Consider the following 71,725-nt stretch of genomic DNA (forward strand, 5'->3'; position numbering starts at 1 on the left):
GACGTTGATGACGACGACGACAACGTCACGGGACGTCAAGATGATGGCATCCTTGTCAATGCAACGTCATAAGGACGCTTGGTGTCAGTTCGTTTACGTCGTTGTCGACATGGACGCAACTCGACGTCACGAAAACATCCCGACAGCTTCACGACGTAGACCTTATCGTCGACGACGTTACAAGACGTCAAGACTTCGTCATGATCGCGCGTCGACGTTGATGCTGGCGAAGGGGACGACGTTACACGCCGTCAAGGCTTCGCCATGACGTTGACGTTCACGAGAACGTCAGGACGACGTTAACGTGACGTCATAGCGATGTTTGACGTTGCGTGGGGCGTCGACGCCAACGTCGGCATCGACGACCACGTCCACGTCGTCCTCGATGTGGCGCGCGTCGTCATGATCGCGTTACAACGGCGACTTGATGTCGCGTAACGGCGTCGTCCTCAACGCGACGACCGCGTCACAATGGCGACTTGATGTCGCGTAACGGCGTCGTCCTCAACGCGACGACCGCGTCACAATGGCGACTTGATGTCGCGTAACGGCGTCGTCCTCAACGCGACGACCGCGTCACAATGGCGACTTGATGTCGCGTAACGGCGTCGTCCTCAACGCGACGACCGCGTCACAATGGCGACTTGATGTCGCGTAACGGCGTCGTCCTCAACGCGACGTCACGACCGCGTCACAACGGCGACTTGATGCCGCTAAACGGCGTCGTCCTCGACGCGACGCGATGTCACGACGGCCTTACGACAGCATCTTGGCGCCACGTAACGTCGTGGACGATGACGTCGTGGCGTCGTGTCGGGGTGCTTTGACGTTACCGCTGACGTTGAAATCATAAAAACACAATATAGCCCCTAAAGGGGTATTCACACGAGGGAGAAATCCCGGGGATTTCTCCCCGGCACGCGCATCCCACGACGAAAACGTCAGGCTTTGCGATGTGCAAAAGCCTCGCCTTTTCATCTCGTGATGCGCGCGTGCCGGGGAGAAATCCCCGGGATTTCTCCCTCGTGTGAGTACCCCTTTAGGGGCTATATTGCCCATATGATCTTGACCTGTGTCGTTGCTCGATCGCAGCGAAGGGGGCGCTGCGATCGAAGTGGCTTGGTTCCACCTGATCGCTTTCCACATTTTGAGGTGCAACTGATATTCACTGGACGCCATATTTGAGGGCGATGTTTAGAGCGCAGGCTCCGAACGAGCTCACTAGCCTGCCAAGACCGGCAACCTTGATGGTGCTAAATGCACGCTGCAAAAGGACTGCGGAAGCTCGCCGTCAGCACGCGCTCAGCAGCAGCGCACACGGATATGGCCGCCAGTGAATACTCCCTATAGCTCGCCCCACTCGTACCTTCTATACTTTGTTTCACCTTGTGTTGTACCGCAGAAAAGGCTACAAGCGCGAGCTCCCTGCTCTAAGGCACATTTCGGCGGCACAAGCTCTCGTGCACTAAGGGCAGCGGTCAACGCTATGAGCTCGCGCTTCTAGCCTTCCCTGCGGTACGACATAAGGTGAAACGGAGTACACTCTACCCTTGGAGAGCGACGCGAGGGGCGATGTCGCAAAGGTGCTGTGTGAAAGGTTATCCGAGATGTTATCCAGCACCGAAAACCTCAGAGGACGCTTAAACTTCGCCTTTAAGATTGGAACGCGATAGCGCTATCGGGCCCCGTTTGCATCGCTTTCTCATTTGCTTCTCATGCTCTTCCTGCCAGTGAGCACTGAGCAGGAAGTGTGGCGGACACGAAAGTGTGCCCTAGTCAGTAGAGTAGCGTGTCTGGCTCGCAACCGAAAGCTCGTGGGTTTGAATCCCGCTTAAAAATCTTAAAATGCTTCTTTAAGGCGAATTAATTACTTTATAAAGTGAAATCAACTGACACATGCGACGACCTTTATTTCGCATGAAACGTCATGTTTTACTAACTTTCATTCTACACGTGACGTCACGCGCCTCACGTGAACGTTGTTGGTTGTCTGAAATTCCCGCGGGAGGTCATGTGGCTGTGATGTCATGACCCTATTGACCAATCACAATTTTCCACTCAGCGCCACGCCGACGCCGGCTTTTCTGCGACACGAGCACCTTACCGCTATTGCGTAAAAAACTGTGCACAAACACTAACAAAGAAAAATTACTACAATTAATCATCAGTAAAAAAAGGTTGTCCTGACTTCGCTTAGCGATAACTTAGTCCCATGGGTACCTTTATATATATATATATATATATATATATATATATATATATATATATATATATATATATATATATGCAAATTCAGTAATTAAGGACTGACGCATTTCAGCATTTATGTGCCACAGTTTGTTTTCGGTGTGACCAGCTCCCAACCTTCAGCTACGCGGGTAGGATTATTGTCAATATATGTTCTGAGATTTACCCAACATTAAAAAGTTTGTATTTCTAAGTTGCTCTACTTTTAGGGTAGTAGTGAGCCTACAATCATATAATGAATGGGCATTTACGACATGAAACTTTAGATAAGGTAGTTGAGTGAAAATCAAACGGGACATTACCTAAAACCCTCAGTGTTTTCCTTTGTAACACCTGTAACTTTTCGAATGTCGTAAAAGTCGTTGTGCCCCAAACTAAGTTACAATCATTTAAATGGGAGTAGAAGAGAGAATTATAAAATAATAATTTACGTTAGTTGGTAAAATATAGCGACGACGTTTTAATATTCCCACGATTTGGATAGCTTTGGACCAAGGAACTTTATGTAATCATTCCAAAACATAGTCCAAGAGAAGGTAACACCAAGGAGTTTAAAAGAATCTATTTCAATGTTAGTTCAATTCAAACTTAGGTCTTTTGTAATGTTAACACTTATTTTAGGTCAAAAAAGCACGGCTTTCGTTTCAATCACATGTGTTTGTAACGCGTAATGACTCCAAACTAATGATCTAGAGAGCATCAGGTTTTAAGAATTTTAGGGCGATCCCTGGAAATCATTTTTAGTCGTTTTGTATGATAAAAAATATCGATATTGGGGTCGACAGTGGCCCATTAAAGCATACTCGATATACTTCTAATATGAAATTAGGCAGGTAGAAAAATTGAATATTCATTCACTCAATCAATTTTTATCTTTTTACAGATCTGCACATACATTATAAATTCCCATAAAAGCCTACGGGGCTTGTACGTAAGGTAGCGACATAACTTTGTCAGATGTAGACAATTTTAAAATACAGTGATATATCCAATCACTAACTTTTCTCCAGCAGAAATGAAAAACGACGATCCATACAGAGGTCATTTCTAATTCTTTCCATTCAGTCAATTTGCATAAGTTTAATATTATTCTTACACCGTAATTTCGAATAAAGTAATGTGAATGGTTAAAAATCGAGGAAATTAAACCAATTGTTTCGGCACGTATATATGAACCACGCGTCGCAGAGAGCTGAAACTCCTTGAGAATGTGACGCTAGTGGCAGTGATAAAATGCGAAAGTGTAAGCATATGACACTACCTGGATCAAAAGATACAGAAGAAAAAGAATTGTCTATGAGCCCATGTGCACCCAAGCCTAATATTCATCAAATTGAAATTTGAGATTGTGGGCGCGTGTAGCAATTATGGCAGTGAAAACAACTTAAAGAAAACAATATTGTGTTTCTAACTGTTAAGTTTTTTTCACTGGAATAAATGCAGCAGGCATCCACAATCTCAAAAATCGGTATGATGAAACTAAACGTAAGTAAACGGCGATTTTTTTATTTATTTTTTTTTACAGCGGAGCTGTCAATGGTTTGTTTTTCCAGGATTGTGTCCGGTACCAAACAAATGTCGACACAACACTGGTTGCCGCCGTCGCTCGTAGATCGCGGCAACCTTTCCAGCCTCGGCAACCAGACAACTGGTTGCTGCCGTCGCTCATAGAAGTCGGCAACATTTCTTCGGAGGAAGAAGAGCGGGAACGGAACGAGCGGTGATGTGCGCAGCAGCGCGAGCGGTTTCGCAACCGCCGCGAGGCCGCTATCGCCTAAAGTTCCACTACGTCGAGCGTTTAAAGGGGCACTGACACCCCAAAGGTCGTATTTATTTTTATTGTCTAAAACGATGCAAGTTGCAGCCATAAACACGCAAAACAAACCGCATCGCGAAAAAAAATTTTCCCGCGCGCACGCGCGCCTTTTTATTTTTGGCGTTTGATTTTCCCGCCCCTCGCCTCCTCGCTTCTTTTGATCGGTGACGTCAAAAATCAGGAAATTTAGAAGCTTTGTAGGCGGCATCTTTATAACATTTAATGACGGCAATCCTAAAACATGTTTTTTAACGCAATTGCGAACGCACTACGGCCCTTCTTTTTGAAATACCAAAAATCGGGAGTTCGTTGTGGTGCCGTCTCCTGGATTTGTATCCTCCAACGGAAAACAGGCGACACCGCTCAAAACCGGTCCGCCGCAACGCCGGCGCTAGCCGGCGCTCGCTCCTTTCCTCCTCGCTTTGGGTCGCCATGGCAGCAGCAGGGAGTGGTGACAGGAAAGGGGACTCTCAGGTCTCCGCAATTTTTGACGTCAAGGCACCGGCGCCGATCGCGCGGGAACTTCGAATTCGGCATTTGGAAATTGTTTTTTTACTTCACGAATACTGAATTCCCAAATTTCAAATTTTGAGGGTAATGTCCCGGCATCGTTTTCGACCGTTTCGGATAATAAAAAAAAATATGATTTTGATGTGTCAGTGCCCCTTTAAGGTTCCCTTGTGAAGGAAGAGCAGATCGGTCGCCTGGGAAGCCACTGCCGAGAAAAGAAGCTACAGCTCCGCTGCTCTTCCTTCTTCACCAGAGTCGAAAGGCTGAACTTTTTTTTTCTTTTGTATTTTTTTATTTAGCAAACTTTCGCATTTTATCACCTCCACTATCGTTACTCTTTTCACGAAGTCTCAGATCTCTGCGACGCGTGGTTTATTTAGGCGGACCGAAACACCGAGTTTCATCTCCTCGGTGTCACCCAGTATAAATATACGCACTGAAACATATCTTTACATAAGAGAATTCCCCACTTTTTCTAAGTCACATTATACAATTCAAAAAAAAAAAAAAAGAAGAGAAAACCCGGTAGAACAGTTGTTTATTCTATCACGACTTTTCATAGCCAAAACAATGTTTACGAGTGCTGCGGAGTTGCCTCTCTGTAGTTGAAATGATCCCGGAATCATTCTGCACTTCCGCTACTCCGGAATGGAAAGGGAATAAATTTCGACGTTGTTCTTCCGGAATGGAGCCAGAATGAAATCGGCTCGGTTCTTATGCGAGCTGCGTCGATCTTCACCTAAGCCTGCTGGCGCAACGCGCACGGTCAAAGAGACTTTTGAAACAAAACAAAAAAAAAACATCATTGTATTTAGGTGCGTTGCGGCTTGATTCGAGAATTTTAGAATAGGGTGCCGCAACATTTTGGGTCGCCCGAGCCGTTTGGGGCGTCTCACTGCGCATGTGCAAAGCGTTCGCGCACACGCAGTGAGACGTCTTAAGCTATATATCTGACTGGCTCTTGCTTCATCAGGGATAAAAGCGGTGAAGCGACCAATGTTTTAAAGTTCGAGACAGGCAAAAACTGTGGCCGCTTCAGGGGCTCGGAGGCAAAACGCCGGCCTTGCCGATTTCCGGGTGGACAGTTCAAATCCTGGCCGAGATGCCCGCATGTCGAAAAATTTCCAGGTGGTAGGAGCTAATAAGTCCTGGTCTAGGGCGTGCCAGATGCCCTTCGTTGGTTGTTTGGCACGTAAAACCCCCCATTTTACCTTCTTTTTTGACGAGATGTTTTTGACATTCGGTTGTAAGCAATGACTAGCGCGTGAACCCACCTTCACTAGTTCTACATCCCTGTGGCTACATTTCTCAGAATATGCTGATTGACAAAATGGTTCTTGTCAGGATCAGTTAGCTAATCGTAAAATTAGCCCATTGTGTTTAAAAAAAGCAATTTAGATAAAAAGTCAAAACCTTGAATACAAACAAGAAACGATTCTTCGAAGAAGCTTTGCGAACATTCTATTAATACGATAGAAAATCACCATGTCCTCAAAGAAACAATGCACTATAAACAATTTAAAAAAAATTACTGGAACGAAACGGTGTCTCGTATATTGTTATTAAAACCGTGACGTTTTGTTTCCTTTAATTCGTCTGATAGCTAGACTAATTGAAATTTGTCAGCCGTAACAGGTTCTTATCGACAAGTCGACAATCCTTCATTGAAAATCTCTGAAACGAAATGAGCCCCGTAGTTATACGCTATGAAATATCTCTGCCCATCAACTTTCCCGCGTAGAGAACGCATTGAGTAAATCAGTGAAATTCTCGGGGCACGATCGACGAATGACAATAACCCAAAAACGACTGAATAAATAAAAATAAATTATATGTTTTTTTTACATCTCGTTAATCACTTGACGGCTTTGCAGATCGTAGTAGTTTGCACACATAATGCTCTGTGGGAACGTGCGTGTGCAGGCATTTAATGCCCCAGTTCCACGGGCACCCTTAACCGCATTAAGGTGTGACTAATCAGACTTAACACCGGTTACGCGTGCCCACGGAACTAGGGCATTAGAGTGAATAGTTGTAATACTGTAAACCCTGTTGTATATACATTGTCCCTCCTTAACGCGTAATCGTCCAGTTGATGATGAGAGACGCTGTCAAGGAAGGTGGCGCCATCTGTCGCTCAGGAGGAAGTCTCGGCGGTCTTGCCCCGCTCCTCCTTCTCGTAGCTTCGGGCAAAGTTGATGAAGATCTGCTCGAGCGTCGTGTCCGACACCAGCACGTACTCGAACACGAACTGCGACTGCAACTCAAGCATCTTGGAGAAGAGGACACTCCAGGGAAGCTTCTCTTCCAGGCGGAACACAAAGATGCCCTGCGAAGAATGGGGATGGTCATTTTTTTTTCTTCAATACACTAGGTGGATGGATGAATGGTGGATGTTAACAGATGTGGCCTTTATAGCGGGTGGTACCTCGCGCCACCTAGCATGCAAACCAGAAACGCACTATTAGTTCCCCTGTCCTTCATTTCCCTTCCGTTCCGCATTTTCGTAACTATCTCTGCATTATTGTCGGAATAACAATATTCCTTGGCAAAACCTTGTCGGCGATAGCCCATCACCGGACCCACTGGGAAACAGGGTTGAGTCTTGGGGCCGGAGCCACGCCGGAGGGAGTCCCAATTTTTCTCTGTCCCGCCTGTCTCCCAGGTGTGCTACCCTGTTGCAGGTAAAAGTAAGACAAGCTCCTCGCGCGAAGCCCACCAGTCCTTCCACTCAGCAGAGTGAACGCCAAAGAGGAGATGAAACGAGGCAAGGGGGGACTCGCCTCCTCTCCGGTGTTCCATCTGCTAAGTGGAAAGCGTCTAGCTCTTCGCGGGAGGAACTTGTCCTATGGCTCTTCTAACCTGCAACAGGGTATGGTTGCAGTTCATTCAACCAATCCGGAAGTATGCGGCGCCCCCCATAGCATTTTCGACATGTTACGGCAAACCCGTGAATAGAAAGAGCGGCTCATGTTCGTTTAGCATTTTGCGATACTAGAACGCAAAGAAAAAATGAGGATAAGAAAACAAACAGGGCACTTATCGGCCATGTGATAAGTTCGCTCTGTTTTCTTTATGTTCTGAACTCGCAGTGGCAAGAGAGATGAACAGCTAGGCGGCGAGAGCTACCGCCCGTTATAAAGGGAGCGGCCGTTAGCATGCATCCATCCATCCATGGGGCACGAAGCGTCTGATTGAATCCCAGTCCTCGCCGAACGCTGACTCAGCTCTCGTGTCCAATACATGCTCAGAGGACACGCGTCAAAGCAATCAAGGGCTAAGATAATTGGCGCCGCAGCTACTAGATGGCACGCATTTTTGAAAATGGTCTATCGCGCTACTTTCGGGATCTACGTAGCGTACGAGTCAGCAGAGCGTACTTTGAAACATGCTAAACCCTGGTAAGGTGTCAAGGATCCTAAACACAACATTCGAAAACCCGTTCCACGTGCCGTAAAGTTAAGATGTCGCTTTGCTACAGCAATATTACACTTCCAAGAAAGAAGAGCATGCATCGATGGGCGCCTTGCCTGGTGGAAGTCCATGAGCTGGATGCCCGGGAACTGGGCCACGATGGCGTCTTCGACGCTCCTGCGCAGCTGGGCGTCCCTGCTCTGCAGCTTCAGCTTGATGGTGGAGCCCGTGCCGTACTTGTCCTTGAGGTGCTGGAGGGTGCCGAGGCAGCGGAACTGCCCGGCCAGCACGATGCCGATCCGGTCGCAAGCCGTCTCGCACTCGTCCATCCTGGAAGAGGGGCGTGGTGTAAAATATACACGCGCCGAGAAACCGAATGAGAGGAGAAGACGATATGACATACAAGCGCGCTCTTCGTGCACCGAGCATTTCTCGGAGCGCGAGTGACTTCTTCGCGCTCCGTGACGTGACGCCCACAAACAAGATGGCTGCGCTGACCGAAACCTTCTCGAGACGATGGGCGCGTCCAGACCACTGCCCCTTTTCTGCTCAATAGTGCTTACCCAAGCAGTTTTGTTCGTGCATCTCGCCTGAAAATGAATTCAGCTATCAAACGTGAAGTTAGACTCGTTGCACAACGGGAGAACAATTCGTGGACTGACATATTTGTATAGGATTGTAAATGGTATAATTGATTCACCGGAGCTACTCAGTCACATCTATTTGCACTTTCCTCGTAGGTCTTGTAAACTTTATACTTTTTTTTTACCCTACCGATTTTTACCATGCTGCACCCATGATACGCCTACAACTGACGTATAACCATTTAGAACAGATTTGTGGGAATGTTAGTATTGATATTTTTGATGGAGAGTGTAAATTTTGAAAGTGTGTTGAGACTGTTGTTTTGTCCTAACATTTTTTTTTTATTCTGTTTAAAATTTTACTACTAATTGACTCAATGATAATTGCACCGCTAAGGAGGCGTTAAGCTGTTGGTGGGTCACTCAAAATAACAACAAAACAAAACGGTAGCGTGCCGATAGCATCGCGACCAAAAAGTTGTCGAGATGAGAAGACATTCGGACCGCTGCCCTTTTTAGAATGCCTAGCCCAGCGAACCAAGATACTTCGATTGGAAAGCCAAAACATCAGATAGCGTTGCGGAAAAGGTTTGTTCATGCATCTCGCCCGAAAACGAGTTGGCGTGCTATCTATTAAAGGGTGGCGTGCCGGAATCGGCGTAGCACCTTGATGGAACCACGGAAAATCCGACAAGTTTGACAGTTTCCTGCGTCGACAAGAGGGAATGTTGTCTTCCATTTAAATCTGAACACCATGCATGGTAAATGAATAGATCTTTTTCCATATGGTGATGCCGGGTTCGTCATAACCGCGCAGGCGGAAGTGCGGTCCTGCGGCTCGTCGATAGTTTCGGTGTGTCGCGCTCCTGCACGCTATGCTCCGTTTAGTTGCCGCGTTCGGAGTATGAAACTCGGAGAGTCGGAATAGGAGTAAAGGAGCGCCGACTTAACGCGTCCAGCGTCGATCCGCCGTTCAGACGGTACAACTGAAGTAGAAAAAAATAAAAAAAGTGCATCGTTGCCATGCACCCGTGTGCATGTTCTATCAGACTGGAGCGTCTGCTGGGATTTTGACGGACGCTGGTTTCAACACCGCGCCAGAGATCTCTCCGCTTCAACGCGTTCATAAAACTGTTATTTCATTTAATTTATTATACCTTACGGGCCCCAGTGGGGAATTACACAAGCGGTGTAATGTACAAATGCATTTGACACATATAAGGTAAATACAAAAGAGGCAAACAACTTATCAAACGCTGTTCGCCTTCAATGATTACCTGCAACATGCTAATGAAAAAACACATGTCCAGTGAGCTCAGTTGAAAATAAGGGATGAATAATTATTATAACGAAGTATTACGGTATTTCATTCCAATCACTCCTACACAAAATGAGGGATGAATTTTTAAAAGTGTTAGTTTTGGCAAAAGGCAATTCGAGCTTATTACAAGGCTCATGACGTAGGGAGACTACCTGGTGAGCGAAATTCATGACCAGTCCGAGGTGTGCAAAACATGTTATGATAAAAAGATAGTCTGTCTACAGCGCGCCTGTGTTTAAGAGGAAGTAATAAAATCCAGCTTTTTTTTTGTATTGAAATATTTGAGGTTGAATCGTTGTGAAGAATGAAGCGAGTCGCGCGCTTTTGAATTGATTCTAACATGTCGGAAAGATAAGTCTTTTGAGAATTACAGATGGTAGAAGCATGTTCCAGCTTGGATCTGACGAGGATGCAGTATGAAAACTGTTTGACTTCTGAAATTTGATAAAGATGGCGTTTTAAGAATCCAAAAGCTTTATTTGCGCTTGAAGTTATGTGTCCAAAATGAGTTTTCTATTATAGGTAGGAACTTAAAAATGAACACCAATGTATTTAAAAGAACAAATATTTTCTAGTGGATGGAGCTGCCTTGCCACCATTGAACCATGAAACAAGGGTCAATGACGAAACAGTGTCTAAGCAACACGCGTAGCCAAAATGCCAAGTTCTACATGACCCAGCAAACCCAGAACACGACTTTCAAAACAAGCATGTCTTCTATAGAGAAGCATAGGAAGTCAAGTCCGCGATAGGCTACCATCAGCCGCATGTCGAGGAGCCATCTGGTGGCAACGCTTGCAACCAGTACGCCTTTTAAAAAAACAATGACACATCAATTTTTTTTTATTATTATTTGAAACGATTGAAAACGATGCCGGGACATTACTCTAAAAATTTGAAACTTGGGAAGAAACAATTTCCAAATGCCGAATTCAAAGTTCCCGCGCGATCCGCGCCAGTGCACTGACGTCAAATTTTGCGGTCTCCTGCGAGTTGACTTTCTCTCGGACCTCCGCTCCACGCTACAAAGTAAAGCGCCGTTGCCACCGCGACCCGACGCGCCGGCGGACCGACCGGGAAAAGACCGGTTTCTTCCCCCGACTCACCGATCATCTACGGCTCGAGGGCCGCCAAGTTTTCCGAGGGAGGATACAAATCGAGGAAGCGACATCACACCGGACTCTGATTTTTGGTATTTCAAAAAGAGGGGCCGTAGTGAGTTCGCAATTGCGTTAAAAGACATGTTTTACAATTGCCGTTATTAAATGTTATAGAAATGTCGTCTGCAAAGCTTCTAAATTTTATGATTTTTGACGTCACCGATCAAAAGAAGCGAGGAGGTGAGCAGCGGGAGAGAAAAACGCCAAAAATAAAAAAGCGCGCGCGCGCGGGGGCGATTTTTTTTTTTTTGCGTGTTTATGATTACAAGGTGCATCGTTTTAGACCATAAAAAATACAACCTTTGGGGTGTCAGTGCCCCTTTAAGGCAATAGCATTGCATGGGAACCCTCAACGGACCTTTCTTGCTTGTCCAAGTCTCACGGCATGAATGTCACAGGGTCACGTGACTTTACATGGTCACGTCAGCGGAAAGTAGACATTTAGGACTCGCATCTCAAGTGACATCGCAAGGTCACGTGAAATCACAAAGTAACTAGTAAAGTTTAAAAGACTAGAGATCAGGAAAATAGGTTAATTACTTTTAAACGTGATGGAAAACTTTACCGATGTCGACTAAAATTATACATATAATTTTCACATCACGCCGTTTCATAAACAAACCTAGTATAGAATGTGATGCGAAGTACTGTCGAATTTCAATCAAAGCCAGTGCAGTCATTTTCGTTTTAAGGTGCAGCGCTTACTTCTGCGACGTGAGGACGACGGACATGTCCGAGTAGTCCATGACGACCTTGAGGCCGGACAGCATCCGCCTCCTGGCGACCACGTCCACGCCGGCCGTGGGTTCGTCCAGAAGCACGAGCCTCGGGAGGCCGATGATGGCCACAGCCATGCTCAATTTGCGCTTGTTGCCCCCGCTGTAAATGCAACAGGCAGGGGAGGTCGGCCGGTTAGACCAATGGTCAGTGATCAAACCGTTATCCGCGTGCAGGGTGAAGATGCTCTCTAAGAAATCTGGAGCGCCTGCTCTCGCACAAAGCGCTTGGGAGAGACAATCACTGCAGCGATAGATGTTGGGGGCTCTTCCCCCCACTGGAAATGACGTCCGTTGTTGATGTTGATGTTGTAGTAGTAGTTGCTGTTGTTGATGTTGTAGTTGACGTAGTAGGGTGTAGGGTGTCCGTCGCTGGTGTTACCAAATCCAAAAAAAAGATCGCCCACCGCCCTCGGGGGTCGAACCTGGGTACGCTGCGTGCGAAGCGGAGGCTTTTCCAGAGGGCTCCGCCATCGCGTTAACAACCCGCTTTATACTTGGGGTTTTGTATAATACCTGATGCCAACTGCACGCGCTCTCTGGGAAAATACAAAGAAGTAGCTGATAACAAAATGCCATCGTTGTACTGTCGATGCGAAGAGCTTGCGTAGGGAGACGCGCTATCACCGTGCTCTTGAACAACAACAACAAAAACAGGAAACAAAAACACACGTTCGGACGAAAATGTTAAGATTCTATTTCGTTCCGAAGGCTTTTTTTGTTCATGGACCCAGCGGTGCGTGAACAAGACGTCGATGACCAACGACTTCGCCGTGACGTATCGCAGCTATCACTGACTGTGGGTTAACAGATTAACACAGGACTGCTGATTTTTGGTGTGTTTAAATATATTATTAGTTTCATTTTCTTCCGAGCCCTCTTCCTAGGTTGCAGCGATTGGTTTTTCCGAGTGTTTTGCGAGAGACAAGGCGCTCCAGAGTGTTTGGAGTGATGAGCTGATTCTCCGATTCCTTTTAGGCGTGGTATCCCCTGGACGACATACCCTCGAAAAAGGTTTGCGAGTTTGCTTCCTCGTAAAAGCACAGCCATTACGGTGATCAACAAATGAATCCCTGCAAATGACGAGGCATCGGGAAACATTTAGGCCTAAAAAATGCGACGTGCGCATGGACAATAAGCGCAACGTTTCACTTTCTCACTGTCCTTGAGCACAGTGACATTTTTTTAGACGTATTATTCGCACTCTGAGCTTTGTCATTGATTAGGATCTTTCTGCAGTTCGCTGTGATCGCCACTGTATTCTGCAGAAAATGGGACTCACGGAATTTCTTTAGGGGCATATATGAGCTGATCTTCCACGGCGCATGCTCTCATAATTAGCTCCCACTTATCGTCTGCCAAGAGCAAGAGACGATCGATCGCTTGGAATGCACGTTACGGAAGTAATGAAAGAGCTCGCGCATTATTCTTTCTTTCTTGGCTCGAAAAACTTGTGACAATGTTGTAAATTACTATTTTTCCTACACAGAGAATACGTTTGATCTCGAAAACACCGCAAAGCTGTTGCTCTAGTGAAATGCAGCTTCAGGGCCACCTAAGAGATGGCGCCAGCGTGCCAGTGTGCTCTCTTGTCATAAGAGATCACAAAAACTCGGTCGTAAGCAAATTCAAGCGTGTGAAAAAGACTTTAGAGTCCCAGGTGTCCGCTTTTTCAACGGACAATGGCCTGTGCCTGCTTCATTAGGCAGACAGGGTCACCGCTTTAGAGTGACGACAACGTCAAAGACGTGCGTCAGGATGCAGTCTTTGGGGCAATCCTGTGGTCCCGGGGCAGTGTTCCAACCTGTAAGTTCCACACCGGTTGTCCGCGATGCCGTCGAGCCCCATGAGGTTAAAGATGCTCTCGACCAGCTGATCGATCTTGTGGGTCGATACGCCGCGCAGGGATGCGAACAGTCTCAGGTACTCGCGGGCAGTCAGGGTCTCCAGCAGTCCGCCATACTGAGGGCAGTACCCGACCTTGGACTGCCACTGGAACATGAGGCATTCTCGAGAAAAGTCTTCCCTCTACTAGGATATCTGTACATATCCGTGGACACACGAAACACAGTCAACAATAATAAAGAAGGCTGCAATATAATAGCTTGGCGTCCAAGCCCTCCGATATATTCGCCAGTCTGCTTTCCCACAAAGTACGTCGTGGCCCGATCACTGCACTTATAAAATAAGACTTGCACGTGTCGTCAACGCACCGCACGTACTCAGCCCATTCCTACTTGTTATCGGTGAGAAAAACAAATCCTGTCCGTAATGAGAGCACAAGGTACGAGCTCAGCCTCAAGGCCTCCATCATGGCTGTTGTGACGTTAATGCAAGTCATTCATATGTAGCACTTACAGCCAATGACGAGGCCCAAAAACGGCATCATTCAGAAACGTAACCTGTAGAGAACAATGAGCTATCCATATATCATATTTATTATCACTGCACAGACAACATCTTTGACCGAAACCGTTTTTAGACTACGATATTCGTTGGATATGCAAGTATATTGCTATAGACATATTATCATGTGGTCAAACAGATAGTGAAGGCTATGGCACTTTTTCAAAAATCTGGATTAAACAAAGAATATAAACCGACATGATTGATTTGTAGCAGCTGCACGGACGGAAACGAGGACTGTGCGGGGGTGTCCTGGTACGTCTAACAAACCTATGGAAAATAACATGACTATACTTCGTTCCGCAAGGCGCAGCCGACACTACGAGTCGATGGGGGCAATAGAACAGTGCCAAAAAGCAACCAAACTGCGTTCGTCGTCCTTCGGTGAGAATAGAATGCTACCACAAGATGAACCAATTATGGACAATGAATGCGCCGCGACATTGCGTTTTTGGTTTGTCTGTCTGTTAGTCTTATAGCTTTTGACTACGCTCAGACTGAAGGTGAAACAAAGTTTAAGACAAACCGAGACAACCATCTTGTCTTATTCAGCAATTGGCTCGGCTCGTCTTCGCGTCCTTTGCCTACCTTCCTGGCTTCCCAAGACAGGATGCACCTCCTCATGTACGCCTCTCCGCGGCTCGCAGGAATAAGTGCTGCGAGCATCTGGAAGGCGGTGGTCTTGCCAGCGCCATTTGAGCCAAGGAAACCAAAGCACTCCTGCGGGCCGTCCGCGATAGATTACGCATAATAAAGAGGACTCCAAGACAAAACAGGCCTCCCTCATAAAGGCAACTAATTTATCGTTGCTTTCTCACAGAACCAAGTTCGCACAACGTAATTCATGTACCTGAGGCCTCCTAACTAAAAAAGCTGTAAATTGCACCTCAAAATAAAGCTACAAATTACACTGATCAAGTTTTAAAGCGCAGCTCTTAGGCGCCCGTTTCTAACTTGAGCGGCGTCGCCGTTGGCGTCGCCATCGACGTCGCCGTCGGCGAAACCGCGCGGTGCATTATGGGTAAATTTTCCCCGAGAAACCCGAGGTCCTCCATTAGGACCTCGGGTTCCTTCGGGAGGACCTCGGGTTTCTTCGGGAGAACCTCGGGAAAACCTCGGGTTCCTTCGGTATGACCTCGGGAGGACCTCGGGTTCCTTCGGGAGGACCTCGGGTGGACCTCGGGTTCCTTCGGGAGGACCTCGGGAGGATTTCGGGTTCATTTGGGAAAACCTCGGCTACCTTCGGTAATCTCGGGGAGGGGGGGTCACGTGACCCCCCCTTCCCCCAGGTCACGTGACCCCCCCCCCCCCCCCCCCCGAGGTCACATCACCCCTCCCCCTCAGTACCCTTCCCTCCTCCTCCTCAAGAGCTGCGCTCTAATTCGGCGTTACAGGGAGTTGTAAACGGTTTTCACTTTTTTTATTCCATAGCTTGCTGCAAGCCTGCCAGGCATTTTGACGCATTCTTTTTTTCTTTATCACATTAAAGAGCAGGACACAATTGAGTAGCAGAAACGAATTAAAGGGAGAAAATGCACGACAGAAGCGTAGTCAAATCAAGTGGCGTCATGCATTGTGTACGGTAGGACGCATATATTTACGCCGCTGTAAAAACCAGGTAAGTGTAATTATCCAAAATACTTGAACAACGACCGGCATCCTTCAATTCTAAGTGTAACGAGTGGCCTAATGTTTCAAGAAACCTTCTGGCAAGTTCAAAGTGGCAGCCGACATTCAGCATCAGTCCTGAAGAAGCTGTCTTTTAGCGACACATTCACTTTGAGGCTTCCAGAAGCGGTCCCCGCATTTGCGACTGCTTACGACCATTTGCATTAAAAGTTAAAATTACTTACAATTTTTTACGAAGAGGGTCGAGTTAACTGTATAGTCTAGAGGAGAGAACGCACTGGCGCCATCTATCGGGAATGTGTGGAACACTTGAAAGTTTCGTATATTTCCTATTTTTTCGCCGATCATTCTTTCTTTCTTGGTTTTGAAAAACTTTTTCTCTCAAATACCGCTAAGCATTCGCTCAAGTGAAATGCAGTTTCAGAATTACCACCTAGATGGCACCAACGTGCGTTCTCCCGTCTAAAGAGATCACGAGGACTCAGCCCTAAGCAAACGCCACTGTGTAAACGGGCCCTAACGCGTTACTTGTAGCGCCTTAGTACAAGCCTGCCTGTAGCACGAGATTATTCTCACCTTGGACAGGACAGTGAAGGACAGTCCCTTGACGGCGTGCACGGTTGCGAACTTCTTGTGTAGATCCTCTACCGTCAGAGCCGCCTTGGAGAACATCTTCTTGGACACGATGTTCCGCACTGTATCCTTCTCGGCCATCACGTCTCTATCCAGGCTTTCGTTAGCCTTGTGCTTGTCGGGGTCGTACGCCTCGCTGATGGGGAGGGACCCGGAGTCCAGCCAGCTGAGCAGGAGGAACAGCAGCGTCCCCTCAATGGCCATGACAATCACCTCATAGCCCACGCCCCTCTGGCTGAAGCCCAAAGGATGCACCGCTGACCAATAGTCGCTTTCTTCCTCTGTGGCTGAAAGGCGAAGAAAGATCAGACCGTGCCCCGCAGAAACTTCGAGGCACGTGTTCTTGTCTGTTTCATTCAAATGGCGCATTGACATAGCTAACTTCAACAAAGCGTTCTCTTTAATAACCATTCTCTTTAATAATCGTTAAGGTACGGCCGCATACTTTAAAAATTTGTTTATACAACGAAAGAACGTTGTTCAACCTTGAAGATGCGGCGACAGTGTACGATGTAGATTCAAACTTTAGTTAGTACAGTACGACTGATATCCCGGGGTATTTAACGTGCATCACGTGCATCACACGACCGCAGGCTGGTACGATACTCATCCAGATCGAAACGGGCAAGGGTGGGGTTTGAACTCGAGATCCCTGCAGGTTCAGCAGTGCGAGCTTTTACTCCACATGCTCTGAGCTGCGTTGCGCTTATCCACCACGAACTTAAGACTTGCACTGCGGTACAGGGAAGGATGGCTTTCCCTTGCCCCGTAAACGTTACGCTTGATGCAGCGCAATTCAATTGTAACCTCTATTGGCACACCCCTTTTGCAACAACTTTTTGTTGCGGCTTCTCCCAATCAGTCAAAAGATATTTCGTCAAGAGGGCAGAAGTATCCTGCGCTTACTAGAGCAGCAGTAGAGCATGTGTCCCCACATTTCGTTGCGCAGGTTTTTGCACTTGGCTTTGATGATGCTGTGCCTGTGCCTGAGGCAGACCCTGTTCTCCATCTCCAGCTTCAGGATCTTGATGAGGCAGCTGGGGAAGGCGTACGGCGGGAGCATCATGTAGACGTAGTCCAACGTCACTTGTTCGTCGCGCTCGTAGGCACCCGTGAGACCCGACAGGATGAGCAAGCTTGTACCTGGAAAACGGGACATCGTACAAAGGACCCGCAGTTCGCTGCAGTCATACGAAATATTGACTAAATTATACGGGCACGCGCCAAACGTGCTCCAGGTATGTTTGCTCCTTACATATGTAGGCTTCAAACATGTCTGTGCAGAGGGGTTGTTGTTTTTTGTATGACCAATATGATTGGTCATACAACCAGACAGTGACTGCCGACTCTCTTTTGTGTGATGTATTATAACAGTGTGACCACGGCTTTACGGAACTTAACGGCCCGTTAAGTTCAACCGCGGATTCATTGTTGCACAATAATTACTCAACGAGAACTATCAGAGTACAGTATGAACCTTTTTTGTCGAAGCTGTATAGCAGGAATGTCAAACACGCGACCCGCGACGCTTTGGAAAGCGGCCCGCAAGCATCCCGCTGATGCGAGCTCCCGTTCATATGCCTCGAGTGCCTGATGCGCCGTGAAAAATAGATTTATATCGTCAATTTATTTCCGCTAAAAAAAAAAATAAAAAAAAACACTGCTTATGTAGCGTATTCACTTATTTTGCACTAATCTGCGTATTGTTTTTTTAGTAATGCTTAGTCTAAACATTGGCTTCTCATTATTTTGTTGTCTAAACCAACCGGAATGGCAATACCACCACTGGGATACAAGCGCGAGCTCTTTACCCAAGGAGGCACCCCGGCTGCACAAACTTTTAATCAGAAGAAACTGCCAAAAATAAATCTGTAAGCTCGGGCTTTTAGCTGACATAAAAAGGCTTAAAGATTATTGTCTTGATATTCTTATAATGCTGCTATAAAAATCGCTAGGAAAGTAGAAACTGCCGCAGGAAGAGACATTTTGTATACCTGTTGATCCTAGTGAATATTTGACAATACAATGACGGTGTGCTTGCTCTCGTTATATTAAAACTGTCAGTGCTGTGGTGTGGCTGTGTTTTAAATCTCGTTATAACATCATCTGGGGGCCCAAAGTTGTCGTGCATGCAAATGAAAGCTAAAGACGGCAAAACTGTTAGCTTACGAAAAGCAGACAGCACAAGGTTCCTTGTCTAGATGTCGCTGGGATGGTCAGCTGCTTTGCAACGTGAAACACCAATGATTTTTTTTTTTCGCTTATAGCTCTGGCCCACAATAGCAAAATATTGCCTCCCCCCCCCCCCCCCCCTATCCCTCGCCCGCGTCCTTTTCGGAGGTGGGCTATCTGCTCCCCACACTCGAATGAGTTTGAGACCACTGCGTGTATAGGATAATGAGGCTACGTGTGCCTGGCACGTGACATCACCGCAGCATGCTGGTGGTCATCCCTGCCATCTTCTTGCCGACTAAAGAAAAAGGATTCTGCGGTCCAAAATGTACGCTGCACCACAATGGCGGCTAATTTGGTGTCAATGCAAGCCCCGTATTTCAAGTAATTTTGGGCGAGGCTGTCGTAATAGATCGCGTAAATATATTGACGGCAAGAGCTACGTCCTCCTCGAAATTACGCCCCACTGACTTTCAGTCAACGTGAACGGCAAGCTTGGCGGCGTCACGAGGTTGGAGTCAGATTGGGAGTGTGTCGCATCCCGCTTTACTTTAGGCTTCACCGCAGCCAGTCCTGCGATCTAATGGAGTCCATCAGGTAGTGCCAAAAGTGCGTTTTCTCCACGCTCACTTTTCTGTGGGTCCTTGGGTTCACCAGAGGGCGCTTGGGGCGGGGTGTAACTCATTCATTCTACGGTTGAAACTAGTGCCACCAAATAAGCTACGCTTCAGAGTAAAGACACTTGGCAATATTGTGTCTTAAGATCGTGGTTGCCAGTTATCTGAAGCTTTATCTCAAATCACAGGAAACGCTTTTCCGACCTCCACCTCCTAACACCGAATCTAATGCTGAGGAAGTTGCAATTTTGAATCATGACGATCAGCAGTTGCGTCTGCTCTGCATACGAGCCAAAATGGCGGCGCCCACAACAATGTCGGGGAACGGAGTGCCGAGACTCTAAGCGCGGCTCATTTAGTGACTCTAGTTTAAACGATATGAAAAAGCCAGCTGCGAGCGGGCGAACGCGTGGCTTACAAGGCCTGCCGCGCTGTCAGCCGAAAGCTCAACCATTATCCAGGTTTCGGCAGCTGTTCAGTTTTTTTGGCGTCACTCCCCACTTGATCGGCTGTTGCAGAGTTAATGCTGATTTTGTAGAATATAGAGGCGTTCCGGGCAACAGACGGCAAAATCAAGCCTGGCTGAATCCACCGGGTCAGCAGGTTGAGCGGGTGTCTGATAATAAGTTCGCGAGGCATATAAATGATGATAAGCGGTTTACTTTTTTTTCACCGAGCACTATACAATACTATCGGTGTTGACTCGGCGATCGTTTGCCGACAAAGTAGGGAGTAGCGGCAAAAGTCGAGCAGCCGCTGAAATGCCGCCTATTTGCACAATATGGACCCCCTTTGAAATACTGCCCTCTGTTGGCAGCTCTGGAATCTCTGCACTATGGCGGACTAAAACCGCAACGTCACGGAACACCTTACGCGTGTGGTTGGAGTAGAAGAAAAAAAAAACACCCACCGAAAAAATTGAAAGCCGTTTACAATTCCCTGTAGCGCCGGTTAGAGCGCAGCTCTTGAAGAGGAAGATGGGAGCATACTGAGGGATTGGTGACTCCTTGAGGTCACGTGACTTCAGGGGGTTCGTGTGACGTCAGGGGGTCACGTGACCTCAGGGGGTCACGTTACCTCAGGTGGTCACGTGACCTCAGGGGGTTACGTGACCTTAGGGAGTCACGTGACCTTAGGGAGTCACGTGACCTCAGGGGGTCACGCGACCACGTGAGCTCAGGGGGTCACGTGACCTCGGGGGGGGGGGGTCACGTGACCAGGGGGGTCACGTGATCTCGCGGTTACGCCGACGGCGACGGCGACGCCGCTCAAGCCGGAAACGGGCCCCTAAGAGCTGCGCTCTAAAAGGTGATGAGCGCAGTGACGTTGCACTGTCGACGCCGTTCGATTAAATTGTCGACTCCCAGCGTTGGCCGAGCTCCGACGTTCGATATCTTATGGAATGACTTGAACATTCCACCGTTCCACAATGTCCGTTGTTCCGCCATTGTGCAGTCGTTCCGACCTTCTAATAGTTGGCTCGCGAATTCCGGAAGGGGTCTTATCCTCGCTTATAGAGAGTTTTAGTAGATCGTTCCGATACCTCCGATAACGATACCCGATACTCCGCCACCGCCTCTCTTGAGCATGCTTAGTATCGTTATCGGGGCTATCGGAGGTATCGGAACGATCTACTAAAACTCTCTAATAACTCTATCGTTTGCGACTGTATACCAGGGTATGCATGAGTGAACTCTGGTTTATGAATCCTGCGTTGTCATCTCGAACCCTCACCGAAAAAGCTGAAGGTGATTGTGACGATGGCGAAGGCCCCGTACTGCGTATTTGCTCTCCGGGACAGAAGGTAGGCACACGGAAGAGCCAAGCCCGAAAACACTCCGATGACCACAATCAGGGCGACTGCATGAAGACAACAATAAATTATTACATTGTCACTGGAAAAAAAAATCCGCTGCAACAAACTGTAAGTAATACTCGAAGAAAGGGTAAAAACACAGGTGAGCCGGGTGAAGAACTTGCATAATAATTAGAGACACGGAATGATGGAAAAACGGACAAAAAGAACAAGTCTCAACAACAAGTATGCCTTCTACGATTGAGACTTGTTGTTTTGTCTGTACTTCTATCGTTCCGTGTCTCCGGTTAATATGAAAATACAAGTAATACAGCGTTTGTATTCGCCTCCATGCATGTATCGTTCGTTTATTTTGTTGTCTAATTCGCTCAAAACTCGAGTTTGCATCTATAGTGTGGAATTGTATAAATGATAAAGCATCTTGCTCTATCGAACGTGTACAGAATCGCTTAATTCGCATCGTTTTCGATCCTTCCTTTTTTTTTTTACGTAACTTTTATTATAATTATTGGCTGCTCAAGAGACTTGGTTTATCTACTTTGTTTGACAGACGGCGTTGTCGGTATATCTTGTTTTTACCCAAACTTGTCAATGGGCTTGTCGACTGTCCTGTCTTGTTAAGCGCTGTATGTTTTCACGCCCCACCAGATTCGAGCCGTAATCGCTATTTTTTATATCCACGTTTTTTTTTTTTTACACGTCTCCCCTAATACAAAGGCAGCATGATTTTAATAAGTTGGATTGTTCGCTCCTAGATATATTCAGTGACAAGTAGACTTTTCGGAGTAAATAATCCCAGAAGTTTGCAATTTCTAGCGTTTTTTTTTGTTTTGTTTTTTTTGTTTTGGGGTTGCTGATTGGTATTTTCAGTGCCTCGCTCTTCTTATTTTACCTTATCTTGCTTGTCAGATGTCAGATGGCACCTTGTGTTTTTCGTTTGTTTTGTGAGTACTTTCTTGGTACAGCCATGTTTTCTCTGTACTTATACTTTTATCTTGTCGGCAATTGCTGTGTACCACACAAAAGTCCCTGAGCTGTTTGTGGACACATAAAATAAAGACTATTATTATTATTATTATTAGACCTTTGCATCGCTTATCACCCGGGTGAAAAATGCTGAGTCACAGAGCTGTGGACGCTTTCACAGCGTCTGATATGCCGTACAGCAGAGCAACAGCGCATGCTCAGTAGTCGTTCCAAAGTCCATCAGACAAAGACGGCAGCGGGCAGAGGCTTTTTATATACCTTTTTGCAAAGGTCTATAAATGATAAATGTTTGTACCCTGAAAAAAAAAGTATATGTATTTCTATTTTTGTTTAGTGAATGTAGGCAACTATAATCATTGAGGGCGTGATATACTCTCCGGCATCTTATTATCGTTTGCAGCTAATGAATGTGGCATTAGGCCATCAGAACGACGGAAAAAAATCCCAAAACAAAAAACAGTGCGATGTTTTTTTTTTTTTTTGTTTTTTTTTTGTTGTAGGCAGTTTTTATATAATTGCTTCAAACAACGGAAGGGGTTCTACCGAATGAAAAGACTAAGGGTCAATAGACCGATCTCACCAGCCAGTTTCACTACGCTACCGCTGCCGCGATGCATGGAGGGAACTCTATTCTTTAAGAACGTGCGACAGCCTAGCTGGAGGTTGTCGCACCGGAGGGGGGGAGGGGGGTTAGATGCGCCCTAGTGATACAAGCGCGACGTCGCCGCCAAGCAGCGTGAACGGGGTGGGGAGTAGAGTAAAAATCGCTCCAGTGATACACACACGCGCAACGCGAACCCTTTGCCGGCCAGCGCAGCAACCGCCCGTTGCTATGTGTGAAAACACAGCGTCCTTATAGACAATTGCAAGCATGGCGCCACAAGTGGTGCCCCATGTGTGCAAGCGCGTGCAACGCGCGGGTGAACGTAGCTTTGGCAAGCTCGTAATCGCACGGGCGTGCCCGCTCGAGCAGAGACATGGCGGCGGCCAGTCGCCCAGCTTGCAATCGTCTATAGAGCGCAGCTCTTAGGCGCCCGTTTCCGGCTTGAGGCTGAACTCCATGGGGCGATTATGCTGCGAATAACCGACGAATCTTGCCCGGCGGCTTTTGCTCTGCGCGTGGAATCAACACAATGGCTGCTACGTCGCGCACAAAGCGAGCGTGCCGTCGGGCGGCGTTCGCCAGTTATTCGTCACCCCTACTGAAAATTCTCATTTGTATGAGAAATTCCTTGTGTCCAATAAACACATATGAATCATACAAGATATATATGAACATATAAGAACCGTATAAGAACACTATAAGAACTATATAAGTATATAAGAACTATATAAGATATGAGAACATACAAGCACCATATAAGAAACTAGTGGGAACTTTGTTATAAGTTTCTTATGGGGTTCTTATATATCTTATATAATTCTTATATAGTTCTCATATAATTCTTATATGGTTCTTGTATGTTCTTATATATATTGTATGATTCATATGTGTTTATTGGACACAAGAAATTTCTCATACAAATGATTTTTTTACTAGGGACATACTTCGTTCCATGGAGTTCAGCCTTTAAGCGGCGTCGCCGCCGTCGGCGTAATTCTCGTGAGGGTTACGAGGGTTACTGTCACAAGGGTTACCCCACTGATCTCTATGTCTATTTGCTGGATCGCGTTTGACCAGCTCCTCCTATGGACCGGAATGCGGTCACTGGCGGCCATCTTTAGGTAGAGTTATATCATCTCTAGCCATCATAGTAATATGGCGGACAGCGCAATGGCGGCAGGCTGCCATAAGAATAGCCGTAGATCTAGTACACTGTACCGTGGGTGACATTTCGTGCTTGATTGAAGTTGTTCGACGAAGCAGATTCTTGAAACCCGGCGTGAACGGTAGCCTCATCTTTGAGGACCCGGCCAAAGTTCTACGAAAGTGCAGCACCGGGGGAAAGCAGCGCAGCTCGCATCAAAAGCAGACTCCGTACCGTCGTCTGCTTTCGATGCTTCTTTCGATGCGACTTTCGATACGTGCTGTGCTGCTTTTCTCCCGGTGCTGCGATTTCGTGAAACTTTTACCAGGTCCTCAAAAACCGGACTACTGTTCACGCCGGGTTTCAAAAACATGTTTCGTCAAATAATTTTAATCAAGCACGCAATATCATCCACGCTATTTTGACCGCAGCCTGCCAACCCACCTGCCAAAACGCTATCTGCCATGGATGAATGATAGCGGCTGCAGCAGCTTACATTGGCTAGAGGTGATATAACTCTACCTAAAGATGGCCGCCAGTGACCGCATTCGCGGAGCGGGCAAACGCGATCCAGCAATTGTCATAGAGATTAGTGGGTTACCCTCACGAGGATCACGACGGTTACCCTCGAAACTCTCGTGAGAGTAACCCTGGTAACCCTCGTAACCCTCACGAGGGTGACGAGGGTTAGTTATCCTCAAAAGGGGTACCCTCACGAGGGTCACGAGGGTTATGAGAGTTACCCTCACGGGGGTCACGAGAGTTACCCTCACAAAGGTTACTAGGGTTACCCTCACGAGGGTTGCGATGGTTACCCTCACGAGGGTCACGAGGGTCATAAGGGTTACTTGCTAAGGTCACGTGACCCCCCTGAGGTCACGTGACCCCCTCAGGTCACGCGACCCACATGTAATGTGACCCCCCTTAGTTCACGTGACCCCCCTGAGGTCATGTGACCTCAGGGAGTCACCTATCCCTCAGTACTTTTCCATCCTATCCCTCAGTACCGTTCCATCCTCCTCCTCAAGAGCTGCGCTCTTCCGGCGTGACAGGGAGTCGTAAACGACTTTCATTTTTTTTAGGAGGAGCCAATCAGGCGCGAGCGGTGTTGCCATGCCGCGTATCGCCTACCGTTTTTCCAGTACGCCTACCGCGTCTCGTCGGAACTGGAAATATTCTCTTTAGGGACCTCTGGCTACTGGGGGCAGGGGGAGGGGGATTAGGACTGCATTCAATTTAGTTCAATTCAATTTCATTTGTTTCTCTTCGTACAAGAAGAGACGGAAGATGGGAAATTGAAAACTTTCCGCCAATGTCTGTTCGTGGTAGGTTCAGCAAATATACATAAGGTAGCAAAAGCACAAAGATGACACAACGAGCGCCGTGAGGAAAAACTTTCGGTAGCGATTCATTGGCTCCATCGGATCATAGCGTTCGCTGCGGTTTTTCCTCATGCTGCCATCTTTGTCTATGCATGGCTGTGAAACGGGTCCTGGGTTGCTCTTCAAAATATCAGACACCACGGATGCGTCCATAGCTTAATGACTCGGCATATTTGGATTGCGAGATAAACGCTGAAACTGAGTATAGGAGGCATTGCGCCAGCACACTAAATAAAATCCCCGGAACAACGTTAAAAAAAAGATACAGAGCGCTTGGTTAGAGGGACAAGCCGATGAATTAGTCCCCACGATTACGTATGGAGTCAATGAAGAGCTCGACGTATTGGACCACGACCATCGCGGCGAAGATCCAGATGACCCAGTACACGACAAGGTCGAACATGAGGTTGGAGCCCCAGTAGGCGCTCCCCGACATGCCGGTCATGAGCTGCAACGTTTTGGCCTGGCACGTGCGCTCCGCGACCGGGAAGAGGACGAAGCCGGCCACGATCAGGGACGTCACCACCGGGAAGGAGAAGCTGCGGAAGACAACGCTCTTGCGGATCATCTCCGAGGCCAGATCGACGTCGTGCCGGTCGCTATCGACCGGCTGCTCATGGACCACGACGGTGGCCGACAGGTCGGCCGTCGGATTGCCCGTTCGGAGTCGGAGCAGCGCGGTTGTCAGCAGGTTCATCGCGACGGCCTGGCTGCCGTTGGTGTACGCGCTGTACCAGAGTTCCACCCTGTGGACGGATCGGGGATGGCAATCGTGTCACTGTGATGTGCGCACTGTGGGAACGGCGCACGTATCTACTTCGCTGCAAGACCTTTTCAAACGAGCGATGGAAGTTTCAGATTCAGGTCGAAGAACTCTAAATACATAAGAATGATTGATGTGTCCACTTCGCGGGAGAGTACTGCCCAACTAAGAAACAAAAGTAACAAAAACAAATTGCAGAATTCGAGAAAAAAGTTTAAAATGAAGCCTCACTATGTTTATCGATGTTTCACTTGAAGACACCAAACGACGTTATAAGCCCGCAGTCATACTGCTGGTACACCATGTAAAAAACAGTCTGCAGACACTGTGTGATGCTTGTTTCTTGCTTTTATGTAACATTGGTTATAAAAATGCTTTATGTCACATTGGTTATAAAAATACTATATGTCACATTAGTTATAAAAATACTGTCTGCAAGCAGGTTCGAAGCATACACACGTATGAAGCAAACGTTCTTGGGGTATGTGTGAGGCGCAGATAATTCTCCCAACGTGTCTGTCGCGAACACTTTGTCCTTTGTATGATGTATGAGCAGTGTTACTGAGGCTTTAGAGGGTTTCACCATGTTTCGCCGTCTTATGGTGAAAGATTCGACAAGATGCTCGGCCTTCCCAGTAGCTGTTTATTTATTCTTTTCGGTGTGCACGAAATTTTGCAATAATCTCCTTCAATGCACCACGATCTCTGCAGGAAGTCGCCTACACGTAGCTATCAACGGGCGAACGTCGCGAACCACGACATACAAGTTTTGTAACAGCCCCAAGAAAAAGACTGCGCCGCTTTCCCGGTGTGCGCGCAGGTTCATGTCTTCCAGCCAACCATCCATACGACTAAACCTGTCCAGTTGTAATGAGCTATAACTGAAAGGAAGTATATCCTGTCCTCTCATTTATGCCATAAAAAGTTCCGCCAATTCCTTGAGAACTATCTCCATATACAGTCATCGCAATTACGACACCCTAGTGCGACGTCACCCGGCAGAAAATCAAGAAACGAAATTACGACTAGAAAAACACGCTAGTCAACGATGCGTTGATGCATTCGGGAGCCCCAATGCGCAAAAGGGAAACAGGCGGCAAAAACGAGCGCACCCGTCCCTCGTGAACGCAGCTCCGAGAATGTAGGTCTGGGTGTACCCCCAGAAGTCCATCGCTGCCTCCATGAAGAGGCCCCGTCTGGCATCCGTGAAGTTACGCACGGTGGCATGTCCTCCGGACACCGTGAGCCGGACGAACATGTCTGCCAGCTCCTGGTCTCTTCCGGTCTCCTGAAGCACAAACACTCGTGCACCAGAAGGCTTGATGGCGTCAAGCGTCACCGGCAAGGTCATCTCGCCGGGGACCTCGCTGGGTGGCTGCGGCAAGAGCAGGTCCTCCACGACGAAGATGGCGAGAATGGCAAGGCAGGGCATGATACACGACACCAGGCAGAGATCCCACGAGCGCGAGAAGTGGATGGCCCTCTTGATGAAGAGTGCCTTCAAGCACGCAGACGAGACGGGCTTGTGGTGCCTCGTTTTGCCGACCACTTTGGCATCTGAAACAAAATACGCAAGTAGCACGCCAGAGAAACGGCTGACGTTTCCTACAATGACATCTCACGTGACGTCGCCTGTGACGTCACTGGGATGACGAGTGACGTCACGAAGGTCATTCATGAAGGTCACGACAAAGGCCACGACCTTCACAGTGACCATCACGAAGCCTTCACGAGTGGCGTCACGAGGGAGGAGGGAGGGAGGGGGAGGGGGAGGAGGGGAGGAGGAGGGGAAAAGAAGAGGATGCCCTTCTTTCCGTAAATAGGAGGTAAAAGCGCTAAAAAACGACGGACAAGTTGAAGAATGACGAACACCACAGAGCGCTAAGCGCTCTGTGGTGTTCGTCATTCTTCAACTTGTCCGTCGTTTTTTAGCGCTTTTACCTCCTATTCATGAATAACCAACTAGCCCAAGTACACACCCTTCTTCTTTCCGTACTCTCCCTTCCTCTTCCTCAAGAGCTGCGCTGTAATTCAGCATTACAGGGAATTGTAAACGTCTTTCATTTTTATTTTTTCCTCGCTATAGAAGTGCCAAAGTACCAGACTTGGCCCGATTATGCCACGTATGATCCGAAGGACGAGCAGTAAAGCCAATCTAGCACTTCTTTGGAAATTTAGTCCCAAAAGTTGCTTCATCAAAACCGAACAACCAGAAGTGAAGTCGAACTCTGGCACTTGTTTGCGAAATTAGGGACAAGATACTCAAACTCTGGCCAAAGAAAGTCAACCTTTGCTCTACCCGTCTTCGGGCTTTTTAAAGAACTAAATTTCCAGACAAATACCACATTTTGGCACCAATAATTGTGCTGAACAAAACCTGAATAGTTTCCGTTCGTGGTCAGGAAGAGACCACTTATCTCCCAAACACGAACTGTAATCTCAGTATGCCTGCGCCCAGTAGGTGATCGCAGTTTTATATATCTTTTTTTTTTTTTTTTGTAGACAGCAGAGTCAACCACTGCCACACAATGTGGGAGCTGAGGAAACATATAACAAAGTTTAGAAGGTGTGTAAATGCCCTCTATAGTCGTATTGTTTTATTGCCAGTGGCCTCTCCCGTGATTAGTTCATCAGGACGCCTGTGTAGCGGAAAGATAAGCAGGCATTTTATTTAAAATGAAAGGTAAAAAAAGTAGCATGTGAGAACTTTTTTAAGTTATGGTGAGCGCGTTGGTGATGATATTTGGGAACTTTTAGTTCTGCGTCGGAGTAATTTCCGAAGGTTCGTGTTTCACGGTCCTCCGATGCGCGGTAGATTTAACACCCTTAGAGGCGAATGAAGCCCCGAAAATCTGAAGAATCGTGAAACAAGAGGCAAGCATATAAGAGACCGGATCCTCCTTCTTTCCCTTCCCAAATTTGTCTTTGTGCTGTCACCATAGTTCTTTAGTGACGCGGTAATTGCCCTATTTGACGACCTCTATCCAGACATGTACATAACCCGTTACTAGTAACGAATCATATAGTAACACCTGAGACTGTGATGTAGAAAAGAAAAAAAGTTTGTTTTCTTTTCTGTGCCACACTTTCAGGTGTTAAACGACATGCTTAGATACGACCAGCTCGCCTGCACACTTAGTCTTTTCACTAGTAACAAGTTACTTCTGCCGACTCTTCAACTCCTCAACGTCGCCGGAGATGTACTATTTTCAAGGAAGCGGGGAAACATAACCGATGAAAGCTTGGAGAGTCAGCTACTGCTTAAATGTAACGACTACTGAAAAGAAAACAATAAACCACGAAAAAGACCAGTCGTACTGTATTTGGTCGTCCAAGTAACGAGAAGGGTGACTCGTTACATTTGTGGTAAAGTAACGCATTCCTTTTGAGAATCGGTAAGGAGTAACGGTATTTAGTTACTTTTCTTGGTAACATGTACATATCTGCTTCTATCGTCAGTTCGATCGTGGTTGCGCTACAATTCCAGCTTCACTTGAACCATGAACTACCGTACAGCTTTTGCAACGGCCACGGGTACTGTATAAGTAAATTCGCAACTATATATACTTAACTGGAGCAAATACTACGCCTAATCTTGGCATATATTTTTATGTGCTCGCACATACGTTTACACTAGTATCGGCAGCCTTTTTATGGTATTTCTCGGGTTCACAGAAATATGTCACAGTGCTATTATCCGCATATGTTTCTGCATTAAAATTTAATCCCGTGGTTCTGTTAACTTTGTTCATAATATTACGTACATTATTGGGCTCATAACTCGAGTTAGGCATACACTCACCCTCGTAGATGTCGGAATTCTGCCCTGTCTGAGACGCTGCTGCGAAGTGGATCCTGTTTGACAACACATTACCATTATTACAGGGCGCACAACATTACCCAATTTAATTTTCGCTTTTTAAAGCGCGCGCGCTTATAATAAATTCAATTATAATCGTTTGAGTTCGGACCTGTATTACAACCGCCATCCTTTCGCATACACAGGTATTGGCAAAACTACATGAACGCTACCAAGACCATGCTATGCCAAGAAAAACGGGCGTCTTGTATTGACCCATCGTCGCCACTCTAAGCCACTCTGGATCCCAGCAAAACACGAGAAGGCTATGTATACGGCAGATTTTATTTACAGCACGCTGAATGCGCCACTCAGACTGACATCCAAATTTATATATTTATTTATTCATTTATTTTGGATTCTAGCAAACGCAGTCGCCGCAGTCGCCGCGTATCACTTTTTGGCCGACTAGATAGCTGCGTCCTCCGAGAAGAATTCAATGAACCGAATCACGAAGCGTGAACACAACGGGCCCTGCAATTTGTACCCTGTCAGCGAGTCTAGGAATGTTGAACACCTCGTGACTAGTTCCTCATTGTTCTCGTCGGGTAATAATACTGCATTCAAATACATCGCGTATAGGATAATGATCGCGATGGGCTATGCATTCCGATATTTTCACTAAGATGTCGTAGTGAGTACGTGACTGAAGAAAATGCTTACTTGATGTACACGTCTTCGATGGTCGACAGAGTGACGCCTATGGTGTCGATGCCCAGCTGGTCCTTCTTCTCCTCCAGGGCCCGGAACATGACGTCGAAGCCCGTGAAGTGCACCACGTTCAGGCGGATGAGCACGTCGCCCGCCCTCTCCTCGACCAGTTCGGCCTCCGGCGCCGTGGCCACGATAATCCGCTGGATCTGGAGCAGGTCGAAACCCGCGCTCCTCTTGGTGATCCTCACCTGGTAACCGGCGCCTGCGTTTGGGCCGGACCATAATGGACAGTCACGGTCCGAGCAATAGAAGATCTTGTGCACGTTACCAAAACGCTAACATTTGTTTCTTCGTGATTTGTTCTATGCGGTTCTAAAATGCGTCTTTCGGGCATCGAAACTTAAAGAATGGCACGCAAACTAAATGGCAACATAAAGAACGTGTGGAGGACGCACGATGACAAGGCAACCAAGTTCGCGCCGTCATTGGTGGATATCGGAGGAAACAAACACATGTGGGTGCATTTGGGGGATAACCAAACGCACGAGGTGAGAAAGGAGCTTAACAAACGCAGGACACTATTTTCTAGCTTCTTGTAACATCTTCAAGCTTTCTGCTCCGCGTTTTCTTCTTTGACGTTTTTTTTATCGGCAATGCAGCAACCTCATTGGCTACGGAGCGATGACAATGTGCTCGGGGGCCAGTGGTGTTAAGCTCAAAGAATAAATACTCCAAAATATGCAGATTAATGAACCATACTCTCTCGAATGAATCAAAGTTTCAACTTTCACGAAAGCGCTGAAAGACAGAATATTCGGCAGAGCCAGGATTTGAACTCCGCGCCTCCCGATGTCCGGTCGTGCCTGCTAACCACTACACCACTCTACCTTGATCTTCTGCGGTTTCCTGTCGTTCTAATTAATGCAAAGAAAAAAACTGCATCCAATTAGAGGTGATCTGGGAGCACACAGCGGCGCGTGGAACGCGGTACGACACTTGCTGACACGTCGTACGTGCTCGTTGTGCTTCGAAATTCCTCTCGGTGTTTGTCCCGTCGCGTGCTCATGTATTACTTTTGGTTTGTGATATTTAGAGGGACGGTTTCATCATCTGCGAGATTCAAGAGCCACGTTTTCGAATATATCACGCGCACTTTCATCATCGTATGCGGTCCCCGAAGAGGAAATGCAGATGATAAAACCCTACTCGATTGAATGAATCAAAGTTTTAAAAATATTGGCACGTATGCCACGTGCCGGTTTTAGATATCAGCAGCATTGAAGTTTTCATATTTCTCTTCGTGTACCGGAGTAAGATTAATTTGGAACATGCAACATTCGGAAGAGGTGACCTAGGGTGTGCCTTGAAAACAGGGGGAAGAATGAAAATGATCATGATTTAGATCAGGCCAGTTTTACTGTATGGTTTTAAATCAAACCTTCCCACCAAAAATAATCACAAGATTTTTTTGATTTTTTTTTTAACGTGAAACATTTTTTGTTTGATTTTCATCGTTTCATGAAGCCTGGATAAAAGCACGGTTGTAAAGTTGGACACTGAAGTGATTTAAGTGTGTGTGTGTTTGTTTGTGCGTGTGTGTGGGGGGGGGGGGGGGGGGAGGGAGGGGTTATCGCCGTTCTGGTCATTGCAGAAAAAAAAAGCGTTTGCGCCAGGCGGGAATCAAACCCAGACCATTTTAGATTATTAAGCGAGTGTCTTTTCAGCATGTCAGAACAGATAGCCGTGAGTTGAAATGCCATTTGGCAGGAGAGCCCTGCGGCGCATTCTGCGTCCAATAGACAGCAACTTGACACCCTGTCACATGTTTTTGAAACCCGGGTCAGTGCCGGTATCTCCATTCCAGGAATTGCTATCGAGTGTACACGCCACGTGTTCCACGTGCAATACAATTGTCCAGTAATTTCCTACTTACCGTGTGTCTATCCTTCGATACTTTTTATGTAAGTTTGTTTTGTATTGGGGGAAGTCGACGAATCGACAAGCAAGAAGGGTTCATATAAGGCTGAACACGAGCAAAAAACTTGGAGGACGCTGAAGCTTCGCCTTTAAGAGTGGAACGCGGTAGCTTTATCGGGCCCCGTTCGCATCGCCATCAACATCCGCTTCTCATGCTCGTGCTGCCAGTGAGCAAGAAGTGCGATGGACACGGTGGCCTAGACGGCAATAAAGAAAGAAAAAAAAAAAAGACACGGTGGCTTAGTTAGTACTAGCGTGTTCGGTTCGCAACGGGAGGGTCGTGGGCTCGAATCCCGCCTAATACTATTTAAATATTTCTTTATGCGAATGAATTACTTCATAAAGCGAAATCATTTGAGACATGCGGTGACCTTTAATACGCATTAGATGTCGTATTTTTTAATCCCTTTGCTAAGCGTGACTTTATGTGACGTCACATTCAACGTGTGACGTCACGTTTCACGTGAGCGTTATTGTTGAAATTCCCGCTCGAGGTCATGTGGCTGTGACGTCATGACCTTATCGACCAATCAAGATTTTCGCGTCCGCGATTTTTTCGTCACTCCACTGATGCCGGCTTTTCTGCGGCACGAGTTTCCTTAACGCTGTCATGTTAAAGGAAGTGCTCTTCTAAAAAAAAACCGGAACGTTGAGCTTGATTCCTACCTTTTACTTCCTTCGTCAGCTACGTAACATACCATCGCAACAAAGTCAGAACGCAAAAAAAGAAAAAAACGAACACTAGAAACGTAATGAACTACTATTGAAGCAAAGTCAGAATTGGAAGGAAAAATTAAATCATTTTTAATGCTCCTAAAAATCGAGATGTTTTTGTTCTAGTATGGTTGGGATTGCAGCAATATAAAGTCGTCAATGAAACTGCAATTTGCATTTAGAGAAATTATTTTTTTTTTGAGATCGGACCAATTGATCAATCGACCTACCATTTAAAAAAAAAAGCATCTACTGGTAAAAAAAATCGCTTTATTTTCGCTGCAGTGATTAAAATAAAAATAATTTGATCTAATTGGTTTTTTTTTTCAAAACAAAATTATGGTGCTTTTTGCCTTGATAGAAAATAATGAGAGCTAGTACCTTAGTTACCTAGGAAAGGAAGCATATCTTCCAGATTAAGACACAATAAAGTAAGCAATTAGTTCAGTTGGTTTTAAACTTACTAAACGGAAGTTCATATAGAAAGAAATATCTATGTTGCTTCGTCCTATTTCACCCCCATAAATTCGGGTTTTTTCGCCTCTTCTTTCGTGGGGCGTAAGAACTACCATCTCACCGTACTCCCTCATGAGGAAGGGCGGCGACCCGCTGCACACGAGCGCCCCCTTGGCTAAGACGAGGATCCTGTCCGCGAGCGCGTCGGCCTCCTCCATGTCGTGCGTGGACAGAAGCAGGGTGCACCTGCTGCGCAGCTCCAGGAGCAGGTTCCACATGGTGCGACGGTTCTGGGCGTCCATCCCGGACGAAGGCTCGTCCAGGAACAGCACCTGCCGAGCGCCAGATTAGGGCTACCGAAGTATCCCGAACTAACGCCCAGTCCCGAAAGATCGCCCACCCCGTATTAGAGAATGACGTCGCGTGACATCCAGTCTGGTGACGAGGTGACGCCACGGCACGTGGCCACATGGTGTGACGTCAGGTTACGTGACATTAATTTCCCCGCTAAATACAGCGGAAAAACATAGCGGGAAGCTTATTAAATATTATGTATTATGGGCTTCTTCACTGCCTGAAACGACTGTTCAATGTTTTAGAGCGCAGCTCTTAGGGGCCCGTTTCCGGCTTGAGCGGCGTCGTCGTCGCCGTCGGCGTCGGCGTCGGCGTAACCGCGCGGTGCATCATGGGAAATGTCCCATAATGCACCGCGCGAGCCCCCCACCGGGGTCACGTGACTTCGTGGGGGGGCACGTGACCCCCCCGAGGTCACGTGACCCCCCGAGGTCACGTGACTCCCCTGAAGTCACGTGACCCCCGCCGATGTCGCGTGACCCCCGATGACGTCATCGACACTGATGACGTCACCGGCATCCACATCGTCATCGTCATCATCACTGATGACGTCATCATCAGTGATGACGATGACGATGTGGATGCCGGTGACGTCATCAGTGATGATGACGATGACGATGTGGATGCCGGTGACGTCATCAGTGATGATGACGATGACTATGTGGATGCCGGTGACGTCATCAGTGATGATGACGATGACGATGCGGATGCCGGTGACGTCATCAGTGATGATGACGATGACGATGTGGATGCCGGTGACGTCATCAGTGATGATGACGATGACAATGTGGATGCCGGTGACGTTACCGACATCCGCATCGTCATCATCACTGATGACGTCATCAGTGACGTCACTGATGTCGTCACCGGCATCCGCATCGTCATCGTCATCATCACTGATGACGTCGTCAGCGACGTGACTGATGACGTCACCGACATTCGCATCGTCATCGTCACTGGTGAAGTCATCAGTGACGTCACTAATGACGTCATCGGTACCCGCATCGTCATCGTCACTCAGTGATGACATCATCGGCATTGGGGGTCACGTGACCCCCAAAATCACGTGACCCCCCCCCCCTGGTTAGTCTAACCCCCCCCCCCCCCCAGCGCCCTTCCCTCCTCCTCCTCAAGAGCTGCGCTCTAATTCGGCGTTACAGGGAGTTGTAAGCGGCTTTCACTTCTATAACACGAATTTAAAGTATTGATCTTTGAATATTGCATTCCATGCATTACAAGACTTCTGCTTTTTTTTTAGGGGGGGGGTTTGGTAATCACTTTTTTTCGCATTGGGGGGGGCGTTCGTTTCTTATTTTAATTATTAAATAAATAGCACGATCACAAGCCACTACAAAATGGCCCAGGCAGCTGCTAACGCTTCTTCACTTTTTACAAGAAACCTTAAGAAAGGCATAAAACAATAAACAAACATGATAATGTTATTAACCAGTTGGTATACAGCTACTCAGACAATCTCAAAATTCAGATACACATACGTCCGCCAATGCTATCAAAAGTTCTTTCAGTGCCGTAATAATAGCGGTTATCGATTATTGAAATGTTTAACGGTAAACTAATATTCATTAATAGAGCAAAATACAAATATTTTAAACGTTTGTTACGCACTAATCTATTGTAGTACGTGGTGCTATCAGAGTTGGCAAATATAATAAAGAGATTTAAGGTGGCTGATGTGCCTACCACTTATAGTATCAGCTATGACTAAAAGTAGGCATCGATGTGATGTGAAAGGCTGGGAGTATCACCTTTGGCTTCGCAACGAGAGCTATGGCAACTCCCAGTTTCCGTTTCATGCCGCCAGAGAGAACCTCGGGAAATGAGTCGGCTTTATTCGTCAGCTTCACCTCCTGGAGGATCTTGTCAGTCATGGCGCCCAGCTCGGAAGAACCGACGCCCTTGAGCTGAGGAGACAATGCTCTCGTTAAGCTTTAAAGTGTCTTTTTTTCCCCCGAATGTTGAACACACTTGCTGGCAGCAAAACTGTGGCGTGCTTTATAAATATAAGGTATATTTATTTGCCGACACGCTGATCTTTTGGCTCGCAGTTAATTGATGCCGAATCCCCAAATTTATTGGACACCAACGGATGTCCAACAAAAACAAACATATCCCCGTAAATACTTTAAATGACAGCCATAAAATATCATTAAGCATTAATTAAACTGCTGGACGCGCATATACTTTCTATGCCACGCCTCTGCGGTTTCTTTGCACTGAATCCTGTAGGCCATATTCACAAAATGATCGATTTCTGCTTTTCTTGTTCAGTAATCTAGGGGACTTGCAGTGTTCTAGGGGACTGTAATTGTCTGGTGACTGTAGTCGTCAGGTGACATGGCGTGTTATATACGCCGCGGACAAAGAGGAAACCTGAGTTATCTTTGCTTCTTAGGACTCAGTGCGGCTCAGAAACGAGATTGAACCATAGCAAGTGTAGTTCCAGAACAACAACAACAAAAAAGAAGAGAGAGAGAAAAAAAAAAAAAGAAACGTGCCGTTCCGAAATAGATGAGATGCTCGCGGACTGTGAGGTCGTCGAAGAAAACGTTGGACTGCTGGCAGTAGCCCATGCTCTGACGTGCCTGGGCCGTGCTCTTGGTCACGTCGTAGCCACAGATCCGGGCCACCCCTCCGGACGGAGATGTAAGACCTGGCAGAAAAGACGAATATGCGTACTTAACTCAATTACAGCGCTTCCTCCCTTTTGTATTACTGTGATGTTTTCTCTGTTTTAAGCTATAAGTAGGGCTTGGGGCTACGGGACCTCATCAGGCATCTTGCCTTTAATTTCTTTTCAAAGTATATTACAATCATTTTTTTTAAATTTAGTTTATCCTTACAAGCAAAAAACTGGGTCTTCGCACATCAGTATCATAGTGCAAATTAGTTTATGGCTCAAAGCAGTTCCCGCCTGTTTCACAGAGCTACAATATTCCATAAAAAAAAATTGAAATATCTGTATACTGGTCCGCTCTTTCAGTTCTTCAGGAAGCTGCTCTGGTTATCTTTCTTATTTCCTTCACACGTGTGTCAGCACTCTGTGAGGTGTAATACTTCCTTCAAAAATACCTTCTACGTGACTAACAATTCGTTCCTTGAATTTGTACGAAAAAAAAAGTGTTGTGTTCATACTAGATAAGTCGAGTCATTCGCAGCCAATAAAAACGACGGGACGCGAACGACGACATCGTGTAATGCGCCGAAAAATTGAGGGAGAGGATAAGAGGAGAGCACGCGGGAACTTTCGGACGCCGCGCTCTGGTTCTAACGATTAGTGAGTAGACCTAAAGCTGCCTTTGTTTTTTCTGCGCTTGTCGAACACGTTCGAATGCGATAACCTAACGCAGGACGCCGGCGTTCCGCGTTGTAGAGCGTTCTACGAGTGCAGTGGAGACAAAGGCAGCTAGCTTTAGGCCTACTCATTGATCGTATCCAACCAGACGCTCGGCATTCTGACGTCACAGCACGCTTTCGTCTCATCATGTCCTTCAGTTGCTCGGCGCAAAACTTCAAACTTGGATTCAGAGTGCTGCTATTTCGTGACAACTTTCCCATGTGGGTTGTCTGCACGTCCAAACGGCTTGTCTGCACGTCCGAATGTGGCTTGTCTGCCCGCTTTGTCATGGACACACTTAAAAAGGAAAGGAAACCCAGCACGTGACGACCTACCCTTCTCGTCTTGTCCAGACTATAGATAATATGCATTTCCCTTGTTATTTTGTTTAACGAATTTGGAGTTCAATGAATGCCCAGTAAAACTGAAGATGGAACCCGAAAACCCAGTGGAAACCATGACAATCTGGAGAGCACGTTTGCTTCCTGCGCAGGTATTCCAGTGACGTCAGAACGCACCGAGCTCTGATTGGCTTTGATTGAAAGGGTAGTGGGGATACCTCAAGGCAGCTAGCATTGAGGTCTACCCGCTATTCTTTCAAGAGGGCCGATCGGAACTCGGCGTTCAGAGGCCACTGGAGCCCCTGTGCGAGAAGCAGACGAACTTGCGCTCCGCATAGCAAGATGGCGATCAGGAGGTAGATGTGCACCTGCGAAGATGTTCATGAGCGTCGTCTTGCCCGAACCGTTGTGGCCGAGGAGGACCGTGATCTGCCCTTCGTAGATGTTTAGGTTGATCTTATTTAGGGCCACCTCTCTGCCGAACACCTGTGAGCAGACGGTCTTCATTTCAAGAATGTTAGGGGACGAAGGCCTTCTCGACAACTGTGGTGTCGAGAAGGCCTTTGTCGTTTAGAGGTGTCGAGAGTCTCGAATGATTATGAGACCCTCAACACCCTAATAAACGCTTGGCGTGACGAGTCCTGACCATTTTACTATAGCTCCGCAACCGCATAAGCCGATATGAACGTCGAATAATACATCACGAAACAAGAATCCGGAACACAGTAAGCCATGCCCTATCTATCTTCATATAAGACATCTAAGAGTCTGCCTTCTAGCGTAGAATGCAGTGGAGCAATTACCAAGATCTACAAAGCGCGTGCAACAAGAGCCAAACGACTTCGACATTCCCCCTCCCCCCCCCCCTTTTTTTATTTTTGCGAGATCAACGTAAGACATTTGGTAAGCGGAACGTTATTGATTGAGATCGTAGCATTACCGGTTAAGACCAATCAGGAGCCAATCACGAACCCGCGAACATTAACCATGCGCCCTGACGTTCTGGAATTTTGAAACACGTTCATAGATCTCTTAACGTTGGTTGTGAGGGACTACTGAGTTTTACTGAATTATGCGTTATTAAATGCCTTGTGTATTGACAGTATTTTTTGTGTTTCAACAATGAATGCAATGTTGTTGTTTCTTTTTTTTTTTGCCTCTGTTGTGAGGTTTCTTATAATGCTTTGTAATGATTTGGTTGTTATAAATAATTGTGCAAACTGATTAGTTGTGGCCTCTGTTACATCCTTAAAGATGAAACAGAGCTGCAATGACCTAAAGCTTTGGTTGGCCCTAGTTCGTACATATCAATGAAAAGGTTAAAAGGCGCGAACTGAACAGAACGAAAAAAAGACACACGTACGACGAGGACAAGCGCCAATCAGGAGCGCGTGTCGTACGTGTCTTTTTTCGTCCTGTTAAGTTTGCGCCTTTTAACCTTTTAATCGAACTGAAATGACCTTTTGTTGTGTATGTCTTATGATTTCCAGTTATTTTTCTCGGAGATCTGTTTGTCTAAAATGCGCATGTAAGTGTCAGAGGTTGCCTCCTCTCCACTGTGTATGATTTTTTTCTTCTCTTCTTTATTGTATACATTGTGTGTGCTGCTGAAAACTGCGACGGGTAGAGACCTCTGCCAAGCAGAAATGCGTTTTGTCTCCACCTCCCTGCCGGGCTTGACCCGTGAAAGTTCCAATGAACTTCAAACTTCAAACTACTTAATGCGCTAAAAGTGCGCACCTTCGATAGATCTCGGGCGGACATCACGATCTTCATATCTTTGGGCAGAGGCTCGAAGACACCGTCTTCCCTGCCTGGCCCTTCCTCCTCATTGTCCATGGGAGCGACCAGGGACGGAATCCAGTAGCTGGGCTGTCAAGACGGGAGGAGATTGCTTCGACGGCTGTCCTTAGACAAAAGTGTGCGCGTGCATTCGTTTTTTGCGTGCTCATTCTTTCTGGCGGAAAGAAATTGCGCTTTCCAGTCACGACCAGTCGTTTCCCAAATGTTTGCCAGAGGTTAACCACCCGTGTCAACTTGATAATCGAATCAGCTATAGAAAACGACCCATTTGAGTGTAATTTTTATTCAAACCAACAAAGAAATCGTTTCCCACTAACAAGAGGAAATAAAGTCTTCGCCGTTTCTCGAGTAACCCTGGAGTCTGAGGCAGAACAGAGGAAAAACGGCAAGAGCTAGGTCCTGTTACCGTTTTAACTTTGTTTCCTCCAGTCTCAAGGTTACCATCATGTTCAATATACACAACCTCGCCTGCGCCCTAAGCATATTTGATTGTCAACATGATTCAGGACACTGCAGGTGTGACAACCGCGTGCGCAACGAAAACACCTAACTGGTCTGTGGTATACTGACAGTTCAAGCGCGACTGGGCGATGTCAATCACGGTCATCTTATCATCATCGGGCAACCAAACTTATAGAGCAGCATATAACCCGAACGAGAAATGAAATCACTCGGAACCAATCACCAAGAGACCAAACATATGCACACTGAAACGACCGGCGCATCGATGTAAATCCGACTACTCCGAACTGTGTGGCATCATGGCCTCCGAACTTCCCTGTGTTCAATCACGCATCAGCAAAATCAAAACATTTAGACGGAACGTACTATGCGCCTGTCGTTTTTCCGTCCATGTGCTTCGCCCAACACAGTCACTGACAAGGTAATAAACGCGGAAAGTGGCTAAGGTATTATGTTCACGCCCTTTACATCTTGATGTGTTCATCAGGGTGCTTATCGGACAACGCAGCATGCCTCATTGAGGGAGGAGCGAGAATAAGCGGACACTCAGGACATGCACCCCCCCCCCCCCCCCCCCCGGGTTCTTTAGGTTGTCAACGACTAGAGATAGGGCCCATTCACCCACTTGCGTCTGCATTGCACTAGAGTGAAAAAGTTGCGGTATTCGCAAGATCGAATGAACGTAGTATCTATCAGAAATATTCGTTTTTAACATCGTCCAACGATTTGTGCTTTTTTTTTTTAACCAAAAAGAAAGAATGACGCGCGAAAAAAAAAAATCACAAGTATTCCACGATTACACGATAGATGGCGCCAATGTGTTCTCTCGTCGCACAAGGTCCCAAGAGTTTTATACGCACTCGGTCAGCAGACCCGCAAGTGTGTGAACCAGCCCTTTTACTCTCTCTCCTTCCAGAGCTATTCCTCATTATGTACGGGAAGTTAACTTGCAGTCCAGTCACATCTACGAATTCGGGGGTTTGCCTAGTACTTGCACGCGACTCTTTAATTCATCGGCTTACCAGAAGCGGAAAGTAAAAGGGGCGTGGTGCGGAAGCCACCCAGGGCAGGACCCGCGACAGGTACCAGATGAGACAGACCAGAGCCAAGAAAATGGCACCCATTACACAGAGGATCTGCATAATGGTGACGTTATCCAGATCCAGTGCGTACTCGTTCACCATGCCCCACCCTGCGTAGCCTGCGAGAGAGAGAGAGAGAACCTGTATCACACTCCATAAAAAAAAGTATGTTATGGTCACTATGACGGCTGAATATCCACAAGGTATGGCCTGTTAAGATCGCGCTTCTTGATTAGTAATTGGTTCTTCGACGTTTTTACCGAATGATGCCGCAACCTTATTGGCTGCGAAGTGATAATAAGATGTTGTAGACTCGCCAAGCCCTGCGCTCTTTAGACTGTCAGTGACTACAGAACACAAAGACAGCCATTCACGGCGATCAACAGAAGATTTCCAAAGAATCACGAAGCACAGAATGCAATCTCAAATATGCGATGTTCGGCATGGACATCGAGCAAGCAAAACGTCATGCTCCTTATGTGCTCATGCTCACTGAAATCGCATGTTATATAGACTTCTATATAAGTCTATTGCTTTCATTCATACATGTGCCTTTGACCGTGAATCAAGTGTCATGATTAGAAAATAAGCACGATTTAGGTAAAATGCTAACCGTCGTAGTCCTGGAACAGGCTAAGTATCTTGAGCATCCAGTAGGTCCCGACGCAGGGGGTCATCGACGTGGCGAGCTTCTTCCATGGGCGAGCCAGAATGTAGCTGGCCAAGCCGCCTGTAAAACCTTCGATGTAGAACACGGGACCGACGAACGTCAGAACGAGCCAGTAGATGAGTCCGAATAGGGCAGTCATGGCGCCTGCAGAAAGGATTGCCAAGTCAGCAGGACTTCAGTCAAAAGAGACATTGTTGGAATTGTTTGATAAACGTTGCAAGAACACAGATATTGCTACGGACAAGGACAAATAGTGCTACGGAGAAGGATAAATAAACAAGGAACTGGCACTAGCGACAAGTACAAGTAGATAACGACAAAACCAAGTAGATAAAGACAAGTAGCACTATAGACAAGGAAAAGTAACAGCGTTATGGACAGGTCGCACCACGAACAACAGAGTAGCGATACATAAAAGGACAATGACAAGTGGCACTACGGACAATAGCAGCTTGTGTTTTAAAACGCCAGTTGCTGGTTAGCACTTGTCCTACTCATTTCCTCTACTTGTCCTTTTCTGAAGAGCTATTTGTGCTTATGTAGACACGCGTTTTTATTTCTGGTAAAACTCTCATAGTTTCAATCGATGCGATGTAACAGAGGGAGGCTCCGCAATCTACGACACCAAGAGAGAAAAAAAAAAAACAGGTAAGACCTAATATGTAGTTTTTTATTCAACACATTAATTATAGCAACGTGTCACGTGCCAGATTCCAAAGACTTTGCCACGCTTGTGTAAGCAAGCTTTTCGTATACAGTTTGTGACGAAGATGCGCGATCGAGAAAAAAGAAAGAAGACCGGGCAAGGAGAGGGTACGAGTATTCCCACGCCTTAACGAAGTCTCATTAAAAATCATAGTATGACGACCCACCACGCGCCGTCACACTTGGCGCACGAATGAGGACTCCGAAAATGAGGTAACTTTATGTGGGGACGACGAGCCTCACCCCATCGACCATCAAATTCCTTGCATCAACGAGGTGACTTTACTACCGCGTCAACACTGATAAACCAAGCCAACTCGGAAGGCGATGACGCGCCTCCGGAAGTTGAAGTTGAAGTCGTCGTTGCACAGTGCAAAAAACTTCAAAGGATCCTCTCTGAGAGAGACGAAGAAATTGGTCAGCTGAGGCAACGCATTTCGGAACTTCTTAGTCAACGGGAAACTTCCGCCATCTTGACGTCCGCCCACTCCGCAAGTGCTGCTGGAGAAAGTGCTTCTTTGAAAGCTGTGGAGATCCTGGTGTACGAATTACAATCCCCTGTAATCCAGAGGCTCAATCCAGAGGCTGCCCAGTGTCGCGGCTTGGAAGCCGCGACACTGGGCAGCAATTTTGAAAGCAGTAAAGAGGGATTTAACCAGCAGAGTCAGCGAAAAAAAGAGATCCAAGGAAAAGAAGGCCAACCGTCAACAGCTGCATCCTGAACATAAGACAGCGTACTGCACTTAAGCGACACTGCCAAAAAAAAAAGTGTCAAGGACTCTCCGGGACTAAAAAGCAATGTTTGCTCAGAGGCACTCTCCAACGGAAACGTACATAAAGAACGCCATCCAGAAGCTGCAGCTAATAGAGAAATGCCCCTTCGCGGAAAAGAAGCTGAAGAGTGTAAGCTGCTTCTTGAGTCCTTAAAATGACAAGGGGAAGGGGATGCATTCAGTAATTTCCCTACGCATTTCCTAGGGGAGTGTACACCCACCTTGTTTTTAAGAAGGCACCCCCTTAATTCGCAACGACTCCTCTATTCTCAATGCCCCCCTAACTCTCCGCACCCTCCCCCTAAAAATTTAGAGACCACCTAATTTCAATTCTTGGGAAAACCCCTGGATGCATTTTGACAGCAGCTTTGCATCCGTTGAGGTTTTGCTCGACTCCTTTATGGAGTTGGATAGGGCAAGCGGAAAGGTCAAGAATGCAGAAGCGAAAACTTTAAGAGTTTTGAATTCCCACGAGGATGCGAAAGATGAACTCTGTTATTTCGTCAAAACTGAGCGTCAACAGCTACCAAAAGAACCTCGTCAGAGACAAGCTGTTGTGTGTTCTCAGAATGACAAACCACGGCCAAGCCATACCCGCCAAAAACAATTCTATCGCCAGAAAGATACAGCCTCGACCACGATTCAACAGAGCTCCCGCCAGAAAGTTCTCAAACTTTGCCTGAATTGCCAGCAGAAAGGGCAGTTTATTACGTAGTGCCCATAGCCTTTGACGCAGGAATCCCTTGAATGGCAACGTGCATTTCAAACTGTGCCTAATGTTGCGAATTATCAGAAGAAAAACGGTATGGTGTCTTAAGGGTTTGCATGGAGACACCAGTAGCGCAGCGAATAAGCTGCAACCTGCGAGTGTTAAACGGGTTCCAGTCTTCATGGGATCCCTTCAGCGTCTCCATTCAAGCTGAAGAATGCGACTGCCGCACAAGAGATACCGCTCTTTTTCAGGAAGGTGATCGAAGTAATGTAGGGAGTTCCTACAAGCAAGGAAAGTAGCGAGGGCCTTAACGTGTCAAGCTCTAAAACAGCGATTGAATGGTACTCGTTGCAACTGCAGCCGACACGTGTCAACACAGGAACAAGTATTTTCAAACTTTCGGCGATAACTCTTCTCTGAGGACATCCAAAATCCCTGCGAAGGCGCCCTTGGGCATAGTCAAAAACATTGCGGCTGTCGAAACAATTTACTTATCTCCAGTGTTCCGGTTTTTCGGATCCATAAAACCAGGAGGGCGTTGCAATAGTTCGCAACGAAACCCAGCAAATAACAGCGGATGGTATGAGCTTCAACGTGAGAGCTTCACCAAATTTTTAGGAGCTGGAAGCAGTAAAAATTTGTTGGCGGAAAACCATTCTCGTCTTGCAAACAGACACTGCACAGTTGGCGTCTCGTAAGATAGAGAAGCATTATATTTCCACTGGTGATAAAAAACCAGTAGCCCACTATACCCAACACGAATTTCGTCCGCTCAAAAAGATCTGGTCAAGGCAACGATAAAAAATATGATGGATGCAAAAAACCAAAATCTCTGCCGTTTTTTCGCTGTTACGGCGCGGAGAAAATTTTTTTGCCATTTTTTGCGGTTACAAACAACGCCGGCTCCGCTCCAAGGGACAGTTAATACTTTCGCATTAATAATCCAATCCTCAAAAACCTCTGAGGCATCATCGCTCGGTCTGGTTCAAAAAGGAACAAGGCGACAAGAATGTCTATAGGAAGCCTCATGCGGTAACCGAAAACGCAATCTACCCGCTAATAAGAATTGATGATGGTCTTGCGGCATTGAGTCGAATCAAATACTTTTCGACGTTGGATTTCTTTCAGGATTATATCAAATAAAGATAAACCTGACGACACTGTTCAGACAACTTTTGTTACGCCCGGGGGAGGGGGGGGGGGGGGGCTGTATCTGAACAGATAAGGCACGATTATGGTCTTGTAAAATAGGCAAGCATTCTATTCCCACTGGTGACGTAAAATCAATAGCCCAGTACCCAAGACATATTTAGCCTGCTTAAAAAGATCTTGTCAATGCAATGAGAAAAGATATGATGGATACAAAATGACTCTCTTAAAGCTCCTGGGCATCCCACTCGTTCTGCTTAAAAAAAAGGTCAAGTCGACAAGAATGTGTGCAGGCTATAGGAAGCTCCATGCAGTAATCAAAAATGTCATCTACCCCTAATTTATAATGCTCTTGCGGTATTAAGTGAAAGCAAATGACTTTTCAAAGTTTGGACCTTCTTAGGATTCTATCAAAAAGAGATGGACCCTAACGAGGCTACTAAGATAGCTTTTGTTGTGCAGAATGGGCTGCGTGACTTTCGGAGAAGGCCGTTCGGGTTGAAAGGAGCGCCTGCGACGTGTCAGCGAACAGTAAACGCCATTATTTGTGACCTAAAGTACCGCAACTCATTGGTCAACATGCATGACTGCACTGTCTATAGCACTACGTTTCAGGAGCACCTCCGAAAACTCAGAAATGTTTTTGCACATTTTGAGGCACCAAATCTCAAAATCAAGTCTCAAAAATGTTGTTGTTGTTTTTTTCGTAGGAGAGTTGCTTTCATTTGACATATTGTCTCCCAGAAAGGCATTGCAACCGGCCCAGAAAAGCTTGACGCCGTAAGGCGATTTCCTGTTCCTCAAACAGCAGCTGAAGTTCAGTCGTTCTTAGGATTGACGTCATATTTCCGATTTTTTTTTTTTAATCATAGCGCCACTGCGCAGCTTCCTGAGACAGCCCCTGGAAAAAAAATGGAGCCTTCCCGTGGGGTGCTCCCTAAGAACACACCATCCATGAACTGAAATCTGTGTTGCGCAAGCCTAGTGTCTTGAAGTATTTTTTCCAAATATCTAAAATACGGCCTCCAGGTCCACACCGATGCTTCCAGAGTTGAACTCGGCGCCATAACGTTCCTCCAGGAAAACAAAACCGGAAACTACTGGCATCTCATGCACCTCAGCCGTTCTCTTCATGGAGCAGAAAATAACTACACTTCCATTGAACTCGAAGCTTTTGCGGTTAATTGGTTCTTGGAGCAGTTACGTCCTTACTTAATGGGCAGAAAGTTCCAGGTCGTTACGGATCATCACGCGCTATGCTGGGTTCTTCGCTACAAAAAGGAAAACCAGCGCTTCCTGAGGTGGTTTCTTCTGCAGCAAGGATTCGACTTTGAATTTGTGTACAGGTCTGGCGCATCTCACACTGCCCCTGACTGTCTGGCTCATGCTACAAGTAACAACTGCTCCGAAATAACCTCCCACATGCAACGTGTTTTCAGTCACAATGCCAGCTTTAAGCACCAAACAGAATGAGGACCCGTTCTGTGCAAATATCAAAGGAATTGCGCAGAAAGGGCTGGTACAAAGAAGCAGCAAAAAAGAGTCAGTGATAACTTTGTACTTAAAAAAGATGCGGTACCAGCTCACGAACAATTTCTTTTATGCCTGCCAAAAACAAAACGACTAGAAACACTTCACGAATTTCGTGGAACACAGTTTAGAGCGCACATGGGGATCCGACAGACTTACGTGAAAATCCACATTAAATATTTTATCCTCGACTGTACTTGGATGTCCAACGGTTTGTGAAAGGCTGTAACCTTTGCCAGCGCATAAAAGTGGCTATGACGTGTCCCAAGATTCCTGCAGCCAATGGAAGTCGATGTGGAATTTTACACAGTCGGATTTGACATACTTGGACCGTTCCACGTCTTCCGAAGGTACAAGGAGTTTGTCATAGTCGCTATAGACTACCTCACGAAATTGTTTAGGCGAAGGTCGTTCGTAACATAAAGGCTTCCACGCTGCAGAAGTTCATAGAAAGAACAATTATGCTCAAGCACGGATGCCCCGCAGTAAAAGTTACTGACGGGGTTCAAAATAACTGCCAGATCGACACCTGACTATCTTATGCACTGTGGTGTACTCCGCGCAACAAGTGAGGCAAATCACCAGGCTGCCAACGGCCCGTTGAGCGAGACAAGAAAACATTATATTGAAACATAGGATGCGAATCACCACCTCTACTGGAGAGAAGCGGGCTGATGATCTGCCTTATGTGGGACTTTGCTGCAACACCGGACACCAAGACACAATTGGAACTTCATTATTTTTTCTTGCTCTATGGGTGCGATCCCGCTTTCCCTTTGGATTTGGTTTACAACACGAAGGAGCTGTAAGAACTGCAAGTAGGCTCCTAATACGTGGTGCTCGTGCGTGAGCACTTGAACCATGTAGGTTGGCTGCATGACACATCGGATGGCTCAGGCGAAAAAGGAGAAAACGATATGACAGACATCGAACTTATATAACGTTAGAACGAGACCAGTTAATGTTGTTGAAGTCCCCGCCAGCGAGCCTTAAAAAACGGCCGGTGTGCACCGGGCCTCATCGTGTTGCCCTCAAGCTATCACCGATGAACTATAAGAGTTCGGAGATAGTTCAGGGCGGAGGTTGTGCGCGTCGAGAAATTGAAACCGTATCTGGAAGCTCTCGCGGAATTTTCGCCTCCCTAGAACTGTTGCGTTTTATGTGTGCCTTAGGTGTCTAGGTGGGACAACTCGTGCGTTGTGTGTACATAACGGTATCGTTATGCTATTTTCTTTGCGTAATGTATACACCTGGTTGATGTCTTTTTGAGCGGCGGCTAGTGACGAAGGTGCGAGACCGAGAGAAAACAAAGAAGATCGGGCATGTAGATGAAACTAGTATGCCTCAATGAAGTCTGATGAAAATACATATCTTGGCGACCCAACAAGCGTCGCCACACAGTTCGTGCTGTTATGCGTAAACATTATTCCATATGGCACATCTTTTATTATTACACAATATGTACTGGTGACGTCCAAGTATCCTAAGTAAGCTTACCACTCTTGAAGATGACAGAAATGAGCATGGCGTGGAGAGTTTGCATGCAGCAGAATACGAGGAATACCACAGCCAACAGCAGCAGGTTCACGTTCTCGAAGTAAGAGTGAGTGCCGGTTTGCGTATCTTTTAGAATGGTTAGGCAGCCGATCGCGATGATGCTGTCCACGATCAAGAACAGCATGCTGGAGCTGAAGAGCCCCATCCAGTAGGCGAAATCGGACAGACCCATCAGCAATTGCAACTCCTGGAAAAGAGTTGCGAGGCAAGCTTTTACTGTTAAATACGTGTTGACGACTACATTCGCGCAAAAAGTACACTCGAATGTCGGCCTGATGCTGCCGAAGTAACAAGCAACGGGGCTATTATATGAGCACGAGCACATCAGGAATGGAACAGCACCCGGTGGAAGGAAGCAGGAGGCAGAAACTCGCCGAAGACACTTAAGATTGCTTACGCGTAGGAATGCGAAAGCATTCCTACACGCAGCGTATCCATACAAGCAGCGCACCACGTCTTCCTTCCGCACACGGCGCTCCAGCGGTGACGTCACGTTCCCCTACTGCGCAGGCGCGGCTAACCCCGCCGGCCTCACGACGGCTTCCGTGACAAAGCATCTACGTTGCTGTGGTTTTCTTTGTGTTTTATTTCTGAGGCGCGTTCGCTTTGACCTTGAGCGCCTCCGCCGGCTACCGTGAAAAAGCACTCCGTGGCTGTGCTTTTCTTTGTGGTTTATTTCTGAGGCGCGTGCTTGATGACGTATTTATATGGCCATCTTTCGGGGACAACGCCGGCGGCTTTTCGCGTAGTGGGACAAGTGAGGTTTTCGCCATAAAATTATTTTAAACACGGGAGAGTAGAGTAAAGGTTTTTATGCGTATGGTTGACAATAATAAAATAAGTTCTCAAGCACTTCTCACTTTGATGGCGGCAGAGTTCTCTTGCACCATAGTATTGAGCCGAATGCAGAACGGGATAAGGTACCCCAGTGCCAGCACGTAGGAGATGTTCTTTCGGTATAAGGGTACCTCTTTAGGAAGCGGCGGGTGCGGGAACCTCTTCACAAACACCTGATGAAAAGGGGGAAAAAAGTATGAATCTTTTGCGAAACCGTCGAGACTGAAGTTTCCATTACTGAACTGCAAGACGGTTTACGTACGACACTGCAAACTAGTATCTTGCATTTAAAATAAATAAAGCGACACAAAACAAGATGACTCTGCATATTATCTACCAGGAAAAGGAAGCTGAGACACTAAACTCACTCTGTTTTTAAACAAAATTATATTGTTAATTTTTAATAAAAGACGATCGGCCGACATTTTTTTTTTCTTCCTTTAAGCATTTTCAGTCTACAATTTCATGTCAGAGTTCAACTAGAGCGACGATTAGAAACAACCGACACCGACAAGCCTCAAACATGTGACGCAAAAGTTAGCAGAAAACACCGAAGCCGTGAAACTTCTGCCGGAGAGCCGTGAGATAGAAAGTAAGTTTATATAAAAGTTAGGTCAGAGCCGCACTCATCCAGCCATGTGACTACGGGTGACAGACGCATCACGCGTGAGTACTTTCTTCTTGCCCGAAGTGGCGCAAGGCTGTTTTAATCGGTTCATGATTACTTAGTCAATTTGCAGAGCAGCGAATCTTTCATATAAATTTGAAAGTGGTCGGTGTTGACTTCGGAGGCTAAGATGCTTGAAACAACCTTAAAACTGAACTTCCAACTCCGCTTGAGTACCCAATGGATGTATGGTCTGAATCAGCTGTCAACTCAAAAGTATCTGCGTGACCTTGTAAGGCATTGCATCCACGATTCTTATATTTGCGCTAACGCCTCTCCGGGCAGTGGTTTCGGAAATATCATCTCTTTCACCGCTGTGCTTGCTTAGACCATTCACAGAGAAGGCCCCAGGTGTGTCTACAGCAGGTGGACATAAGAGCGGGTATTACCTGTGGCTCTTGAAAGTTGGTCGTATTTTCTTGAAGTTTAACAAATGCACTCTCGATCATTTGCATCACTTCCTCAGTTGGATCTGAGAACAAAAATACGGTTGAATACTAATGAAAGACGCTGTTGAAGGCCAGCGACAACGGGCAACACTATCCTCCCAAAAAGAAATGATTACTTCATTACTTCTGACTTGTTGCTAAAATGCTTTGGCACCACGGAGCAACCTATAGGGAAACCCTGGAACACTTTCGATTTTCGTATAAACAAACTGAAGGTTTTGTAGAATTCACGATATCAAATCTGTGCAGTATCTATGAGAAACGGCGACTTGTAACATTGTCACAATTATTTCAAAAACATGTTAAAAGAGTGTTTCGTAAACAAAAAAAAAAGATTCAAGAACATACTAGGTGCATCGGAAGTATTCCAGTGCTACACGATAATTGATACGTGTTATTCCCGTTTGGAGTAAAGGCCCGTGCACACAATTGCTTTTGCTTACGACCGAGTTCTTGTGATCGCTCACAACGAGAGAAGACCTTGGCACTTTGGCGGCATCTATGTGGTGACACTGGAATTGAGTCTCACTAGATCGAAGGTATTGAGGTATTTGCGGGATCGAACGTACGTACCATCTATGAGAAATTGTCCTTTATAACATCCTAAAAAGTCCTTCGAGCCAGAAAAAAGAAATGAACGATGCGCGAAAAAAGTAGATAATATATGGAAATGCCAAGTGTTCCACGGCAACCAGATAGATGGCGCTAGTGTGTTATCTCGTCGTAAACGGTCGCGAGTGTGTGAACCAGCCAGTGGCGGATCCAAGGGGGGGGGGGGGGGGGGGGGGGGGGGGGCGGTGGGGGCGATCGCCCCCCCCAAACGCCTCGCCATTTTTTTTTTTTTGTGGAGCCATTGTTTTTCTCATTTTTTGTCTCTTTGCTCGCTTTTGAAGCACATCCCTTGGTACGCCAAAAAGTGTGGCGGCAACGCGAAGGGAGTGACGCTGTTGCTTCACTTTCAAGAGCATTCGTAGTGTTACTTATACGCCATGAAGCCCCTGTTGTCTTTCTTTTGTACGTTTTGATCCTCCTAGACACCGAGAGGAAAATATGACTCAGGAACAACCGGGAAACTGGTACATTATTGACACACGCGTCATACAATGCCACATTGTCGCGTTTTGTCTCGCGCGTATCCCGTTACGTGAATAATTATTTCCGTAAAACAAAGCACTCTGAACACTCAAATTTGTTCTGCATGCAGCGAATAAAACTTAGGAATGAAATTATATTATACCTTTGTAGAAAGTCCGTGCCAACCGGGGCGTACTTCTCGAAGCGAAATCTCGCGCGGAATTATGCACCTCTTTGACGGGCGGTCAACTCGGCAATCTCAAATCGGCATTTCTTTTTCTCCGGAAAGGACTTGCCAAAGGCAGTCATTTATGGCTCACGCAAAGTGAACAGGCTAAGGCACGTCTCAGAGAAGCTTGAAACTTGTGTCTAGGTGATAGCTGGCACTAAACAAAAACTTTCGTTGGGTGCCTTCACTCCAACTGTCGCATTTTGCCCCGCGTCTCATTTGGCCCATCTTACCGTACTTCACTTTGGACAAACGCGATCTATTAGTTTTGGAGCTTCCCCCACACGAGTGTTCCGTGCGGTCGAGGTGTTTTTTGACGTATCAGTAGTAGTAACCAGGCATTGTGCGCAGCTTTTATCGGCGCCCAGCATGCTCGGGCTCACAAGCGCTTAGCTTCGAAAGCATAGATTGTAAAAAGTAACCGTCAAATTCACGGCGCTATACGCTAATAAAAACTACAAGTACGCCGTGAAGAGGAATTATCTGAAATGCACCGTAAACGAGCAAAAAAACCGAGAGAGAAACGCAAAACTTCATGGAGCAAGAAAACAGAAAGAAAAGACGCGCTTCGCTAATTGGTCACCACGCTTGACCTTTCGGAAGCTGCGGGAACCCAGAGAGTCTCCTCTCGCCCCTTCACCTCCTTTCTTCGTCCGCGCCAGCCGCGCCAACGCAGAACGTAACTGCCTTAACTGAAAAAAGAAAATAAAAGAGAACTAAGAGCAAACAGTAGAGCAACAATGCGACGAGCTAGAAGCATAAACAAAAGAAAGGAACGTTGGTTGGGACAACGCGGAAAGAAGTGGAAAAAGCTGACGTTCAGTTCATTTTCCCGCCTTCCCACCCGTCTCCGCGCCATTTTGTCCTCGTTCGTTTGTGGCATTCCCGGATTTTTGTGCACCTGAAAATGTGGAGCGGAAGGCAACTGGATACTCGAGGCAGGTATTTCACTATCAATCTGCTGCTTGATTGACAAGGATAGTGTAATGGTGGCATAAATACAACACTCTAAAAGATGTTTACTTGCAGAATTTGTAGTTTCTGTTCAAGCACGCTTGATGGTTGTGCAATTCGATGAGCACGTTTTCAGCTCTCGAATTCTTCAGTGTGTGGACGAAGGATGCTGTCGCAAGTTTGTTACGTAGGATGCTCTCAGGTATCATATTTTGAGAAGACATAGGCATTGGTACGCCTAAGGGAAGTTTGGTTTGTTTCGAGAAGTTTGGAAAGCTTTCAGTGCACTTTGCCACGGGAGGCACTCACTTGATCGAATGACGTTTTAGCGAACGCCCACGTTTCATCGAACGACACTTTAGCGAATAGTCGGACGCCGCGAAGCGGCGTTTTCGGGTGGGCCAAATGAGTTCATATTTTTGTAATGAGTTGCCGCAGACTGTCGCCGCGAAGCGGCGTAAAGCGCAGCGCGGCGGATGGGTTAACGCGCGCCCCCGTTATTCGCTAAAACAACCATTCGCTCAAATGTCGCCGTTCGCTAAAATGTCATTCGCTCTTGTGATATGGACCCCTTTGCCACCATGCCTAGAGGAGTGCCACACAAGGGAGGCTTTGCTAAAACATCTAAAAGGCCACATCACCGACAGTATTTTGTTTTCGTGTTCGTGCTCCAACTGTCAGAAGGTGTGAAATCATAGTTCGATCACGGCACATTTGAACTGGGCGCATTTACGAGTGACGGGTTTCTTGGGCGACGGCGCATCGCCTGCAGGCCCGCTTCAAGTTGAGGACTCTTCGGCTCGGTCCACTAGTGCGGATTCTAATGAAGACGGTGCTGTTAACGTGATGCAATCCCCTAATGATAACTACGACGTGTTAATGTCTCTGTCTGCAGGAGAAAAAAGGAAGGCCGTAAAATACGACCTTGTTTTTTTTGTTTTTTTTTTTTTTTTTCTATCTGAAGTTCAACGGAACGCTTCTTATGCCGATATCAACAGTTCAAAAAACCATTTATGAATTTCGACGTCGGCGTTTCTTGTACAAACAATACATGTTCGGCCAACTTGCTGAAAGCCTTCAAAACGTGCTTGGTTCAGTCGAGGCTCATAACATCATTGAGTTCATAACATCACTATACAATGATGTTATGAACCTGAATACTACCACCCTTCTCGCCGTTTAAATTGCACCGTAAAAATAACGGCGCGCTGTAATTTTTTTTTTTTTTTTTACCGCAAATTTGAAGGCCGACCGTAGATTTCTACGGTCCCCGTTTAAATTTATCGTAAACCAGATTTACAGTGCACCGTTATTTATACTGTACAAGTTTGGCAGCATCAGCTGCCTGGTATTTGACCGTAAATTTTACGGTCAAATTTACAGTCAGGACGCTACAGTGTGGCGTCCTGACTGTGTGTAGCGTCCTGACTGGTGCCCCATACGAGCAGGCACGTGTGGCGTGCACGTGAATATAGCTTTGGTAGGCTTGCAATTGCACGTGATTTTCCGCACGAGCAGAGACATTGCGTTGGCCAGATGCCCAGCTTTCTGAGGCTATGCAGTCAAAAGTACGGGAGCGTGTGCCTTGGTGTGCATAGCCACAGAAAGTTCAAAGAGTTCATCCCCTACAGGTAAACCGATACAAAAGCTCTCAAGATCTATATTATGTTATCAGAGTTTAGTGAAAACGATGACTCCATAAAAAATATAAACACTCCCCCCCCCCCCCCCCCCCCCCCGTTTAACGCCGAGGAACCGCCCCCCCCCCCCCCCCCCCCCAAAATGGAGGTCTGGATCCGCCCCTGGAACCAGCCTTACAGCCTTACCTGTATAATCTCGTTGTAAGCAGTCACAAGCGGTTATAAGCTGTAACACAACCGGTCACAATGAAAACCAGCCCCCTCTGACACCGACTTACCAACTTCGAATCGGGGCGGAGGCTCGTCGAAGGAGCTCGGAGTTCGGAGCTCGGTGCTGAAGGTCGTGCTCTGGGTGTAGATGAGGTACGAAAGGCTCCCATTGGCGACAGCGTTGAACCAGACGCAGGGCACGTACCCGCCCTGCGCGCCGTAGTGCTTCTTCTGCCGAGCGCACTCCGCGCGGACGTCCGCTTGCGTGGCCAGTCCTGCGGTGAAAAAAAGTCGCCATTCGCAGCACTCTCGACTGCGTCGTGCTTTGCGATGGTCCCTACACTACATTTCGCATTGACAGGCTGGCTGGTAATTTTTTTCTTATTGAACTGGGTTTTAATTAGGTGTTAGGTCTAATGTAACAGGGCAAAAGGCAGATTTATTCTGCCTGACATGGCCCCATCACCCGTTGATACTTCTCAGCAGGCAAAAACAAAAACGATACACCTCAAAAAAGTGCAAGAATATTCAGTAGTATATAAGCAATAAGAACAGCATATTTTGAAAAGAGTTTATGCAATTGTCAGTGCTTGTCTTAACGTTTGGAAATGCAAAATAAAGCAGGTAATACAACTCATGAGCAATAAAAACACTATCTGAAAGTATTTTCTCAACTGACATGACAGAAGGTACTGTATTATACTATTTTTGAAGCTATGTTTTGAAGCACAATCTGAAATAAATTACATCACGATTATATGTTTGTTAAAGAAATGCGGTATTAAGTATGCTAATTGTTGTTGTTCATACTTCATCCTAGACCAAGCTATTCTATAAGAGCTATGACGAAGATTGTATTGTATGTTAAAACGAAGAGTAAAAAACAGGTCCGGTCACTAATTATTTTATTAGAGATATGCATTGTAAGTTTAAGAAGGAATAGATTACTAATGATAAGAAAGCTGTGTTTAAAAAAGGACTGTGCTGTGTGTTCTGTACGCTGAAGATTTTCTATACAACGTACTGCTTTCTTTTTCTTGTAAAAATATTTGTTTTAGTCACTGATCCTCAAACTAGTAGACGATAATGGAGATGAGAGTGCACTAAAGTATAGTACAACTGACGTTTTAACCCGCATGGAACCAGCAATCTAATTTTGTATAAAATACCAATAGAGCTAGAGATGCTAGCATGAATTTTATTTATATGAGGTGTGCAGCTTAGATTTTCTTCAAAAAGAACTCTTAATCATTTAAAGACGCTGACACGCTCAATCACAAACTCTTGGAATTTTTAAAATAAATTTAAAATCACTGGGTTTACTTCGTGGCTTAAGCATCACATGTTTTGCATTTATAACGTTTAACTGAAGTTGATTAGAGTAAAGTCATTTTGATAATTCGTTGAACCGCGTGTTAGTAGTAACTTCAAGATCACGCAAAAATGGACCAGAAAAAAAAAAAACGTTTGTGTCGTCAGCATACAAAAATATTTGAGGAATGATTGGTATACGTACAATATCATTAATATAAATATTAAAAAGGACAAATAGACCCCTGTAGAGCCCCATATAAAATTTATTCTCGTTTGGACTGGTATTCATTAAAACACGTATATTGCAACTGACAAAATGAAGCAACACCTCTAATTTCATAAAACGATAGTTTTAAAGCAAGGTATCATGTTCATTGAAATCAAACACCTTTCTAAGATCAAGGAATATTCCAGTCGTAATAGATTATTTCCAAAATTATTGATTACTTTTACACTAAAAAACGTCATTTCCTTTGTTGTTGTTCTTTTTGCGGCTTGCGATGGCTACACGACCGTGTGCCTTAAAACCAAGGAGGATAGAAGCCTAGGAGAGGACATGACGACAGCCGCGTAGCCTCCACAAGCCATGCTTCCTTGACGCCTCGCCTCTTTCTCATTTTCCTCTTTACTCTCCTCACTTACCACGCCAACGTGACTACATCACGTGACCGTAGCTAGCCTTGCTCTAGCTATGGGGCACTAGAATACACCACAGGCTAGCCTTGGGTCTGATAAAACCTACCGGACGGAGCGCGCGCAAGCCTGCAAAGAGTCCTTCTACAATCAACCATCCATCTCATACGTGACATGTCACGCGCACCAATAGCCAGAGAGATCTACGGTCACGTTGGCCACAACATCGTTTAAACTTTTTATGACTAGGCTTCACCAATATTGCAACGTGTCCTCTCCTAGTACTTCTAACCTCCTTGCTTAAGACCTTTTAAAATCTATAACGGCGAGAAAACACATTGGCGCCATCTATCGGGCAGCCGTGGAACAACATAAAATTTCCGTATAATTTTTTTTTTTTTGCTTTGTTTTTTTTTGCGTATTTTTTTTTTTGAACTTTTGACGGTGTTTTAAACAATCACTTTTCACGATGGAACGTACGCTTGATCTCGCAAATACCATAAAACCTTCGCTTCTAGCGAAATGCAGTTCCAGGGCCAGCTCATAGATGTCGCCACCGTGTCTCTGTCTTCTCTCGTCGTAAGAGGCCACGGGAATTCGGTCGTATAAGCAAACGCGAGTGCAACCCCTCTACCTCGTTGCGCGAGTGTCTAAACGGGCCATTTAGTTCAAACCCCAGCCAACGATCCGATCAGGTCAGTCAAACGGTACCAAAAGTGTATCTTCATGACGCTCGTCCCTTCGATATCACCGAAAAACCAATCGCGCACAGAAAAGAAAAAAAAAAAAAGTAGGATCACGACGCATTTACTGCGCGTGATTGGTTTAGCAGGTCATAGCAGACGCACAAAAAATGGCAAGCGCCGCGGCGATAGATTTTTGACGCTGCTCGCTCAACTTCAAATCGTAGCGTGGGCTGCGGGTCAATAGAGGGTTTTAGGGAACCGTCTTTGCAAGTCCGATACGGTGCGACGGGCCCTCCGGTGCGAACTGCACATGCACTACCACAGAAGACTTCGCACATGCGCAGTTTGACCGGAGAGCCCATCGTGTACCGTATCGGATGGGAAAAAACGGTTCCCTAAAGCTCGCTAATTAGTGTGAAACTCGCTGGCAATCGACGCTGCATGCCAAGCTGGTCCGTGTACTCACCCACGTGAACGAAGCCATCGATTTTAAGCGAGATCTCTGAAACAGGAAAATAAAGAAGAACACGTCAAAATAATGTCTCCCTTGTAACTCCGCCGAATATAGTCGACCGTCTCTGCCATATTCAAAGATAACATTTTTTCTTCCGGGCAAACCTTGTACTTTAAACTCGTCGAACACAAAGTTGAGGCCGAAGTTGACGGAGCGCACCGATTGGTCTATCACGACGATGACTTGGCGCTTTTTTCGCTGTCGTCCAATCGGCGCGCTCCGCCAACTTTCGCCTCCAACTTTGTGTTTGACGAGTTTTGGGACCCTTGCGGAGTTGAAGCATTTGGAAGCAGCCCTGTAGCACAGCCCAACGTGCGCGTATTTGTGGCTTTTGAAGACGGGCAATGCATTCACGCGCCGTACGCACGAACGCTGAAAATTACACCGCTTACAAGCTCTCATCGGGGCATTGCCCTTTTCATTCCCTGGCACGATACTTTCTTCTTTTGTTTGCTTCGGAACATGGGAAACGGCGTTCTCTCGGCTAGAGTCGTTTGACTTGACCTGTGCGCCGGGGCCATCTCGGTTCATGCTATTTCCTTGTATTACTTTATTTTAGTTGTGATCGCGTGCTGCCGGCACTTGGATACTACGAAAAGCCACAGGATCCCTAAGGAGAGCACATTGGAGTTTCTTGCAAATAAGCACGTGGCGACGGCGAGCTCCAATCAGAATGCTTCCCACAGATTAGTGGTGACATCGGGGGGAAGGGAGGGTCGAAGGGGGGGGGGGGGGGGGGGGGTGGAAGGGCGCACATGGGTCTTCAGTTACTCCACCCCCTTTTTCCGAAAAAAAAAAATTAAAGACGTTTACAATTAGGCCTGTAGTTGGGCGAGTTGGTGGTACATACTGTTTGGCAGGAACAACGCAAGCAAGACGAAGGACAAGGACGAAGAACGGCGCCCTGTCTGTGTGTTTCTTCGTCCTCGTCCTACGTCTTTTTTGCGCTGTTCCCACCGAACGTTTAAAATTCCCTGTAATGCCGAATTAAAGCGCAGCTCTTGAGGAGGAGGAGGGAAGGGTACAGAGGAGGGGGGGGGGGGGGCATACCCTCCACTACGTACTCTCCTCTCCTGCTCCCCTGCCGTGTAGCGGGAAATTTTCGGTAAATTTCCCGCTCTTGAGGAGGAGAAGGGGATGGAATGGGGAGGAGGGTATGCCCTCCTCCTCCTCCTTTCTCGTCCTTCTCCTTATCTCCTTCTCCTCCCTCGTCCCCCTCCCCATACCCTCCACCTCCGCGCATTGCATTATGGGAAACGTCCCACAATGCAACTCGCGGGTCACGATCGTAACGTCACTCGTAACCCTCGTAACGTTATTATGGGGAACGTCCCATAATGCAACGCGCGGCTACGCCGACGCTGCTCAAGCCGGAAGCGGGCGCCTAAGAGCTGCGCTCTCAAATTCCTGGCTGACGTCCACAACGTGCACTTCACACCATCACCAATGTTGTCGGCATGCCCGCGTTGAGCGTGTTTGTGAGCTGCGCAACCGGTATCCCGAAAGGCAGGAGGGTTGGGTGTTCGCATACCAGCAAACGGGAACGCTGTGCGCACGAGCTCGTAGGTTTCGTTGTTCCCGGGTCCCCAGACCACGAACGGAACGTACTGGACGCCGTAGATCAGGTCCCGGTTCACGGCGTCCCTCTCCGGCGCCACGACCCGCTTGATCAGCGTCCCAGGGGCCGGACGCGAGTCGAAACGGGCGAATGAGAAGACGAGCAGGACGAGGCTGGGCTCGACTAGCAGGGCCACATAGTGCCGCCGCACTGCTTGCAGGTACAGGCTCTTCCAGAGCACGACGCCCAGCTGCCTCAAGAGCGACATGCTCTGGCCGTACTCGACGGCTCAACCAAGACGCTGCGGAGTCCAGCAGGTCTTCAGCAAGGGTTGTATCAATACCACCCTATAGAAGACAAGGGCGGGTTCATGAATCAGGCTTGAAACGGCGCTTTTGTTAAGCTTTAGCGTGTTTGCCGCTAGGGGCAAGTAGGGGATCCACTAACGATGACGTCATTAGCGCAGGCCTTGTCTTGTATAACATGCTGTTCTTACTTGCTCTTGCCGAAAAAAAAACGAAATTCAGTGGTGCAACTTTGTTCTGTACGTTCCAACGCCATGGGATAGAACGCAAAAGTTTAAGAACTTGACGATATAATCAAATCAAAAGATGAAAGACAAAGACGAAACTTTGTTTTGAGTCGACGTCCACTTAAGCCTAATACCGTCTAAAACAAGAGGTAACATTGTGGGCACCTTTAGCGCCTATTTTAATGAAAAAGAGTTGTCAGCAAGCAAGAAAACGATATTCTCCCCACTTCTTAAACACCCAAAAACACCCGGCGCGCGCGCTTCACGAGACGAAAACGCGAGGCTTTTGCCCATCGCAAAGCCTGGCGTTTTCGTCGCAGGATACGCGTGCCGTGGAGAAATCCCCGGGTTTTCTCCCTCGTGTGAATACCCCTAAAGGAACAAGAAAGTTGTAAACATATACAGGTCTCAGTTGAGACCTGTGTGCGCTGTCCACTTTCGTGTTCCTAAATATGGAATGCCCAAAATGTTAAAGGGCCGCTCCATCCTAAAATGGGGGTCTTTAGTTCTGCATCAAAACCTTGTGGCAGGTACCAGGACGTCCTCTTGGAAGTGTCCACGAAATTTCTGGATATAAAATACGCCTCTGGCAATTCCCGTATTACAACTCGCTCGATAACCGAGCAGTTACGCAAGGCCTGCCCATTGGCCCGTCGTAAGAGTCGCCATAGCAACAGCTCGACGCCAGCAATCTTAACGCAGTCAAACGCAACTGCATAAAAGAGCCTCTCCTTCATCCTCATCCTCATCCTCACCATCAGTCGCGTCGCGTTGCTCAACGGATCTCGGATTCATACTAGTATTAGCAGAAACAGCGCGTCACAAACAAAAACAAAAGGAGAGGACACATAGAAGGAGAAACACCAGCGTTGACTCACAACTCACGTTTCTACTCCTGGGTGTTTTCGGATCAGTAAATACTTACATTTTTTTCTCTGCATCTATGAATACCAGAACTTTTAAACTTTGCCAGAGTGTTATCCTGTATCTTGTTACTATTGGAGCTAAATATGGTTGTTCTGGGCAGCGAAATAAAGTTATGAGAGACGCTCGAATTGTGTCATTTTTATAATTACAAGTTATTTTGAAACTCAATTTAAGAAACAAAAAGTCATTTTCGATTTTTTTTTAACTCTCCCATATTATGGTCAATGATGGGTACTAACAGAATCTGCAGAAACATGTTGCATTATTTTTGTGTATTTGAAGCTATAAAGCTAGAAATATAACTAAAATGAGGCTACCGCAGCACCGTGAATGGGACGTGTAGATACCCATAGATGACGAATTCATTAATTTTACAGAAGTGTACAAATTTTAACCGTATCTTGGAGGCGTTGCAAACGCGAGATGCTTGGGCTTTCGCGTCGCGGCGGAGAAACGCTATTCTAAAACTCTCTTGCGTAGCATGCGCTTACGCAAGCGCGAAATTTAGCGGTAGCGTGCGCTAAAATTGCGTACGTAATAGCTTCCTGGGTGCATCGAGGGACAGTATGCAGTCAAAACAATGGTGCCTTGAGGTCTCCAAAGGAACGAATGCAGCGGTAAATAAAGCTCGGTCAAGCCTGACAGTCTCTTCCTCAGTCTGGGAGTCAATGAGTTTGAGAGTGCTCCGTGCTAGCCGACTTGCACACTCACGTCTTTTGGTTGACTGGCAGAGGCTTCGGAAGCTGGCAGCCTGCAGATATTGCTCGTCCTTTGTTCTCTCGAACGCTGGATTCACGCGCTCACGCGTGCACACCATTCCAGACTGCGTGTGCGAGTCACTGGCGATGGGAATTCTGCATTGAAGAGCCTGATGTTCGTAATAGGGACTTTTAGCAAATCGTTACCGTGTTTTCCGTATTGTGCGCACTGGAGCTTTTGAAGCATGCTTTTAAGCGCGCGCCCGGGTAAGTAAGCTTCAATGGCTCCGGTAGTGCACGCGCTACGTCAAACAGGCTAACGGTTTACTAGTAGTCCCCAATGTCCTGTCCCGTTCAGCATTTCCGTGTTTCGGTCGTTCCAAATGTCCTTGTTTTGTTGTTGATGCTTTTTGATCTTAAACTAAAAGCATGGCGCTGTGGCTCCCGTGTGTGCAACAAGCATGTGCAGCGTGCGCGTGAGCGTAGCTTTGGCAAGCTTGCATTTGCACAGGCTCGTCCGCATGAATAGAGACATTGCGGCGGCCAGTCGCCCCACTTGCTATCGTCTACAGGAGGTATTCACTGGACGACATATTTGAGGGCGGTGTGTTGGGCGCATGCTCAGAGCGAGCTCACGTTAATAGGCTGCTAAGACCGGAAATTCTGAGGGTGCGAAAGGCACGTTGCAGAATGGATTGTGGAAGCTCGATGTCAGCATGCGCTCAGCAGTCGCGCACACAGCAATGGCCTAAAGGGGGATATTCACTAACGCCATAACTCGAGTGCGCTGTTCAGAGCGCATGCTCAGAACGAGCTCACATTAATAGGCAGCTAAGACCGGCAGCCTTAATGGTTGCCGGTCTTAGCAGCCTATTGCGAAATATCTGTGGAAGCTTGTCGTCAGCACGCGCTTAGCAGCCGCGCACACAGCTATGGCCGTCAGTGAATACTCCCTATAGACCTTTCCAGAAAAGGGCTGCTGGCCGGTTTCATTTTCAGTGTTCGTGCGTATCGCGCGTGATTTGCTCGCTTTCCGAAGCGACGCACAAGCGCGTGCTGAGCTGTGGAGATCGCACGCTGAGCTGTGGATTTGTAAACATTGGAAAGGTCTATAGACGCCCTATTTGAGGGCGATGTTAAGAGCGCATGCTCAGAACGTGCTCACATCAATAGCCTGCTAAGACCGGCAATCTTGATGGTGCGGAATGCACGTTGCAAAAGAACTGCGGAAGCTCGCCGTCAACACGCGCCCAGCATCCAAAAAAGCGCTCCTATACTCTGTTTCATACTTAGCGTGCAACGCAGTCATAGCTACTGGCGCGAGCGTGAGGCTTGACCTCGTTGATCATTTGCACGCGTTCTCGCGCAAACAAAAGCATAGATGAATCCACGCGCTCGCGCCAGTAGCTTTGACAGCGTTGCACGCTAAGTGTGAAACAGAGTGTAGTTCGCCGCCATGTTGCTGAAGATGATGCAGCTGGTGCGACCCTCGCTCTCCCATCAAAATTTTCTGCCACTCTCTCGGACAGTTGAAACCTGCTCAGCGCGATTCTCCAGCTATGATTCGCGGTTTTGCTTTAAAAGTTTTCCGGCCGCTCTTGAAAGTTTCAACTTAATTTTAGAGCGCAGCTCTTAGGCACCCATTTCCGGCTTGAGCGGCGTCGGCGTCGCCGTCAGCGTAACCGCGCGGTGCATTATGAGACGCGTGACGTCACTGATGACGTCATCGTCACCTGACGTCAGACCCCCTGAGGTCACGTGACCCTCGTAAGACGACGGCGATGTCTCTCGGAGGGAGGAGTAGCAGACGGGATGAGGAGGTGAGGGGGAGGGAGGAAGAATATACCTTCCCCTCAGTACCCCTCCCCTCCTCCTCCTCAAGAGCTGCGCTCTAATGCGGCGTTACAGGAAATTGTAAACGGCTTTAATTTTTTTTTTTTTCTTATGCGTGCTGTGTACCGTTTTTGTGTTCTCTTCCACTGTGAGAAATAAGCCTGGCAAGTGCCTGCCATTCGAGTGTTTCTGCTTGACATTCACAGGAAGCGAAGGGGTAGGGGGGGGGGGGGGGGGGGGGAGGGGGGGGGAGGATGTTGAATGGCCTTCGACGCGATTTAGCGAAAAAAAATGACAACTGTTGGCCAATAGATAATCCGCGTAGAGTCCTCGGTCATAGCCAAAAATAGCTGCTCGAATAGGGGTGGAGAACGGGTCAGTTGCTTCCGTTACTGTGCCTGGTCTCCTCCAAAACGTGCTCCAAAACGAAGTCCTCTTGGTGGATTCCGTCCGATCGTCAAGATGTGACTGTCGTCGACACAGTAGTGCTGTGCTATTTGAGATCTTTCTCAAATATTTTTTTTCTTTCAAATAACGTTGCTCCTTATGGTACATACAATATACTAGTCGAATGTTAAAGGTGCCCTGAGGAGGATTCGGAGATCATTTAAATATGGTGATAACGATCACTCTGCGAGCTATTTGCATCCTAAAAATTCATAAATCATAACGATGCGCGACCAATTTGCCTATTAAAACAGCAATTAAAGTTCGAACACACCGAGATCATCTCCGGCGATGGGGGCAGCATTGTTCCTGCAGCCAGGACGACATGTGACCAATGAAAACGCGACATGTCGTTGAGATTGTAAACGCTGTTATTACAAAATATGTATGATTTTGTAGATGATAAATGCAAATAAGAGTACTCGAAATTTTTTTTTTTTTATTTTTCGCGGAGAGGGAACAGTGATGCACAGAAATAAAGATTTTTGTCCCACTGAAATAATTGCCATAAGCAGCTAGTAAATATTAAAAAAAAAAACGGCGGCGGCGGTTTTTTTCTTTTCTCCCATCTCTTTCCCCCCTCTTCCGTCGCCACTGGACACTTGATCAAGCTCGTTTCTCGACCGCGAGTGCCGCAAGTTACAAATACAGTCGGCAGAATAAAGTAAAAGGTTGCTCCAGAGGCACATACAGCTTCACGCGCATTGCACTCGAAGAGCACATCCACACGGTGTCGGTTCTTGATCGGTATCCAAACGTGCGAAGGCACAGAGACGCAGCACTTCGGTATGCCAAGGAAGCTTTGATCAGGCCGCGAGACCGGCCAAATTTTCTTTCGACGAATTGTGCCTTTTTTCTGCTGTACTGCGCTTTCGTAAAAATTTCAGCGTGTTCTCAACGGCAAGTCTCACCACTTGGATAGGGTTTTAAAAAAACTTCTTCGGCGAATGACGACGAACGAGTAGAAAACCTGTCTTCAGCACGCTACCGTCAGCCTCTGCTACGCTAGCGGAAACGCAATTTAGCCCCATGCAAGTTGGCCGTCCGCTGGCCGCATTCTCGCTGCAGCGACCAAGTGGGAAAGCGCTATCCACTTCAGCACTCGGATATGTGTAAAAATAATGTTCTTGAACTGTAATATTTTATTCTAATAAATGAACTCATTGAAGTAAATTATTATACACTCTATTATTGCTATTATTTTACTGTAACACTAGTTTTTGAATACGTATCTGCGATAAACTAATGCTTGGCTTTCTCAACTAGTCGAGGCTCGCTTGTTGTATGTGTTGCTCGGGGATACTGCAATGGAGCAACGGCAGCGAAAACACGAAAACGGCGTGAATCAGCGACGAGATTGAGCTAAAGCACTGTTGTCTGGTTGTGTAAGCGGATTTCTGACATCCCACCGCTCCTATGGGTACGTAGAGCTGTCTCTAGAGGCTCCCTCATGAGGTGGCCACTCATCGTTAGAGTTTTCGCGGCACGCTAGCGCCAGTGGAAAGAGGCGTTGCTCGAGGTCGGACATTGGTTCGCTCTGTAGACGAAACGTTTAGCCGTTGGACTGCCAGCCTGGGGTCTTTAACGAGCATCATGCTGTAGTGATATGCGACCGCACGCCAGTACGATACTCATCCAGGTCTAAACGGGCGCAGATCGAAGCGTCAGAGCGGAGTCAGGTCGGGCTGATGCAAGTACCCCCGGGCTGGAGACATTCCAGACAGACGCCGTTCTTATCCTGCCAATGACCATAGCTGTTTGTTTGATTTTTTTTTTTCAGCTTCAAAAATTAAAATATTATACTGGCATTCATTCGGTGATTCAATGCTTTCTTGATTTGGTTCACCTGTGTACGAGCAAATGGTATTTTACAAACAATAGTCTCGTGAAAATCCGGGCTCTTTCCTTTCTGTCGTACCGTGGCTCTCTTGAGCTAATAAAGATTACGATTATTGTTATTATTATCACCCAAAATACAGGAGGTGATGGTAGTGACATGCTTGCCATGAATGCGCATGCGTGGGGTGTGACCCCACGGCTTTCAAAGCTATCGGCCAGCAAAACGACCAACGAACCCAGTTACGCAAATATAATAGCCTGAAGTAAGCGAATTTCTACACCCTAAAGTGGTTTTTCATGTGTGTTTGCTTCTGAAGCTACATTTTTCTCTCGCCACTTCTCTTTCCACCAGCCACATCATCATCATCCGAGAGTGACACCTGGTGGCACCGAATAGAAACGGACGTGAAGGAGTTTGCACGCGCCATTCCCTGCCTGGATCCCGCCCGCCTGCAGCTGACGGCTCTCAGCTTCGCCCATGACAAGGCGCACCTTCTGCGGCCCTGCAGCACCATCAAGGGCTTCAGGGAGTGCTGGCTGCTCGACTGCCTCCCGGAAATCAACAGCTGTCTCGCCCCTGCCTGCCTCGAAGTCGAGGAAACTCTTTCTGCAAAGACGGTCCTGAAGAGCAGCCGTAGTGATGACGAGAAGGCTGACAATGGTCTCCTTGTCTCCTGTTTCTTCGCCTACTTCCTGCTCAAAAATCATGCCTGCATCCAAGTCCTTGACCTCCATTCGTGCCAACTGCCAGTGTCCGCGCGCCACGCCGTGGAGATGGCGCTGGCGTACACCCGCTGCCTCGAGGAGGTCGACCTCAATTTGTGGTATCAGGAACGGTTGGGCAAGTCTCGACTGTCGGAGAACATTCCTGAGCTCGCGATGCTTCGCAAGTTGGCACTGAACACGCTGTCCCAAGGCAGCAACGCCGCTGCCGAGGCCATCGACAGGAACCGAGGCATTCGAGAGCTGGAGGTTGGGGGAGAGGGTTTGACCGACAAAGGCCTGCGAAAGATGCTCAAAGCAATCGGCAGCTGTCACCGACTTACGTCGCTGGATCTGAACGAGATTCGCGTCTCTCCCAAGAGTGCGAGGCGGCTGTCTCTTCTGCTCGAGTCTCCAAGCTCTTTCCTCGCCAAGCTTTCGCTCTACGATGTCACCAGTGGCGTTGTGGATGCCATCCTAGAGTCGTTGCGGACGAATACGACCCTAGAAAAGCTCAGCCTCTCGTGCGTGAGGCAGCAAGGGACGTCTGCTCTGAACCGTGTGTCTGCGCTAAAGACAAACCGGACGCTCAGGTACCTGCAGGTTCATGAGTGTCTGGTGGATGTAAAGGAACTTGCGGACATGTTGAAGGTTAACTCCGCAGTGGAAGAACTCGGACTGCAGGTCTGTCAGTTGGTCGACGAAGATGCCGTCGTGCTCGCAGAAGCCATCGAGGTAAACCGCACTTTGCAGAAGCTCAATGTACAAGGAAACCGCCTGAGCAGAGACTCGGTGCCTGTGTTTGCAAGGTGCCTGGCTCGTAACAGCTTCCTCCGGGTCGTCGACATCGGTTACATTTACTTCACGCCAGACTGCGACGAGACTGTCTCTAGCATTTTGCAGGAGACGAAGGCCTGCGGGCGACTACTGGTCACCTGGAACAAGGCGGGTCTTCTAGAACTTGCAAGCGTCCTCTCCGACTCTCGCGTCTCAATGAGCGAGCTCAGCCTCGACTGGCAAGCAGACACGGGGATGTCTGCGGCCATCGTGAGCATTTTTGCGGCTCTCTCCGCAAACACCACGGTCACGGAACTTACCATCGACAATGGCTCTGGAGTAGACAATGCAATCGGAGAGCAACTAGCTCTCACCTTGAGGTCCAACACAAGCCTCAAGCACGTGTCCATTAAGAACTACTTCAGAAAGCACGCCGTGATGATTGCACTACTCGAAGCACTCGAAGGCAACCGCACAGTTTCGACCTTGTCCTTCAGTTACTCCGTAGATAGCTCCCGAGTTGCGACGGCTCTTTGCAAGCTGCTGGAGGCAAACAGCACTATTTATTCCGTAGATTTCGACGGATGGCATCTCAAGGGGAAATCGCTACTCGCACTGGCGGCGGCAATTTTGCGTAACGGCGTTCTGCTAGAGTTCAGACTCGCAATATTTTGTGCCCACAAGCAGCTTGTCGATGTTCGCAACGCCCTGCATAAGAATCGTGTTGTCCTGAAGCAGGCTGTGCGATTCGTTACGCAGCACTCTGAGGACGGGGAATCGGAACGTGCTTTCAGAACGCTGAATGGGAAGGATTCGCTTTTACAGGCGCTTGTCAAGGTTACTGGGAAAACAGAACCTGAGGTGAAAGACATTCTTAATGCCACTGCAGCGAGGACACTCTCGAGACAGGGCAGTCCGCAGAGTTTGTGACTCGAAACTTCTCCAAAGTAACGCAATTCCTGCCATTTGGAGCAGAGTAAAAAGGTACTTAGATTGTGAAAACCAGCTGAACTTACAGAAAAGGGGGGGGGGGGGAGGAGAGAAAGGAGGAAAAAGCATCCGATCGCTGGACTACCAACTATTTATTAACCCTCGGCTTCTTCTTCTACTGGTCTGGTGGCTGTCCTTTTTACGTATTCTTCTTTTTCCTTTTTCTTGATCTTCCTTTATCTTCATGGGCATTTTCGTCTCGCAGGAACTTCTTTTCACTTGTTTGTAGGGCAATGGATGGTGAACTAACGCAGTTGTCTTTTTGTTGATCTATGGCTAAGGCCTCAAGCAGTTCTCGGGGCGAACCAATCTTTGTGGTGAGCTAGGATGGTTACCGTTTCAAGCTTAGCCTCACACATGCATTCTCTACAATGAGCTGCTAGATGTCCAGGTGCAGCCAGGTTTCTTAAGTTTGCGGCATGTTCTCGCGTGCGGTCATTTATACAACGTCCCGTTTGCCCGATGTAGCTACGTCCACATGACAATGGTATGTTGTAAACTACTCCTTTGTCGCATGGAACGTATTCTGTCTTGTGTTTGGTGGTACACCTGCCTGTATTGTTAACCTGGGCTAGGTTGACCTTCCTGCACATTGCGTGTGCCTTGTTGGGTGCCGAGCACTGATCTCTATGTCTATTTGCTGGATCGCGTTTGACCAGCTCCTCCTATGGACCGGAATGCGGTCACTGGCGGCCATCTTTAGGTAGAGTTATATCATCTCTAGCCATCATAGTAATATGGCGGACAGCGCAATGGCGGCAGTCTGCCATAAAATAGCCGTAGATCTAGTACACGGTACCGTGGGTGACATTTCGTGCTTGATTGAAGTTGTTCGACGAAGCAGATTCTTGAAACCCGGCGTGAATGGTAGCCTCATCTTTGAGGACCCGGCAAAAGTTCTACGAAAGCGCAGCACCGGGGGAAAGCAGCGCAGCTCGCATCAAAAGCAGACTCCGTACCGTCGTCTGCTTTCGATGCTTCTTTCGATGCGACTTTCGATACGTGCTGTGCTGCTTTTCTCCCGGTGCTGCGATTTCGTGAAACTTTTACCAGGTCCTCAAAAACCGGACTACTGTTCACGCCGGGTTTCAAAAACATGTTTCGTCAAATAATTTTAATCAAGCACGCAATATCACCCACGCTATTTTGACCGCAGCCTGCCAACCCACCTGCCAAAACGCTATCTGCCATGGATGGATGATAGCGGCTGCAGCAGCTTACATTGGCTAGAGGTGATATAACTCTACCTAAAGATGGCCGCCAGTGACCGCATTCGCGGAGCGGGCAAACGCGATCCAGCAATTGTCATAGAGATCAGTGGTGCCGAGCATATGATATTTATGCCGTGTCTGCTTGCGATCTTTTTTAACCTGTGAGTTACCCCATGTATGTATGGGACCACCGCAAAAGGTGAACGGGAGATCTGCTTCGGTGGATCAAGGTCAGTGCGTTGACAAGTTCTTTTTATGTTGCGGCAAATCTTTTTCACAAATGGAGGCCAGGAAGGGTTTCGGATATCCGGCCTCTTGAAGCCTGGATATTTGGGTTTCAAAACTTTTTACCATCTGATGGGGGCAGGTCTTCCTGAGGCTGGCTGAAAGAGCTGCAGTAGCGACCCCTTGTTTTACAATTTTGGAATGTTCGGATTCAAAGGGAAGGAACCCTTTCCCCGATCGCACTTCATATCTCCAACACAAATGTTCTGTTTGGAAGTTTAAGGCCAAATCAAGAAACCGTATGGAATTATCAACAGGGGGCTCGTAGGTGAATGTGAGCCCCATGCAGCTTGTCTGGAAATGCCTGAGGGTGGTGTGGAGGCATCCGTCTAGTGATGCATCAACTCCAGTTGTGCATAAAATAAGGAAATCGTCAACATACCTGAAAATAGCGGCAACTCGTGGGTCTTTTAAAACTTGCTGTATGGCTACCCCACATGCGGCGAGAAAGATGTCGCACAGGTATGGGGCCACTTTTGAACCAATGCACACACCACTCTTCTGGACATACGGCCGATTTTGATGGGTTACTACCGTTGCGGACAAATAATATCTTAAAACCTCCAAGAAGGTGTCTAGGCTAACACCTGCTGCATTTTGGAACTGCGCGAGCCCTTGGTTTTCGATGGAACTTCGGAGGACCTGTAGAAGCCCATACATACATGGGGTAACTCACAGGTTAAAAAAGATCGCAAGCAGACACGGCATAAATATCATATGCTCGGCACCCAACAAGGCACACGCAATGTGTAGGAAGGTCAACCTAGCCCAGGTTAACAATACAGGCAGGTGTACCACCAAACACAAGACAGAATACGTTCCATGCGACAAAGGAGTAGTTTACAACATACCATTGTCATGTGGACGTAGCTACATCGGGCAAACGGGACGTTGTATAAATGACCGCACGCGAGAACATGCCGCAAACTTAAGAAACCTGGCTGCACCTGGACATCTAGCAGCTCATTGTAGAGAATGCATGTGTGAGGCTAAGCTTGAAACGGTAACCATCCTAGCTCACCACAAAGATTGGTTCGCCCGAGAACTACTTGAGGCCTTAGCCATAGATCAACAAAAAGACAACTGCGTTAGTTCACCATCCATTGCCCTACAAACAAGTGAAAAGAAGTTCCTGCGAGACGAAAATGCCCATGAAGATAGAGGAAGATCAAGAAAAAGGAAAAAGAATACGTAAAAAGGACAGCCACCAGACCAGTAGAAGAAGAAGCCGAGGGTTAATAAATAGTTGGTAGTCCAGCGATCGGATGCTTTTTCCTCCTTTCTCTCCTCCCCCCCCCCCCCCCTTTTCTGTAAGTTCAGCTGGTTTTCACAATCTAAGTATGTACAACCAACTAGCTCAGCTCCTTCCCATTGTAAAAAGGTACTTTTGTACCTTTTTGCACTGTTTTATCTCATTATGTTTGAGCAGAGTAAGGTTTTCTGATTCATTGATATGGCTGAGCTTCAAGTGTCATTAGAACAAAAAACAATAGCACACTGTGGTTAGTGAGCGTGTTGTGAATGCCTGAGCATCCCTAAACATCAGGTGAGCACTTTCGTTTTTTAGTTTTGCAACCTTTCAAAAAGACGGGCAGCAAAACATATCTTTTTCTGTTAGCTTTGTTGGTTTTGAAGTGTAGTATTAGCTTTTATAGGTTCAAATTGAAGGTGTGTCTGAGCCACACAGATTGTTAGGAGGTAGACTGAGGTACACTGTGATCATGAATACAGCATCAGTGCTTCTTCGCTTTTTGCAAGGACTTTTGCCGGGGCATCTTTTTTGCTTTGCCCAGTACCCCAACTAAGAACTTCCTGCTACACCAATAGTTTTTGTTGTAGTCTTTATATTGTAAGACAAAAACAGGAAAGACCGTCGATCACTTGTCGGTGCCCAAGTCGCGCTCTGGGGACATATATCTGAAGTGAAACTGCATCATTCCTGGCTAAAAGCTGGACACACTAGCAATGTTTGTATTCGGGCAAGTCGGAACATGTTGCAATGCAAATATAAATGGTGCAAAAAAGACACAGGTACAGTTTCAAGGAATGACGAAAGAAAGTGCTGTGTTTGCACCCTTTCCTGTGTCTTTTTTCACCTTTTTATTTTGATGGATACTCTGTAACATCTGGAGTGGAAGGGCTTTTCTGAGCGTCAACATACCATACGCTTCATGATCAACAACTCCCAGACTTTGAAGCATTCAGAGGTCTGACAGTTTAAATGCACTCTGTGAGTGTGCAATTGGGGATTGGTTTCAACGTATTGTGCTACAGGTCACGTGGATTCTTTTTCACGCCAGCTCCATTGTTATGCCTTTTAGCATCGCTAAATATAAGCTAGAGAGGTTGGTGATGCATAGATATCTAGCAACCCTGGTCGAAGCCGTCGCTGGTGGGCAGTGATGCCAACCCTAGGGATTTACCCCTAGATCTAGGGGTTTTCGCTCTCACTTAGGGATTTGAAGACTTTTTGCAAAATCTAGGGATTTCTCCAAGATTTTTTTTTTTTTTATACGTGTGCATTTTTTTTTATTTAATATAAATTGGCGAACAGCAAACCACCCTTTTTACCTTTCGAGCCATCC

General features: G+C 47.0%; 3 protein-coding genes across 3 annotated transcripts; 1 reads left to right on the forward strand and 2 right to left on the reverse strand.

Annotated features, from left to right (window-relative positions):
• Window positions 1-6,614: 6,614 nt before the first annotated feature.
• LOC120844152 (ATP-binding cassette sub-family A member 17-like) lies at window positions 6,615-25,915 on the reverse strand. Its single transcript, XM_040215770.3, has 8 exons — window positions 25,534-25,915; window positions 17,403-17,639; window positions 16,440-16,783; window positions 14,823-14,954; window positions 13,633-13,820; window positions 11,758-11,931; window positions 8,104-8,317; window positions 6,615-6,902 (listed from the first exon to the last, which is right to left on the reverse strand). Exons 1-8 carry the CDS (start codon window positions 25,913-25,915, stop codon window positions 6,711-6,713), a joined length of 1,863 nt encoding a protein of 620 aa, XP_040071704.2. The 3' UTR covers window positions 6,615-6,710.
• Window positions 25,916-27,023: 1,108 nt separating this feature from the next.
• On the reverse strand, window positions 27,024-48,306 carry LOC8052767 (ATP-binding cassette sub-family A member 2-like). Its single transcript, XM_040215766.2, has 11 exons — window positions 48,075-48,306; window positions 41,652-41,852; window positions 40,979-41,157; window positions 39,432-39,563; window positions 38,060-38,177; window positions 36,512-36,666; window positions 35,762-35,917; window positions 33,763-33,973; window positions 30,504-30,756; window positions 29,784-29,836; window positions 27,024-27,538 (listed from the first exon to the last, which is right to left on the reverse strand). Exons 1-11 carry the CDS (start codon window positions 48,304-48,306, stop codon window positions 27,024-27,026), a joined length of 2,205 nt encoding a protein of 734 aa, XP_040071700.2.
• A 16,287-nt stretch (window positions 48,307-64,593) lies between these two features.
• Window positions 64,594-71,166, forward strand: LOC8052764. The gene is made up of 3 exons (XM_040215763.2): window positions 64,594-64,756; window positions 65,528-67,638; window positions 70,522-71,166. The coding sequence occupies exons 1-2, from the start codon at window positions 64,753-64,755 to the stop codon at window positions 67,582-67,584; spliced, it is 2,061 nt and encodes a 686-aa protein (XP_040071697.1). The 5' UTR covers window positions 64,594-64,752; the 3' UTR covers window positions 67,585-67,638; window positions 70,522-71,166.
• Window positions 71,167-71,725: the final 559 nt, after the last annotated feature.

The sequence above is a fragment of the Ixodes scapularis genome, unplaced genomic scaffold (assembly GCF_016920785.2).
Source record: "Ixodes scapularis isolate PalLabHiFi unplaced genomic scaffold, ASM1692078v2 PGA_scaffold8__174_contigs__length_109621045, whole genome shotgun sequence".
Classification (NCBI taxonomy): domain Eukaryota; kingdom Metazoa; phylum Arthropoda; class Arachnida; order Ixodida; family Ixodidae; genus Ixodes; species Ixodes scapularis.

Coding starts and splice junctions, on each gene's coding strand:
- LOC8052767 (XM_040215766.2), bottom strand. CDS start 48,306: ATGGGTCTGTCCGATTTCGCCTACTGGATGGGGCTCTTCAGCTCCAGC. Junction 38,178..39,431: donor CCGCCCGAGATCTATCGAAG/GTGCGCACTTTT, acceptor GTCTGCTCACAG/GTGTTCGGCAGAGAGGTGGC. Junction 36,667..38,059: donor GCTCATGAACATCTTCGCAG/GTGCACATCTAC, acceptor CTTTTCTGCCAG/GTCTTACATCTCCGTCCGGA.
- LOC120844152 (XM_040215770.3), bottom strand. CDS start 25,915: ATGAACCTGCTGACAACCGCGCTGCTCCGACTCCGAACGGGCAATCCG. Junction 17,640..25,533: donor GCTCTTCATTGACTCCATAC/GTAATCGTGGGG, acceptor CCCGTTTTCCAG/GTACAAGCTTGCTCATCCTG. Junction 8,318..11,757: donor GTCGTCCTCACGTCGCAGAA/GTAAGCGCTGCA, acceptor CCCCTCTTCCAG/GATGGACGAGTGCGAGACGG.